General features: G+C 36.4%; 5 protein-coding genes across 5 annotated transcripts; 2 read left to right on the top strand and 3 right to left on the bottom strand.

Annotated features, from left to right (window-relative positions):
* The first annotated feature begins 4751 nt into the window (after positions 1 to 4751).
* Positions 4752 to 10324, top strand: LOC144443096 (putative ammonium transporter 2). The gene is made up of 6 exons (XM_078132470.1): positions 4752 to 5443; positions 6031 to 6102; positions 7001 to 7060; positions 7319 to 7395; positions 7796 to 8008; positions 9555 to 10324. The coding sequence occupies exons 1-6, from the start codon at positions 4752 to 4754 to the stop codon at positions 10322 to 10324; spliced, it is 1884 nt and encodes a 627-aa protein (XP_077988596.1).
* A 3506-nt stretch (positions 10325 to 13830) lies between these two features.
* On the top strand, positions 13831 to 20038 carry LOC144443095 (putative ammonium transporter 2). Its single transcript, XM_078132469.1, has 6 exons — positions 13831 to 14468; positions 15764 to 15835; positions 17732 to 17791; positions 18071 to 18147; positions 18693 to 18905; positions 19269 to 20038. The coding sequence occupies exons 1-6, from the start codon at positions 13831 to 13833 to the stop codon at positions 20036 to 20038; spliced, it is 1830 nt and encodes a 609-aa protein (XP_077988595.1).
* A 2604-nt stretch (positions 20039 to 22642) lies between these two features.
* On the bottom strand, positions 22643 to 26717 carry LOC144443094 (putative ammonium transporter 2). The gene is made up of 6 exons (XM_078132468.1): positions 25987 to 26717; positions 25786 to 25857; positions 25418 to 25477; positions 24775 to 24851; positions 23760 to 23951; positions 22643 to 23262 (listed from the first exon to the last, which is right to left on the bottom strand). The coding sequence occupies exons 1-6, from the start codon at positions 26715 to 26717 to the stop codon at positions 22643 to 22645; spliced, it is 1752 nt and encodes a 583-aa protein (XP_077988594.1).
* Positions 26718 to 28320: 1603 nt separating this feature from the next.
* On the bottom strand, positions 28321 to 34224 carry LOC144443093 (putative ammonium transporter 3). The gene is made up of 6 exons (XM_078132467.1): positions 33407 to 34224; positions 32485 to 32556; positions 30678 to 30737; positions 30053 to 30129; positions 29459 to 29671; positions 28321 to 28979 (listed from the first exon to the last, which is right to left on the bottom strand). Exons 1-6 carry the CDS (start codon positions 34222 to 34224, stop codon positions 28321 to 28323), a joined length of 1899 nt encoding a protein of 632 aa, XP_077988593.1.
* Positions 34225 to 37181: 2957 nt separating this feature from the next.
* LOC144443092 (putative ammonium transporter 3) lies at positions 37182 to 45968 on the bottom strand. Its single transcript, XM_078132465.1, has 6 exons — positions 45277 to 45968; positions 41953 to 42024; positions 40326 to 40385; positions 39765 to 39841; positions 38169 to 38387; positions 37182 to 37657 (listed from the first exon to the last, which is right to left on the bottom strand). Exons 1-6 carry the CDS (start codon positions 45966 to 45968, stop codon positions 37182 to 37184), a joined length of 1596 nt encoding a protein of 531 aa, XP_077988591.1.
* Between the last annotated feature and the right edge of the window lie 9544 nt (positions 45969 to 55512).

Genomic DNA, 55512 nt, shown 5'->3' with positions numbered 1-55512 from the left:
AAATAGGGGCTTCGCTTGGAACAGGTAGAATGGCCAAAAAACAATGCAACTTATGTGAAATTCGGCCATCTTGTCCTGTGTATCTCATATACTTGTCTTTTGGAAGTTTCCTCTTCTTCCTCCGAATTCGCAATCTCGTTGTCTCTCCGTAAGAAGGATCGGCACGTGGTATGCGTGAGAATTCGGCCCAAGTGTAAGAGTCGACTACATTGGATTTACCTTGTTTACGTATATTGTTTCCATGGTTATTACCGCTTCTTGTTGTCGACATTTCTTTAATTGCTGGAAGGGTTGTGTTTTCCCTCTCTGTTAAATACACTGGTCTCACAGACTGGGCCACTGGTTTGGAGACACTTGGCACTTGTTGAAATATCGGTGGTAAAAAGCGAGCTCTTGTATGGAACTTCTTTCGTTCGATTTCGAGTTGGTGTAGTTGAGTTCCACACTGTTTCTCTATCAAAGTCTTTTGTCTGTCTAGATCCTTTTCCAAGTATTCATTTTGCTCTTTGGCTATCCTTTCCGATCTTGTCATGCTCCTTCGGGTTAGGGAAACTTGTACCTTAGACATGCCTCTTTTTGACTGCAATCAAATATAAAGAATTTACTCTGTAGGCGTCATCAAGCAACATGGTGGATATACACTCGTTCCACATAAACATTCTTTTAACAAATTGTGAATAGACTAGATCAAGGAATGTGCGTCTAACCGAAAATTAAACCCACAGGTTCACTTCTTTACGTACCTTACCAACAGTAGATGTCCCAAATTACTCTGTTGTGGTGACCGGTTCCTAATGAACTACCCAACACAAGTCACGAGGTCTGTAGTTCGCTTAACGAGTGTGTCAAAGACTATAGGCCGGGTTTATATTCGAGATAACATTATAAATCTATAATCAAGCCCCCATCCAGTATTTGTACATGGATCAGAGGTTATGTTTATATTAACAGTAGCCGTCACAACCAAACAATTCAGTGACTACAAGTGGTGTACTAAATGAGTTCATACGTGTATGTAGAAGCGTTGTTTTAACCATAGACGTTGGACGGTCTTGTTTTCAGGTGATTTATTCAACAGGTACACCACCGTATGGGTAAACTGAAAACTCGTTCTCCTTGATGTTTTACTTACATGGGTTTTATATTGGAAATCATTAATTATGTAACATCGGTGAGCTTAATTACAAACACAAGGAAATGTATGTATGTATGTATGTATGTATGTATGTATGTATGTATGTATGTATGTATGTATGTATGTATGTATGTATGTATGTATGTATGTGTGTATGTGTGTGTGTGTATGTATGTATGTATGTATGTATGTATGTATGTATGTATGTATGTATGTATGTATGTATGTATGTATGTATGTATGTATGTATATTTACTCAAGAAACAGGCTTGTAGAGACGAAAAACCCGACTGGATTTTCTTCTACCCTCAACATATACTCCGCTCTGCGTGCAGACGTATCTCTCTCTCTCTCTCTCTCTCTCTCTCTCTCTCTCTCTCTCTCTCTCTCTCTCTCTCTCTCTCTCTCTCTCTCTCTCTCTCTCTCTCTCTCTCTCTCTCTCTCTCTCTCACTCTCTCTCTCCTATCTGTTTTAATAAGTTTAACAAGTTTATGCTTTAACACCATTTTTTTAATTACAAATTCGGCCTCATAATCAAATTGAGATAAAAATTATGAAGACGTTGATGCTACAAAATCAAAAGAAATCAATGGTGAAACTAACTTAATCGAAAGAGGAAGCCCCATTGCTCTGAAGAACTAAAATTTGATTTAAAATGAGCTATCGATATGAATGACAACCATTGAATTCAAGGTCAATTTATATATGTATGTATGTATATGTATGTATGTATGTATGTATGTATGTATGTATGTATGTATGTATGTATGTATGTATGTATGTATGTATGTATGTATGTATGTTCATCAAAGCTAAACGCACGTGTGTTGTATAATATTGACGGGCATTTATATAGGAGTCGGGCGGTATGTCTTCTGATTTTCTGGCTGCAATCAATAGTTTATGATACAGATAATATCCCACATTTGTCAGTCACAATTTCATCATAAATGAACCATGACGAAAAAGTTTCGGATATCAAAGCAGGTACTTGACAGCTGTATCGACCACTAGTATTTCTATACAGACATACATCTTGTTGGTTGCTTGGGGATTAAGGCTTTGAATAGTAGCATCAATACCATGTTGCCCCTGCTTGCAATAATAACACATTGGTGATTTAGAATGTGTCGGTCATTAAAAACACCCGATGTATATTGGCTGCCTAAACTGATAAAAGCTGTTTGTTCTCATTAGTCAAGTTACTATTGCGCAACAGGAATTACTTTTTATGAGTTCCCCATGTAATTAGCACCCAGCAAGATATGGCAGTCATACTATTCTCGTCCTGGCTGAGTTCTTATCAACAGTGTACTTGACCGCAATGTTTTGTTTAGTATGCAAGTTTCTATGCTTCTAGGAAACTAAAACATTTTAGTTTGTCCAAAATATGTGTTTGTCCCTGTTAACCAGCACCATTTAGAACTTTGACATTTTAGACACAAGATTTAAGCGTGCACACTTCTTGGAATCTTTGTAATATGTTTTGAGAACATTTTGCGCTCATTTTCTTAATAATTGTTTACAAGAAACAATTTTGTCTGGTCAGACCCTATCATAGTCTATGTCAATCTGATTAAAATCCGATGTGGTGAAAGCGGCTAGATGTCCTTATTTACCTCTATTCATCGTGTTGTGACGTTTGTTTTGTTCGGAGTGATCGCCGCCGCTTTCACCACATCGGATTTTAATCAGATTGAGTCTATGTATACAAACCTGTATTTTATCAGACTGCCTAGGTATTAATTAGATTCACTAGCTAGAGACATCGATGGTCAGATATAAAAACATCACCTGCTGTGATCTAGTTTTATCGTGAGTGCAAGTGTATAATTGAAAATCAAAGATCAGGATGCAGTTTAAAATGACACTGAATATAACGAATAATCACCATTAAAACCCACATGGTGTTGGCACGCAATACAGTGCACACGGGCATAGCTAACACATCTTGTTGTATATCGTTGTGTTTACCAAGTTTATTTACAAATAACTTCCTGTACTACAATAACAAGTTCTTTACACTGACTTAAAATGACTAGCTTACAAACATGAACTTGGTCTATAATAAAGTTACACACTTTTTTTCATGTAGAAAACGCTAGTAAATTTATCTAAAAATTAAATATAAATACCAATTTCCCATCCATATGGCCATTTTAAGGTAGCAAAATTGCAGATAGGACAGACTTTCGTCTAACACAAGGTTAGCCATCTGACATACTCGAATACTGCATTATACGATAATCCACACTCTAGCCAGTTTTATAAACCAAGGATACACGGTATGTAACTTTAACATGGGACCGGTCTTTAATTAATAGTCACCGTTTTTAAGCTTGTCTGTGTGTATTGCCAAAGTTTTACTTTTTACGTACTAAAACATATGTCATCGCAAAATGATCGACCTACTAGTATTTATACAATGAACTGATCAATATTATTTTCTTTATTGACTGGTATTGGATCCAACTACTGTTTGATGAAGTGTACTCTGTTGTTTCTACGATGACCATGAGACTGATCAGGAATTGGCGACCAGCTTGGTAAGAAACTAGTCACTAGATTCAATTCAGTGTTTAAAAAGTACTACCAAGGAGAGTGGAAATTAGTGTCTTTTTAAAATCTCAAATGACGCTTCAAATAGACTACGCCAGGTGTTAAATCGTGTATATAAACTTCATAACGGTAAACTTTAAACATAGACCCTCCACTTTAAACATAGACCCTCCACTTTAAACATAGACCGTCCACTTTAAACATAGACCCTCCACTTTAAACATAGACCCCTGCCCTGGGTGGAGGGTCTATGCTTTAAAGTAGGACACTCGCGATCGAAGACACACTTTTGCCAGTCAGTACAGTCAGTTAAGAGGCAATATATATGAATTGCATCTAGTCTTGTCACTCGAGAACATTGAGTTTTTCCACCCACCCACCCACCCACCGCCACCCACCTACCCACTAAGATCATGCCACTGAGACTAGCTTTCAACAATTCTCGCATCCCAATCAACTGATGAAACGAATTCGAAGCCTTTGTAATAGGCAATATTCATGAGTAATGTGATAATGTCATTACGCAATGCTATGTTATTAACACATACAAGACAGGGTAAACTGAAGCAGAATTTGGTATACCTGGGAAGGTAATGATTATATGATATAATTATCTAGCAAAAAACCTTGATAATTTCAATGAATGCCTCACGTGATCTAAAGGTCCTCTGGGACAGCCTTTGTACCTGTTATCAATAATGGGGCTTTGTCGCTTTTATATATTTATCATATCCCTTCAGTTTGTAAACGCCTTTCTCTTGAAATAATTGTGTAACACAGATCTAATAACGACATATTGATCCAAGTTTGACGGGTTATATACATATATATTATAATATATACTATTATATAACATGTGATAATTAACTGATATCTACTTTAAAAATACTGTTGGGATTTGTCTAATTAATGAGATGTGAAAACAGTTGGAGCGAGACGGAAAGCGAAACAGGTTGTGTTATCCGACTGTTCACATTTGAGCTACGGTTACAGAAGCAAGTACAATGTATTAGACAATCCAGTTTTCTCGACTTGATCACGTCTTCAGGTGTGTAGAATGAATGCTGTTATGTCAAATCTCTCAAATTTTACTGAAGAAGAATTTAATCCAGCGGATTATGGTCATGGCGAACACTTCGTCTGGCGAGATGACGCAACTTGGATTTTAACCTGTGCTTTCATTATTTTCACGATGCAGTCAGGATTTGGACTTCTTGAGTCAGGATCTGTTTCGTCAAAAAATGAAGCCAACATTATGGTTAAAAATGCCATAGATGTCATATTTGGCGGACTGTCGTATTGGGCCTTTGGTTATGGTCTAAGCTTTGGGGTCGATAAATACAGCAATCCTTTCTGTGGTGTTGGTCACTTTTTCCTTGATGCAACGGATAAATACGTCGGGTCGCTATTTTCGAATTACTTTTTCCAAGCTTCCTTTGCTACAACGGCTACAACCATCGTTAGTGGTGCAATGGCTGAACGTACAAAACTCGAAGCCTATATTGTATTTTCATTCCTGAACACTTTTATCTACTGTATTCCTTGTCATTGGATTTGGGGAAAGAATGGATGGCTGAAACAACTGCGCGTTATTGATATCGCAGGAACGGGAGCCGTTCACCTGGTTGGAGGTACGACCGGATTGATTGCCACACTCATGTTGAAACCAAGACATGGACGTTTCGAGAAGGGCAAGAAATTCAGCATGGGAAATCCAACAAACGTTCTCCTTGGCATGTTTATGTTATGGTAAGGACTGCTTACAATAAAACGGCCGATAATATCATGTAGGCAAAATTATGTAATTACGTATTACAGCTTGTTTCATGTGCCATTTTGCTTTATGAATTTATAATTTAAAACAAACCCTCCGACATGCGCTGGCTAAGAACATGATGCTGACACAGTGACGTATTCAAAGTACAACCTAGAAAGATTTAACCCATGCTGCTTTACGAACTTAACATACATATAGCATTACAAAACTCAGACACGTGACTTCCAAGCACATGATGTCGATACACATAATGTATCCAAAGTACAACCTTGAAATATAATGAATTCGATAATTACTCGATAAGTTGGACGAACGTCTATTTTGTACCTCCATCCAATTTCCTATGTATCAAATTTACACATAATAATTATAGTAGTATCCCGTATTATCAAATGCAATCTTACGCAGGCAGGGTCGTTTTTTGAAAAAAAGAAAAAAAGAATTGAGGCCATCATGTTGACGTTCATACATGTATTCCACTATTTATCTATTGCTTTTACGTCTATGTTGAACAAGGACTAAACTAGTCTAAAAGTGATATCCCTTGTCCCAAATTTAGGTGGGGATGGCTTGGCTTTAACTGTGGAAGTTCGTATGGAATCACGGGAAATAAATGGATCTTGGCATCCAGGTAAGTCTGATATTTAACTGTGGAAGTTCGTATGGTATCACGGGAAATAAATGGATTTTGGCATCCAGGTATAAAGTGTAGTATGGGATGGGGGTGGGTGGGTGGGTTGGTGAGTGTGTGTGTGTGTGTGGGGGGGGGGGGGTTTCTTTCCTTCTGTTACATGTATTATTTTATTTCCAGTTTTATCTCGTGTAATGATTAAATGCAGATGACGGACTAAATAGCTAACCCTTTGATAGACAAAATGGGTAACTGTTGTATCTCCTCAATTTAAACATTAAGTTTACATGATGGAAAGAGACAACGTGTATTATGCTAAATATCAACCACCTAGTCCGCCCGCCCGCCCGTGCGTCCGTCAGTCAATCACCCACATAGTCAACCTTACCATCCGCTACGTAGCGGAGAGAAAAAATAAAACCAATTCAACCCCATATCTTGCACTAGATGGTCAACCCACCCACCCAACTAACTAACCAACCAACCAACTAACTAACCAACCAACCAACCAACCAACCAACCAACTATCGCTCTATTCAACAGTCATTCGGTCAGTCAGGCAATCAATCAATCAATCGATCAATCAATCAATCAATCAATTAATTAATACGATTATATCGTCATGTTTCAGAGAAGAATATTTTGCCGCTGCTCTCTCTGATCTGTATGCGTGGATGTTTGTTATTTGTTTTTAACTTCCTTGATCCCGTTTCTCTTAGCAACACGTTAACAGTCAGTCTCAGGCTACAGCTGTCGCATCATCCAGATCTTGTTATGGACTGTGATATACGGTTTCCAGTCGCTAAGCATAGCAATTTCTTTGTTAAGAAACATCATAATAAACTACACATCAAAAAAACTTTGAAAATGTAATACAGAGCCATATACTTATTTTCAGAGCGGCTGTAACCACTATAAACGCAGCTGTTGGAGGTGGAGCGATGGCTATTTTACTAAGGTAAGTGTGATGTCATTGTCTAAAGTTGGTTTTGAAAATACCTCTTCTTCCACTTAGCATTACATTTATTGCCTCAATAGAAACAACTTGAAATACCAAACCTTGCAAATATAGATTCATGTATTTGTCTCAATTCGATTCCACAGACATCCCTTTGTGTGATTTTCATTGTTCGAGATGTTTATGTAATTTTAGACAACGAGACTTCGTTTAGTAACTAACAAGTGACACAAAGTCATACATTTGCTTATTTTTCAGTTACGTGATGAAAAAACGCAAGTTTGACATCGGTTATTTGGTCGATGGCATACTTGGTGCGCTTGTTTCAGTGACAGGTAATTTGTATGAAAACTCATATCTAACAATTACAAGGTGAAAGTCAGACTGGAATCAGTCCCCTGGGGCAATATCTAATAATCATAAATAATCTCCATACATTAAGATAGTATAGTATACTTTTTAGCCGGCACACATATTCGTATTCACCCAAGCTATTTCGGACTATGACCTCGCTGTAACACACATATGGATAAAGACAACATTAAATGTGTTAAATTTTAGAGGACTCATATTAACTTAAGTAGGTATAAGTAAGAGTTGCAAATGTAATCGGTGCTTGATAACTACACCACACATGCACATTCCTATTAATATTTCGATAAAGCAACTTCAAAAACCAGGTTCTTCCCACATTTATTTGAAAAGCAACCATGATTATAATGTCTTCTATCACAGCCATATGTGCATATGCAAGTCTCTGGGCTGGCATGGCTATTGGTGTTATAGGAGCCACTATTTCTTGCCTTGGCTCAGAATTGATGCAGATATTAAAAGTTGATGACCCGGTTGGTGTGGTACCAGTTCATTTTCTGTCAGCTATATGGGGGATGTTGTCCGTTGGATTGTTCATCAAGAAAGATCCTTACGCACAAGCAAGTGATAGAAATGGTAAGTTCCTAAGCCCTTCTTTCTCTCTAGGTCTGTTTCGTTCTCATTCATTCATTCATTCATTCATTCATTCATTCATTCATTCATTCATTCATTCATTCATTCATTCAGTGTGTCTCTGTCTGTCAGTCTGTCTCTGTCTGCCTGCCTGCATGCTTGTCTGTCTGTCTGTCTGTCTGTCTGTCTGTCTGCCAGTCAGTCAGTCAGTCAGTCAGTCAGTCTGTCTGTCTGTCTGTCTGTCTGTCTGTCTGTCTGTCTGTTTGTCTGGCAGTGTGTCTTGAAAGTTATGAAGAAATCAATAACTGAAAAACTTTCAGAAATAATTGACGATACAAAATTAAAAGAAAGTAATGAAGAAATGATGTAACCATTGTCGAATTTCAAAATCAATTTAAATGTGTGAGTATATGTTTCTCTCTCCCTATGTCTCTCTCTGTCTCTGTCTGTCTGTCTGTCTGTCTGTCTGTCTGTCTGTCTGTCTGTCTTCTCTTTCTGCTTTAATAAGTCTAACAAGTTCATGCTTTAACACCAATTTTTTATTACAAATTCGGCCGCATACTCAAATTAAGATAAAAATTATGAAGACATTTTCAAAAATGTTTGACGCTACAAAATTAAAAGAGTCAATGAAGAAACTAACTTAATCAAAAGAGGAAACCCCATTGCTCTGAAGAATTAAATCTGATTTAAATTTGATTTAAAATTGAGCTATCGATATGAACGACAATTCAAACTGAATTTATATGTGGGGTATATTCATCAAAGCTAACGCACGTGTGTTGTATTGACGGGCATTTATATAGGAGTCGGGTGGTATGTCTTCTGATTTTCTGGCTGCAATCAATAGTTTATAATACAGATAATATCCCACATTTGTCAGTCACAATTTTATCATAAATGAACCATGTCTACCTGCTCTATTATACTGTCATCCCAATAAGTTTCTTGCAACAGCAAAATATTTTCCTTTTGGTCTCTACACCATTGACATATTTGCTGTCTCTTCTCTTTGCTCTTAGTCCTCTACAATTAATATATAAGCAGTGTAAATTGTGCATTACATAAGTATTACAGTAAGATCACATATGACTATTTTCCTACTTTGTTCGCTTTTTGTGATGTGTTTTCTTCTTCTTACTCTTATTATTGCTTTGCTGTGATCTCTTGACGATCGAGAGAAAAAGTGAATCTTCCAATTCGGAACCAGAGACGTCTTGCTCCGACAGAACTGATGTAGTCGACATATATGTAGATGTACTGATGTGTTTTCTTTTACTCTCTTTTAACTTGACTACATTTGGCAATTTAGACAGAAGTCGGATGTCAAAGCAGGTACTTGGCAGATGTAACGACATTTCTATACAGACATACTTCTTGTTGGTTGCTTGGTCTTTTAAAGTTTGGCTTTGAATAGTAGCATGTTGCCCCTGCTTGCAATAATAACACATTGGTGATTTAGAATGTGTCGGTCATTAAAAACACCCGATGTATATTGGCTGCCTAAGCTGGTCTCTCTCGTTTTAATATGTATTTCTTTCTTTCCAAGGTTTGTTCTATGGAGGTGGGGCGTACATTCTTGGTATACAGACGTTAGCAGTGGTTTCAATAATTATCTGGACGTCAGTATTATCCATTATTGTATTTGTATTAATAGACTTGACTATAGGGCTACGTTTACCACTTAATGAAGAATTGTTAGGATCGGACATAGTTGAACACGGACTTCATTCAAACATTTCGTACGATAAATCCTCACGCAATGCTAGCAAAGACAGTGATGAGATTCATACACAAAAAAAGAAACCACGAAAGTTCAGATTTGTAAATTTTGTAAAACCGAAGAAAAAGAGACGATCAAAGGAAAGAATGAATGCCAAACATCGTAACGTCTCCCGCATACATGGAAATTCAAGGCGAGTATGTGAATCCCGCACATCTAGTACACCCTTGGAAATAACTGACAACTTTACGAATTCGACAGCAAACGAGATATTTATCAGGGATGATACTGACAGTGATTACCAAGGAGATGCCGTAGCTGCTGTCTCGTTCATGAACCTGAGAAACGGCGGGTTTATAGATGACGACGGGGTTAGGTCTCCAAACACCGGAGTAGCACAGCCACAGAGTTGCTTAGAGAACTGCCCCGATAAGATGAACGATTGCCATGTCAATGCATTAGATAACTGTACATTGGCTATTGGCGAAGTAATGACTAAGCGAGTGTCAATTCCTAAGGAAATATGGGGAGAGAACCACTCAGTGAATATTATCAATTATAAAAAAGATGGGAAAGAAATAACATTGATTGTATAAGTTAGCTAACATGTTGGGTAGACATATGAAGTGAACAAAATTAAAGATAATGCGATAACGTGATATCATACACGTATATTAAGATTTTGATGTTTTCGAGGCTGTATGTAAATTTGTTGATGATAACAATACTCTCTACTACCTTAAATTTATGTTTAATATTCTTTTTTCCCCAAAGTCAAGGTATAGTAACATTATATGCGTAGAGAAGCGTCCCTGTAGTGGACAGTCACATGTCTTAAGATGTTACCCTCGCTATCACGGTGTATCGTTTCGAGTATGCATGGTTCAATTCCTTCGAGACTACTGACCAACCGTTTAGAAAGTGAAAGAGCTTGTCAAAGCGCACATGAACTTAAATTCATATTCATTTCCTATCGAATTAAACATTGATAAGTGTTTCAATGTCATATTACCTCTCAACTAACAGCTTTGGATTTTACAAAAAAAGTCGGATAGTGATTGTTCGTAACCATGGTAATACTGTATGAATTAATTTAAAAGGGAAAGTCATCACACATCACATATAGAAGGAAATACTTGTGTCCTGTCAATACAGTGTTCGAGATAGATATTTCCTCTCGAACAACAGAATGCTTTTTCTCGTATTGAATACATTTGATACTGTTGTTTATATTTGAATGCATCTTTACTGAGACAGAGCCAGAGATAGAGACATTTTTATAATATTATGTATAATATGTCAATCTATGAGTTATCAATATGTCAATGTTGGGAGTAATTATATGACAATCAAATTGTGTGAAAATGTTTCTTTTTGATTTTTGTTTATTTTTCCGTTTTTTAAAGCTAAGGTTCGACATATAGATAACTGTCCGAAATGATTTTATTTGAAAAGGAACTCTTATCTGATGATGATTTGAATATTCAAATTAATCATTGAAAGTAAATATTTATTGTAGGTACTATTTTATCAGCTGTTGTATATATTTACTTTTTTTATGTTATGTTCTCTCATTTTTTCTGGTGGAATAAAATTCAGTTCAATTCAATTCAATCCAATTTGGACTTCAATAATTGCTGAAGTGATATTGAAAATCTGTAAACAAATCATAGAGAGCTTGAACACAAGGTGCAATAATATGGTCTCTCTGTACAATTGGCAAATTGACTTCATTAATTATTAGTGAAAGAATCCTTATTTTCGGTTTTATAAGTTGAGCTATTTTTACTGAGCCCACAAGAATATAACCTATTCGCCATGCTCGAATAAAGTGTCCAATTCAATTTGCTTTTATTTCTTTTTGTGTTTCCGAACGTAAAGTTAATCCATTAAGAAAAGCAATTGCATGCACACAATGAGAACAGCTACAACGATTCTCAGTTTTTATTAAAGAAAGAATATTACACCCGGCATGAGTCAACATACGTACCCAATTTGAAATTACAATTCACACTATCGACATTGGGTTATTACTTAATAGGATAGTATTTTCTTACCAGGACAATTAATCTTATCGGCTTCTTTAATCTATAGGGAAGGTAGAATAAAGAGAGGATAAATGTGCAACCTGTACTCTTTAGAATGAGAAAATCACGTGAGATCACATAAGCCTATATTAGCATTCTTTGTGTGATGACACAATGCAATGGTATTTACTCTAACATTTGAAAAACACCAGGCCACTTTCTTTTGTCTTGATAGAGAGAGAGAGAGAGAGAGAGAGAGAGAGAGAGAGAGAGAGAGAGAGAGAGAGAGAGAGAGAGAGAGAGAGAGAGAGAGAGAGAGAGAGAGAGAGAGAGAGAGAGAGAGAGAGAGAGAGAGAGAGAGAGAGAGACAGACAGACAGACAAACATAGAGAGACAGATAGAGAGACAGAAGCATACAAAGAGACTGAAAGATACAAATGACATTTGTATGTAATAACTTGAGAACAGACATACAAAGGCAAATATCAACCGACATAGAAAATAACAGAGAGAGAACAGACATGTAAAGACAGGAAAAGCAGGGACGGGGAGAAAGGATGTAGTCAAACGTATTTCTCCTCAACTAATTTTATATGCATAATGACGTCACTTTGGTTTTATTCAGTTCGATGTTATTGTAATAACATTTACATTGTTCAGTGCACAGTGTTATTTAATTTGCTATTTTGGTATGGGATGTTTGATTATTTGTTGTCTAGTCAGTGTATTGCCAGTAAAGGTAATCTGGACAGAGAAATGCGATATTATTGTAATAAAAGTGAAAGAAATAGCTCTCACTGTCTCTCAAATATGATTTCAATGTGAATCTCAATGTTTATATACTCACAGATGTACAATTTGAGGAACTATAAATAATACCATATATACAGGACAACGGTTAGTGAATAAGAAATGCTTTTAAAAAAGGACAACCCATTAATAAAAGTTTGTAGTGATGAAATTCATAGTTACTTTTGACAATGCCAAGGTCAAAGGCGGTATTTCGCATGTGATAGAAGAATTCGATCTCACATGCAGTCATTAATTTATGTTGGCTACACTAATCTGTAAAGTTGGCAAGGTAAAACATAATGAGTTACATGTTCAAGGGGTGAATGACATATTTGTATTAGAAAGATAATTTTAAACAAAGTGTAATTCTCAAATCGGTTCAACTTCTGTTGGAGTATGAATCTTGATCAGCGTCAGTTTTAGGCCATATACATGTATTTATGGTATTTACACGTAAAGGTCATGAAAGCAGTAAAATCAGTAGTTTATTATCGTATTCTCATACTGTATATAATACATGTATCATTATGGTTTAGTATTTGTAGTTGTCTTCAGATTACTTTAGTCGTTAGGATGTGTCAATGTAGCTCGTTTCGACATCAGAGAGGCAACAATGAAATGACTTCTGTATGGTGTGCCCTTGTCTGGAATACTGTAGGTTTCCTTTTTAAAACTTGTACTGCCGCCTTGACTTTGACCACACAGATTATACTGTATTGCTAAGCATTTTTACACTTTCCACTTTCTCCTCGTATCCCCCAGTTACAACACAATGAACCAAGTAAAGTGATCGACCTTTGCTTTCCAAATAATGAGCGTTTTTACTACATATGTGACAGTCAGTCATTCGGTCGGACTAAACTGACAGATTGATTTATTATTTAGAAAACATACTTACAAATTTCAAAGAGCCTTAAATTCTGAATCAGTTCGTCATCGAGCGTTGAGAAAAGGACAGGATAGTAATGGCCCCCTGTAAGGTATTTGATTGGTTATCGATGCTAATGAACCTGCAACTACTTAGATTATGTTGATGCAATACTTTTAGTAAGATGTACATAATTTTCTAAATGAGTAATTACGTAAATCACTATGCAAAGTACTTGAGAGTAATGAGAGCGGACCGTATTGAATCGTTGGACTGATTTCATATTTGATCTCCGTTTAGAAAAGCAAATATTTGGCAACTCTACCTTTCTATACCAGATCACATCTTTAAACATACATTGTATACGATGAATGGGTTCATGACAAATCTCTCTAACATTACTGAAGAAGGTACTATGGCTAATGACGATGACGAACACTTCATCTCGAGAGATGATGCGTCTTGGATTTTAACCTGCGCTTTCATTATTTTCTCGATGCAGTCAGGATTTGGACTTCTTGAGTCAGGATCTGTTTCGTCAAAAAATGAAGCCAACATTATGGTTAAAAATGCCATAGATGTCATATTTGGCGGACTGTCGTATTGGGCCTTTGGCTATGGTCTAAGCTTTGGGGTCGATAAATACAGCAACCCTTTCTGTGGTGTTGGTGACTTTTTCGTTGATGCATCCGATAAACACATTGGGTCGCTATTTTCGAATTACTTTTTCCAAGCTTCATTTGCTACAACGGCTACAACCATCGTTAGTGGTGCAATGGCTGAACGTACAAAACTCGAAGCCTATATTGTATTTTCATTCCTGAACACTTTTATCTACTGTATTCCTTGCCATTGGATTTGGGGAAAGAATGGATGGTTAAACCAACTACGTGTTATTGATATCGCAGGATCGGGAGCCGTTCATCTTGTTGGGGGTACAACTGGATTGATTGCCACTTTGATGCTCGGACCCAGATATCGGCGTTTTGAGAAAGATCAAGATTACAGCATGGGAAACCCAACAAACGTTCTCCTTGGCATGTTTATGTTGTGGTAAGGACTTGAATAACACGATTAATGATACCATGTTCGTAAAATTATATAACTACCCATTACAGATTGTCTCATGCTGCTTTACTAATCATATATCATTAAAAAACTCAGACACGTGACTTCCAAGCACATGATGCCGATACACATAATGTATTCAAAGTACAACCTTGAAATATAATGAATTCGATAGTACTCGATAAGTTGGACGAATGTCTATTTTGTACCGCCATCTAATTTCCTATGTATATCAAATTAAATTAGTGACAGGCGTCATTTTTATGTTGTGGTAAGGTCTTGGCAGAAACAATCGATCATTTAATATCGACACTCTGTTTGTAAAATTATCAGAATTCAAATTGCAATTAATGCTGAGTACTTCCGAGAGTCGTGTCCTAGTTCGTCTAATTGCAATTAGTTGATGCACCATCAGTTATGTGATACAAGTGATCTATACAAATGTTGATATTAAAACATGTTACAATTATGACAATTGAGTCGACATGAAGATAATGGATATTATAGTGGGAAATTACAAAAATGAAATCATATGAAGGCAAAATATAGCTAAAATGATGTAAGCTTGCTGTTTCACTCATGTGACATTACGTTTTTGACACAGAGCTAGATATATTCCAACTCTAGACTAACAATGACAGATCTAGACACAATAAATACAGCAGGATCCTTTGCCCAGTTACATTGAACACTGAGAAGCATTGCTATTCTTTCAGTGCAGTAAAAACAGGCTTCTAATGAAAACATTACTCATGGATAAAGACTTGGTGATTTTAATAGCTTCAAGTGTTTATTTTATAACTGCTAATCAACATTTCAACTTGATTACTACACCCACACTGGATGCACCTAAGTAATTGTTTTTTTGCAATTAGAAGTTGTCTGAAGGTGTGTATTAAATGTCATGTCACATGAGTGAACACCAAGCCTCCATCATTTTATCTATAAATGTCAAAAGTGCAGTATGGAAAATCTTTATATGCTTTTATCTGTGATACACATGTAATAAATTTACCGTCTTCCCAATAACGAAGATGATGACGCTATGTACTATCAAAATAGAATTGAATGACCAATATTAATTTGTATCAAATCTTTACAACATGTTGCATGCTAGATTCCAATATTATCAACTGAATATAATTAACGGTGCAAATGAAAGCTTTCAAATAAATTGAAAATATTTTCCCATATTTATTCTCGCATTGTTTTGTTTTTCCTATTACAAAACATATAAATGAACTACATGTACACTAAATGGTGTTGATTTGTTTTCTTAGGTGGGGATGGCTTGGCTTTAACTGTGGAAGTTCGTATGGTATCACGGGAAATAAATGGATTTTGGCATCCAGGTAAGTCTGATATTTAACTGTGGAAGTTCGTATGGTATCACGGGAAATAAATGGATCTTGGCATCCAGGTAAGTTTGATATTTAACTGTGGAAGTTCGTATGGTATCACGGGAAATAAATGGATTTTGGCATCCAGGTAAGTCCGATATTTAACTGTGGAAGTTCGTATGGTATCACTGGAAATAAATGGATTTTGGCACCCAGGCACAAATGTAAGTCCAGAATGTTTGGGGTTTCTTTTCTTTCCTTCTATTAATAGATTAATGTTAAATGACCAAACGAATAACGTACCTCATATTTGACAAAATGGATTGCATACATGTAACCATTACTTTTACTGTAGTGCAAGGAGAGAGAGACCATGCCAGACTGTGTATTCTACAGAAAAATCAGTCAGTTAGTCAGTCACTCAGTCAGTATGTTAGTCAGTCAGTCAATCAATCAATAAGTCAACCAGTCAGTCAACCAGTCAGTCAACCAGCCAACCAGTCAGTCAGTGAGTCAGTCAGCCAACCAGTCAGTCAGTCAGCCAGCCAGCCAGCCAGTAAGTCTGTCAGCCAGCCAGCCAGCCAGCCAGCCAGCCAGCCAGCCAACCCACCCCACCAGCCAGTAATTCAGTCAGCCAGCCAGTCTGCCAACCAATCAACCAACCAACCGACCAGTCAGCCAACCAATCAACCAACCAACCAACCAGCCAGCCACCCAGCCAGTCAGCCAACCAACCCACCCACCAACAAACCAACAAGTCAGTGAGTGAGTGAGTCAGTCAGTCAGTCACCTACCAGTCAGTCAAGCAATCGAGCAACCAAATAACCAACGAACAAATCAATCAACAATAAATCAATAAATCAATCAATCAATCAATCAATCAATCAATCAATCAATCAATCAATCAATCAATCAATCAATCAATCAATCAACCCACCCACCCACCGACCAGCCAGTAATTCAGTCAGCCAGCCAACCAACCAACCAACCAACCAACCAACCAACCAACCAACCAACCAACCAACCAACCAACCAACCAACCAACCAGCCAGTCAGCCAACCCACCCACCAACCAACCAACCAGTCAGTGAGTGAGTGAGTGAGTGAGTGAGTGAGTGAGTCAGTCAGTGAGTGAGTGAGTGAGTGAGTGAGTGAGTGAGTGAGTCAGTCTGTCACCTACCAGTCAGTCAAGCAATCGAGCAACCAAATAACCAACGAACAAATCAATCAACAATCAATCGATCGATCGATCGATCGATCGGTCGGTCGGTCGGTCGGTCGGTCGGTCGGTCAGTCAGTCAGTCAGTCAGTCAGACTGAGTCAGTCAGTCAGTCAGTCAGTCAGTCAGTCAGTCAGTCAGTCAGTCAGTTAGTCAGTCAGTCAGTTAGTCAGTCAGTCAGTCAGTCAGTCAATCAATTGTATTTGATTTAATACTAGTCAACCCGTACTTGTTGTAAATATTCCTCGAGTAAACACCTTTATAGTGATTCAAAGTAATGGTCAACAATTAGTAAGTGGCTTGCTCCTGGGCAAGAATTTTCATGTCAGCAAATGCAAGATATATTCACATGTATGTTTCATATATCATACTTTTAAATGTATGTACTGTTTATGTTGTGAGCTTCCTGTACACTGTATTTGTGTTTATTTGTCAAAAATATTAAATGTTAACGTTGTTATTCTCACTGTACGATGTAAATTGTCGGCAACATTACTTCAATATACCAACAGAAATCACGTCATTGCACAGTAGATTATTATCAATGTATAATTGCGGTCAATGTCAGACATTTACAACTTTTAAAATGGAAATGGAAATACATTGCGGATAAAATATTACATGTAATAGCTTGTAATATTTTTTTTTTTATCATAACCCAGATAAAGATTTTACATACTGTTTTTCAGATCTGCAGTAACCACTATTAATGCATCGGTTGGAGGTGGTTCTATTGCTATCTTACTCAGGTTAGGTTTCTTGCTATACTAAAATAACCCAGCATTATTAGACTTGTAGAAACGAATGCTCAATCCTAAAAGCTGAACACATTGACATCACTTGAGTAGGTAGATTTTACAAGATTGAGATTTCAATTTATTTTGACTATAATTATATAATTGTTTATGGCAATTTCACTGTAAGCTGTCAACCGTATAATCCTGCACATTAAATTACCATTCACTCTTTAATTAGTTACTAGATATATTTATTGAAGTGACGTATAATAAAGCTGTTTGTCCTTTCAGTTATGTGATGAAAAAACGCAAGTTTGATATTGGCTATTTGGTTAATGGTGTGCTTGGTGCGCTCGTTGCCGTCACAGGTACGGTACAGTACAGTATCTATGTTAATGTTTCAATTGTTGTGTGGTTGATAACATATCAAATCCAAATCTTCGATACAATTCATAATATTATTTTTGTCATAAATCTATGCATATTGAAATATTTAGTTTCACATTTTTAAGTCCCACTAATAAATACCATCGACCGTGGATTAAGTCAGCAATCTTGAATGTGACAAGAGTGGCAGCAAACATCAGTTGTCATAAACATTGAGAGTACAGTTTATCACCAGGTAACAAACAAACAAACAAACAAACAAACAAACAAACAAACAAACAAACAAGACATTACCATAACATTAAAATACGCAACTTGCAAAGGACGACACAGATGAAAGTTATGAATTCAAATGATTTCTGGGCGACTGGGGTATTAGTGAATGAACTCAGTGATTCTGCATGCTTTTTCTACATACTGTGTGGAGGAATAACGAGGAAATAACGACCTGAACACTGCGGTGCGCACAGTACAAAATTATGAGAAATATTGTATGACGTCGACTGTTCATATTTTATATTTTCAGCCATATGTGCATTTGCAAGCCCTTGGAGTGGATGGGTTATAGGCGTAATTGGAGCCATTATTTCTTGCCTTGGCACAGAGATGATTGAGACATTAAAAATTGATGACCCGGTCGGTGTGGTTCCTGTTCATTTTATGTCAGCTATATGGGGAATGTTGGCTGTTGGATTATTTATTAAGAGGGATCATCATGGACAATCAAGCGAAATAAATGGTAATTATTTGAGTATAGTTTTGTATTTCTGCCGCTGTCGTTTCTATCTATCTATCTATCTATCTATCTATCTATCTATCTATCTATCTATCTATCTATCTATCTATCTATCTATCTATCTATCTATCTATCTATCTATCTATCTATCTATCTATCTATCTATCTATCTATCTATATGTACTGTGTGCCTGTCTGTCTGTCTGTCTGTCTGTCTGTCTGTCTGGTTGTCCGTCCGTCCATTCATCTGTCCATCCGCCTACCTACCTCTGCATGTACTTGAAGTCATTATAGCAGTTATATATTTTGCGATTTTATAATTACATAAACCATTATGGTTTATCAATATAGTTTCTTCTTTCCAAGGTCTCTTGTATGGTGGTGGTGTCTACATTCTTGGAATACAGACATTAGCTGTGGTAGCAATAATCGCCTGGACGTCAACATCATCCTTCATTGTATTCAAGTTAATTGACTGGACAATAGGACTACGTTTACCACTTACTGACGAATTATTAGGAGCGGATATAGCTGAACACGGGCTTCGTCCTAAGACTTCTGACAAACGCGTTCCATTGGCTGGCTACTCTAGGAATGAAACGAATAAAATGTGTACATCTGTAAGGGCACAGCGAAACTTTTCAAATAGAGTATCTTTCAAATCGAAAAAGAAACGATCATTGCAAACAAGGGGTGATACACCCCAGAGCATCTTTAGCATACATAGAAAAAATAGTAAGATGTACTGTGATGAATGCCGCCAATCAAGCACACTTTCGGAAGTAAGAGATACTACTTGTTCAGCGATTGTGAAGCAGGAAAACGCTGATAGTAATACATATTTCGATACCATAGCTGATACCTCGTTCTTGGACTTGAGCAACGACGGGTTTATAGGTGATGAAGGGGTCAATTTATCATGCGTGGAGAGAACCCTGCCTCACCGCGAGAATTGCCTACAACTGAATAACAAAGATGACTGCTGCGTCGATGGGGTAGATAGATACACATTGCCTGTTAATGAAGTTATCGTTCATCAAGAGACTATTCCCCCAGAAATAATAAAAGACAACTGCTTAGTGAACAAAATTATAAATTATCACAAAGATGGGAATGAAATAACATTGATTATATGAAGGGATTGCAGACAGCTATTATGGGATATATTCTTGGAAGACATACGCCATGACCAAATAATAGACCAAACCTTCTGTCATCTTGTAATGAATAAAACTGTTATATATTCACTGAAATTCAACCTTCTTTCAGCTAAGAATACAAAACATGAATACTACCTGTACCAATAATTTGTTGTTACTTTGTTTTGATATCTAGTGTTTATCCATTTTCCTGACGTCCACGTACATACTTATTAGATAGCATATAGATACGTTTAGACAATGAATAACGACATCGCCTTCCCTAACATGTATCATTGTGTGAATATCGCATATTGACATATTAACCATTATCTTTATCAAACAAACAGTGATCTATAGTACATTGGTGTATTTCAAGTATATTATGTGTATGTGTGTGTGCGTGTGTGTGTGTGTGTGTGTGTGTGTGTGTGTGTGTGTGTGTGTGTGTGTGTGATAGAGGGAGAGAGAGTGAGAGAGAGGGAGGGGAGAGAGAGACAGACAGACAGACATACACATACATACATACATACATACATACATACATACATACATACATACATACATACATACATACATACATACATACATACATACATACATACATACAGAGACAGATAGAGAGACAGAGGCACACAAAGAGACTGGAAGATACAAATGACTTTTGTATGTAATAACTTGAGAACAGACATACAAAGGCAAATATCAACCGACATAGAAAATAACAGAGAGAGAACATCTGGATTATGGAATAACTATGACTTAATCGAACTGAAGACTAATGTTTCTGCTCACAGCTATGAAAGGAAACACAAGTCTGGACTGATGTCATGTGAATGAGAAATACCGAGAGATTATTCACTTCACTATATACATTGGCCCAATAATCTTCACAATAATCTAGCCCTAAAATTAGAATTGTTAATGACCTTTATGATCAGTTTTTATGATCAGTTTTTTCATTTATCAATTATGCAGCTTAGATTATGTCATCACCGATGCTAATTTTCCACTAGTAACTAAAGTTACTATGAGATTAATAAAGCCAAACCACAGTCTGTGAAAAATACATCAGTTAGCAGACTTTTATTCAAATCGCCAAACTTGAACTTTCTCGACAAAGTACGACATTTTATGCATTTTATTCTATTAGACATATGGTTCACTATTAAACAAAGAAACATCGTGAAATATTCAAATTCTGACACACACATTAAATAATGCAAAATTTCTGTCAAGTCAAGATTTTAAAATAACCCAAGCAATGTCAATGGGTTGTCAATGTTTTTATGTAGTGTTGGATACTCAATCATATAACTATGACTACACTCAAGTGTCACTATATATTGTATCGTGTAAACTATGACTTCACCCAAGTGTCACTATATATTGTATTGTTGAATTTGACTACACACGAGTGTTACTATATATATTGTATCATCTAAACTATGACTACACTCAAGTGTCACTCTATATTGTATCATGTAAAGTATGAATACACTCGTGTTACTCTATTGTATCGTGTAACAATGACTACACAAGTGTCACTCCATATTATTGTATCATATAAACTATGACTACACTCAAGTGTCACTCTATATTATATCATGTAACCATGACTACACGCAAGTGTCTCTCCATATTGCATCATGTAAACTATGACTACACTCAAGTGTCACTCTATATTGTATCATGTAACCATGACTACACTCAAGTGTCACTCCATATTGCATCATGTAAACTATGACTACACTCAAGTGTCACTCTATATTGTATCATGTTGACTACACTCAAGTGTCACTCCATATTGTATCGTGAAAACTATGACTACACTCAAGCGTCACTCTATATTGTATCGTGAAAACTATGACTACACTCAAGAGTCACTCCATATTGTATCGTGTAAGCTTTGACTACACTCAAGCGTTACTCTATATTGTATCGTGTAAGCTATGACTACACTCAAGCGTCACTCTATATTGTATCGTGAAAACTATGACTACACTCAAGAGTCACTCCATATTGTATCGTGTAAGCTTTGACTACACTCAAGAGTCAATCCATATTGTATCGTGTAAGCTTTGACTACACTCAAGCGTCACTCTATATTGTATCGTGTTCACTACAATCAAGTGTCACTCCATATTGTATCGTGTAAACTATGACTAACCCAAGTGTCACTCTATATTGTATCATGTAACCATGATTTCACTCAGATGTCACTCCATATTATATCATAGTTCGGAACTTCATAGTACTTGGCTCACTGTCTAAATAAAATCTAAACATTTTTTTCCCATATACAACCGTTCATCATTGCCAAACTGAAAATAGCCGTTGCTGTACATGGGCGATGACGTGTTCAACATTTGTATCCTGTTTACACTTACAATGATGTATGTCGGATATTCGAATATGAATAAAATGTGTGTAGCATTAAAATGAAAGTCATTGTATGATTAAGATAACCTGATAGAGTAGGTAAACCGATATGATTCTAAAAGAAAAGACAATCAGTGTCTTCAATGCATGTACCTTGTAAACATTACAGAATAAAATTCTTTGTTTATTTATCAGATTACTTTAGGTACATCATTAAGGCTACTTTTTATAGTGTGTAGGGACGTTGAAAAGTGTAGATATGTGACCGTCTTCTTCACCTGACAGTTTGTTTCGAGAAAACTGTTCAAATTCAATATTGCCATCGGAAATTCGCTTCACTGTCTCGCCAAGAGAAATAACCGAGGACAAATCATCGATAGGTGAAACTCGCCGTAAGCTGCTAACAGTCATAACACTTAACCTGTGGTTATATTTCCCCAGTGATGTTACAGATTGATGTTCTTGGCAATCGGGTTGAAACGAAGAATGCCCCAAATTAGCAGCACTGTGTAGTATTTCCCTCGGTATTCTCATCGCGACAGCACCGGAGAGTCGACGAAGACCATGGTTATACAAGTCATCCCCATTCTGTTGCACTATTTCGATGATTTCGCCTTCAAGGTTTCTAAGTTCTCCCGATTTCTTATCGTACGTGGCGTTCAGCGCATGCTCGACGATGTCTGAACCTAGCATTTCTTCCTGGATATTAATTCGAAGACCCACTGTGATGTCTAGTAGTTTTAGAATTATAAAGGATGTAACCAATGTCCATAGAATAACGACAACAACGGCCAGGGTTTGTACACCTAACATGTAAAATTCTCCTCCATAGAACACCCCTAGAAATGGAAGAGCATTCTTAAATTATAATATTTTCAACAATATATATATATAGAGTGGGTCTATATATATATATATATATATATATATATATATATATATATATATATATATATATATATATATATATATATATATATATATATATATACTTTAAAAAGCATATTAAGACATGTTTTTGCGTAGATTTGATATTTTGCTTTCAGTGGTAAAACAACCAAATGAAATTCAACCTGAGCAACAGCAGTAGTAAATTAATGTTACCCTTAATACTTCAGGATGTTTTAGAAATAAACGACAGAGCACAGTGCGAAAAATTTTGAGAGCAATTCATATGAAAAGTGTAGATGAAAAGACAACATTTTTCAGTCTTGAGTAAAGGTACGGTCTAACAGTTTCTACTACGTTTGTTTTTATACATATGTGTACATTGTAGTTTGAGACTACAGTCTGAGAAAATAGACAAGTACAATACCTTCATATCTAGCTATTTGACCAAGTTTGTCCTTGCGTACAAACAGGCCGACAGCGATCAGACCCCATATTGCTGCAAAACCATGGACAGGCACAACACCTACCGGGTCATCTATCTTGAGTTTTGTCATCAACTCCGTACCAGTACAAGAGATTAAACCTCCCACTGCACCGATAAGTAAACCTTCCCAGGGGTGAGCCAAAGCGCAAAGAGCTATGGGAAATGAGTAAGAGATTGTCATGAGGTATTCATATACTAGTCTAGTGGTTTTAAGAAACCATGTCGTGAGAAGGTAATGAGTTGTAAGATCTCCTAAACCATTTAAACCAAATATCTGAAAGCTAACTTTACAATTATGTACGTGTAACTTGTTCGTAATGATTTACAATTAGATCTATACATGTGTCCAAGTACACATATAATATATATATATATATATATATATATATATATATATATATATATATATATATATATATATATATATATATATTATATTATATTTATATATATATATATATATATATATATATATATATATATATATATATATATATATATATATATATATAAATATATATATAGTTAGTTATTTATCTTGAGTCAATTTGTCGACTATTTTCCAATGTTATTGTAATTGTACAAGAACACTAGCAGTCGACAATATGTTGAACGGGAGTTCCCTGATGAGGCCTTCATGTCACTTCCCTGGCAACCTGGCCTGCACATCACTTTCCAATCGGTATTTATAAGCGAAAGTTAACGTGGACAACGTACATTATCTCCTTTAAAAACCAGTTGTTATTACATATAGTGAATTCATAAGGTATCCTTTCATTTCAAATTGATGAAACTTAATAGGCATCATTTTTGGCTCGTCCAGTAAAACATACCACACAATATGAACTTTCCCTACTTCCCCCCAACTATTCTAATGCTATCATTTTTATGGATATAAAACAATTTGAAATTTTGTTTCGAAATCCCCAAATATATTTTCTCATGGATGAAAACATTGTCATAAAGTTACACGTACCCGTGCCGGATACGAGGGATCCCAGAATTCCGTTTATCAGATACACAATACTGAACGTCCTTTTCTTAAAAATGTAACTGCAGGAATGAAATTTCATTTGTCATTATCACCTTAAATATGTAATATATTGTAAAGTTTTGACATCTATTTTATAAATTGAGTATGTACATGTATGTAAAACAACGTGGAGCGATTAAAACGTTAAGGTTTATGAGATATGAGATTATATAAGATGTAACATCACGAGATATGTGACGAGATTCGAACGACGTAGTAGGTCTGTCTGTCTGTCTGTCTGTCTGTCTGTCTGTCTGTCTGTCTGTCTGTCGGCCTGTTCGTTCGTCCGTCCGGCAACCTATTATATATAAAATGAGATAGAGATAAAGTAAAATACGATGAGAGAATGTTAGATGCTAGAATGAGTTGTATCAGATTGAATAATACGTACAATTGCAAGAAGAGATGTATGGTATGTCGATGTCTAAGTAATTCAACATAGTATATTGAGATAAAGAATTAAATTTAGAAGATGAGATGATAAAGATCCTATTAGATCCTTTTATGCTAATAAAAGATCAAGACAAAGCAAACTAAAAACAGAGAGTGTCAAAGAAAAGATAAGTACAACAATCACTGTCTTTACCTTAAACCTGTTCCAGCTATACCTCCGCCAACTGAGCATGTAACGGTCGTCACTGCTGATCTGTCGACGAGACCAAGCGATGTGCAATGACGAGTAATCATAACCACAGAGATATTCCTTACTTAGTAGTAGTCAAGCTATGTTACTAAATCTGTGTACTAGCGTTTCGAATAGTATTTAGAGGGAGACCGTGTGTAGTAAACAGATACATGGTGTTCACATTAAAACGCAATATGATGTAGGTATCAAATGCAAAATATGTTTGTATCACAAGCAAATTATTAAAAACATTCAAATATGTACAATTCGACGGTAAAACTAAAGATAATATGTGAATTTACTTTATGAGAGATCAAACAGCACCTTACCTCGCAGCTAACTTCCATTTTGAACCTGTTATACCATACGTACTGCCACAGTTAAAACCAAGCCATCCCCACCTACAAGGGAAAATTTGATTTTATTTATATGCCTTAAACTGTAGCTTCACGCAGTGCTAGAACATTATTTATAAATATAATTATACTCAGTATATTCTCAGCAGTATATGTAGTCGAAACAAAACTTACCAAAGCATGAACATCCCGAAAATGGCGTTCGTTGGTACGCCCATTGCTGTTATCTGGTTCCGTAGAGACGTTTCTCCAAATCGACCAGTCCTAGGCTTGAGCATGACCGTTGCAACTAGACCAGTAACGCCTCCGACCAGATGGACACAGCTAGCCCCAGCTATGTCCACTACTCCAAGATGACGCAACCATCCAGTTGGCGCCCAAACCCATCTTGTAGGGATGGAATACAGGAATGTATTTATGAAAGAGAAAAGTGTGTAGGATTCTAACTTGGTACGTTCTGCCATAGCTCCACTAACTATTGTCGTTGACGTGGTGGCGAAGGATGCATGAAAAAAGAAACTGGAATATACGCTTCCAAAAGTGTCCTCGTCATCATCATGAACGAAGAAATGTCCAACGCCAATGAATGGATTCGAGCCTGTGTCGTCGCCAAAGCTAAGTCCGTAGCCGAACATCCAATACGACAAACCACCAAATATTACATCAACGGCATTTTTAACCATGATGTTAACTTCATTCTTTCTCGATACAGACCCGGATTCAAGAAGCCCAAATCCGGACTGCATTGTAAAAATGATGAAAGCACTCGTCAGGATCCAAGTAGCATCGTCCCAACCTCTTTCAAGAATCTCGCTGCTGTTACTTTCGTTATTGTGAAATGAATTGTTTTCATTGATAGGGACCGTCATGGAGACAGATTCGGTAACGTTGCCAACTTCCACCATATCGATCGTTCTTACAGTGGCAGGCGCATTTGAAAGAAACCAAAGTTCTCAATTCGTCTTAGTAGCTTTCAGTGGCTTTAAATATTCGTACCTTCACAGTTGTTGTCTTTGAGACATGTCTGTCTATATAACACACTACGTAATGATGACGACTTGCCATTATATATACATATGGCTTTCCCCCTAATTGAAATTGTTGCGGTTTATTGGGGTATGTGTCGTTCACTCAGTCATTTCCAGACTTCGCTGTAGGCTTGCCTTTAACAACAGTTTCCTAAAATGTCATTAATTTCAAGAATTGTAAGGCACGGATTCCGAACTTCAAGACCTTATAATGAACCGCATTCGTTGTATTGGTTATTCAAATACATCAGAGGAGATGTAGCGTGACATGACGTTTTCCTCCTCCAGGAAGTATGGTTAACTTATTACAACCCTAGGTTGGTAAAATATGTTAAGGATTCACACAAAACACAAAACAAAGCATGTGACTAACAAGCCTCAGGCTTACCTTTTGTATGTAGCTAGTTCCATTCAATTTTGTACCGTTTTTTCTTCTGCTAGACATTTACAGTAATTAGGCAACTTTGCTGAAAAGACATTTGACACGTTTGTAAGGTTTCCTTTTAAATCATATCAACAATCATTGCAGTTAGGGGTGCGGGGCGGGGGTCGAGGGGTGGGGGTCGTTGTTAGTCTTTTCAGTGTATCTGTTCGTTGCTACTTTTTCCAAATTACCGTCGAAAGCCGTATTTGGATAAACACTGAAGGAAATCTGTCGAATACTGGACAACACAAACTTTTCCATTTGCAAATCATTTAATACTATTTCTTAGTCATTCTGTATTAAAGTACAAAGACTTTATCGAATGGCGTTAATGTTTATGCATTCATACTTCAGGTTTATTTTTAAACAATACACAATATTAATAAAAACCTTCAAACAAGGCTGTTTCTTACTCTGTTTAATTTTTTACACCAAATTGTAGTTAAATGTGGAAATAAAGTTTAGGTCATTACATATCAATGATTAAGAAAAGTAACTGTGAAAATAATCTAAAACATTTTCACTATTAACATTCTTATCTATGTACCGGTTGAAGCTATTCAGAATTGGCGCCGGAAAAGCGGAAATGAAGCTGAAGAATCGTCGGAAATGAAATTTTCTGAAGCTTTCGTATAAGTTAAATAAGTTACAGGGCAAATAACAGTGTTTTCATATGCCAAATAGTACTCGTCTAATATATCACCGAACATTTACCTGATGAATTAGGTGACGAAAGATATACGTGCATGTATACAAGTTGAAAGCTTAAGGTGTAAGACATAAAGATTGTGTGCAAGTGGTTATTTGATATATTTATTGAGCACTGTTCTCTCCAGAGAGACGCATTAATATATAAGCTTATTTTTGTCGTTCAAACACTATTTCAAGCATATATACCACACTAGTTGAAGCAATAGCAACACAGACAGATACAGTCTTTCATGTAAATGAAATTATGGCGTCGTCTATTATGCAACGATTTCATTTTGCAATAATACTAAATATACTCTTGTTTAGCTACCATTGATGAACTCATACTCAATGTAGTCTAATATATCATTTTTCTTTCAAAGTTTTACTGCCATATTCAAACATGGCACCCGGATTTGAGAAAACACTGGAACCTTGAGATGCTGAAGATGATTTATTTCGAGCGTCTGTGGAGTGTTTGGCGATAATATCGGGTTCTCCGCTGTCATTAATTACCTCATCGAGGTTGGTCACCGTGGCGGTGGAACTTCTGTTGTCAACATCTTTTCCGCAGATACTCTTCGTCTTGACGGCCCATTGCGCTGTTCTATTTCGTGCTATATTCTCACTGTCTCCCCCATAGTGTTCAAAATCAGTTTTATTATCAAACTTATCAATAGAGTTAAGCACACGAGATGGCAACCCAAAAACGACTAGGCGAGAGAGTTTGCTCATGCGTGCAATATAATCTTCATCTAATTCATCACCTACGTTACTATTGATAACTTCTATGATTTCTCCATCAATGCCTCGCAGTTCACCTGTGGCTTTGTCATAAGTTCCATTTAGAGAGTGCTCTACAAGGTCAGCGCCTAGAAGTTCTTCTCTCAGGGGCACTCGTAGACCAACCGTCAGGTCTACTGCTTTCAAGCACAATAAACCACTAGTCAGAGTCCATACTATTACTGATACTATCGCCAGAATCTGCACACCCAGCATATACAATCCACCTCCATAAAACAGCCCTGTGGAGGTATAAGCAAATAATTGAATCTGTTGTTACTCATATGTTATTTTGGTCGCCAACGGGACTATAGCTGGATGTCTTTCAAGAATTTTTTTAAATGTAAAATCCGTTGGCACTGTTTTCAGGTTAAAACATCATCGTTTAAATCCGGAATGCCTACTAGGAAAGTAATCAGTATTCAATTTTAATTAGGAAATGCAACGAAGCTACAGTGGAGATTGCATGATTATCTTTTTACAACCAGAAGTTAAGTTCGCGACGGCTGTTTTGTGTCTGTGTGCCCATGCCATTTTGCTCAAACAACACCACCATCATTTGAATGACACCAAGTATTTACTATAGACAGCGTCTCAGGTGTTAGATAGTAAATTGACCGATCTGAAATTACATGTATCTAAGAGGTTATCTTTAATGTGTGTCATATTTTCGAATAATGCCTGCCACATAACAGTTCAACGAGTAATGTTACTAACTCACCATTGTGCTGCGCAATGTTTTCTATTTCGTCAACCCTAGCAAATAATCCTACTGTGAGGAGAGACCATATAGAGGCGAATGCATGGACAGGTACAACTCCAACAGGATCGTCGATGCGCAGTTTTTCCATCAAATTACATCCAAGATTTGCGATTGCACTTCCGATTGCACCGATGATTAAAGATTGCCAAGGGTGTGCCAATGCACAAAATGCTTAAGAAAGAAAGAATATCAAAGAAGATAAAGCAAAAAATCATTATAGATATACGTTGAAGAACACGAACGCGAAGAAAATGTACTTAATAACAAGGTTGTCATACAGCATGCCAAATACTTGCATCTATTAGAACTCGATATAATATTCATCTAAATTAAACACAATGTAGTTCAAAGACGTATTTTGTTTATCTAGATAATTTCTTATCCCTTTTATTTTATTTGATTCTAATTTGTCCAACCCAAGACATTGTCCAGAATCAAAACATCCCAAAGTAATCATATTTATATCTTTCACAATAACGTACATGTAATATATTTTTATTTCAAAACACGAATAATAGTAAAACGAAAAATTACACAACTGATGAAACTCACCTGTAATTGAAACCAGCGAAGCTAACACACCGTTGATCAGATACGCAATGTCGAATGTCTTACGTTTGCAAACGTAACTACGAACAAAAAAACAATACACCATATATATAATAGTCAAGTTTGTCATCAGTGCAAGTGTTAAACGGCAATGGATGGACCATAGCCTATGATAAACAGTGTGTGTATATCATGTACAATATACCATTAAGTATGTTTTCTTCCTGAAATCCAAAGATGAACAGATTTATTGACTTCCAAATCTGCAGTTGTAAATATTGCAATGTTAATTTGCTAAAAATGAGATTGGACTTTTAATACCTGAATACATACAGTATCATAGTATTTTCGATAGGATTTTTATGCTATGGTTATATTTTAATATTTAGCAGCAGATAATCTTATAAAACCATTTGTGGTAAATGCAAGTTAGTATAAAAGCAACATTAGTATGGATACACAGTAAAACAACCAATCAATAGTTTGAACTTGATATGAGTCATCACTCATTACTTAGGAAACACGAGAGACAATAAGGTACAAGAATACTTTCCCTTTTACGCTACCTTTTTATTTACGTATTTGTTTGTCCTTCATTTTAATGTATACACTGATTATCTGAGCTTACCTGAGTGATATACCAACTAAACCACCAGCGATTGATGACGTAATTGTTGAAACTGCTGACCTGTAGTGGAATATTGATATGAATAAGATTCTGTAAAAGTCCCCAACCCGCCTTCAAACTGGTAAGTGACTGTGATGGTACAATCTGGGTACCCGTATTGACGATGACAATATTGTATTGATCCAAATGAAGTCAACAGGATACAAATCAGTCTATTTTAATGTGCGGAGAATTTCACACACACTTTTTTAATAAAGGCTAGTTCAGTAGAGTCTATTTCCTAGCATGCGTTTCTTTGAAATCAATCGCGTTGAAGTACACAATTCTAACCATGAAAATAGAAAAATTAACTAAATATCTTTTAGACTATCAAATCTTTTGACACAACACTTTAGCAGACTGGTAATTTTATTTTTTTTAGATCCAACAAAGATATGTTGTCAAGTTTGATGTTATTTTATGATGTATATTTATTCAAAAAATGATGTTGATGTTCACTGTCACATTGCAATCATTGCAAACGGTATACTGATACTGATCGCTATTCTTATGTCATCAAAATTGTTAATTCTGAATAAATATGTATTATATATATTTTATCCTGTCAGATGCATGATTTATGACATCACTATTATAATATATGGAAATGTCAAAAGTTGGAATATCTGATTTAGTCCTAGAATAACAATACACTGGTCCTGGAAGGAAATTTTCAACAAAAACAGACACGATGAAGAAACGATGACCTTTCCTATTGCAAATATTGAAGAGATTTCGAAAATAGTAGGAATAATCAGTGCATGGACCATGTTGAACCATTTCCATTAAGGACACGTCCTATTCTAAATGTACCCTCAGGTATTGAAACAGCCCAAAGAAGCATGGAGTAAACTAGATTTTTAATCTCCATCAACAAATTCATCAAAAAGGAGTGTCGAGTAGAAAAAAATTTTTGCTCATAATAAACAAACTGTCTGCTTATCAAGTGTCGTGTATATTGATAATAGCATTCCAATTGCCAACGTGGTTCTAGTCATTTAGATTATAGTCAAAACAGTAACCTTGACAATAAAGGAGAGTGCTGATAACACACAATTACAATTATGTTCCTGTATTCGTGACCCTTATTACGATATACTGATTACAGCCATAGGCTACATTGTGAGGTGAAGTTCTGCAATGTTAAACATTGACTGCTACGCAAACTGATGTCCACAACGTATAATATAATAATCAGAGTCTAAGTGAAGCCATATTAAACCTTAGTATATGACATATCAAATTTGTTGGTTTTTTTAACATTGAAATAGTAAGGCTTCTTTCTGAGGAGGAGAAGAAGACGAAGAAGATGAAGAAGACTTCTGTTCTTGCTGTCGAAAACTCACGCCATTTCTAAAACAAGATAATCTAGAGTGATAAACATGATCATTTTTGTCGAAATTGTTCGTGAGTTACTTTAATCTGCTGACTGTGTAATTAAGAAATGTAGCAATGTTTTGAGTCGGCTGAGCATTACGTAAGTGTTCGCACAGTGTGGGGAACGTACCAATACAAACAAACATACACAATAAATTTAACTGGCGAGAAAATTAGCTCATAAAGAAGGTTTATTTCCTAACCGTCAGCTATTCACAAACCTCTTTAGACCATGGTTGTTCTATTTTATCATTACGTTTCAAATCTCTTTCCTCACTTGATTTCTGAAATTAATTTTAAATAGTAACAACAGATTGACTTTTATGTATGAAAGTAACAAGTAACCATTATGGCAACGATGTGATTAGCTTCATTATTGCAGTTTACTCACCTTGCTGCCAGTTTCCACTTTCCACCAGTGATGCCATAGGTACTTCCACAGTTAAATCCAAGCCAACCCCACCTATAAAATGATACTAAACCATTATGGAACTAGATAATTACTCAATTCAATCTCATTCATCAGCCAATACAAGTATATGTTTGGAGTTGTTTCCTTTAATGTATAGTCTTGTATATAAGAACTAAACTATTACGAGTTATGACTTGGTTTTTTAGTCACTCAATGAGTAAATAAAGTTTTAATCATTTCACGTTGTCATTTTCTAAATAACCTAGCAACGTATATGTATATGGATAATATGCTGACCTTCTGTATGTAGCAGATTCAGCGTGTGAAATGATTGTGATATTCTATCTTTACGCATCGTACCATAAAACTAGTCTCCACCGGTTCATGAATAAAGTGCGTATTGCAGAAATAGACGGGACATATATTGAAACAGCAGATGCTATACACCAGCTGCAAGACTTTGTAGCTAGAAAGGCAATTGAACTAACAATATGTAAATATGTGACATGAAAATTGCTAATATCCTTGACCAGGCTATAAACGCGAATAATGTACCCAGACGTAGAGACTGGAGTAAAATAAATTTGGTTCATGTCTGCCAGTAACAGTAACAAGCTTTAAGTATATATTTTCAATAATACATAATACGCGTTTCGTAGCAACGTTTTCAACTTATGTAAGCTTAATGTCAGAAGTCACTTTGGAGATGTAAATGGTGTCTCCTGTTGCTTGACAAGTTAAATAGATATGTGATAACGGGTCTCGTACATGTCATTATAAACTATACGAGAAAAGGTTGTTTTTCAATCGAAGAGATATAAGAAGTGTAGCTTGTTAATATTTGGTATTAATAACTTTTCCTGTCAATACATAATAGGGAGTTTGAAACAGAATAACCTACCATAACACAAACATCCCAAACATAGCATTCGTGGGGGATCCCATGGAATGTCCTTTCTTCCCGTCTTCAAATCTATTTGTCCGAGGCTTTAATATCAAAGTAGCTATCAATCCTGTTACCCCACCAGTTAGATGTACACTCCCTGCTCCAGCTATATCAACCACGCCAAGTTTCTTGAGCCACCCATTCGACGCCCATAACCAATGAGTTGGTATGCTGTATATGAGGGTGTTGAAGAACGAGAACAGTATATAGCTTTCAAGCTTTGTTCTTTCGGCCATTGCACCACTTACTATTGTTGTTGCCGTTGTAGCAAAAGACGTGTGGAAAAAGAAACTGGAGAACAGTAGGCCCATGTTATCATCATTAGCGTGTACGAAAAATCGTCCAACCCCCAGGAAGGGATTGCTGCCATCTGCTTCACCGAAGCTTAAGCCAAAACCAATCGCCCAGTAAGACAAGCCGCCGAAAAGCACATCAACAGCATTCTTTACCATGATGTTGACTTCATTCTTCCGTGTCACTGAGCCTGATTCAAGTAATCCAAACCCAGACTGCATGGTGAAAATAATAAACGCACTGGTGAGAATCCAAGTTGCATCATCCCAATTGGCCTCTGCGTGTTTGATAATTACCTTACTGTAGATTTGTGTTCGGTCACTTAGATTGAATTTAGCCGATACGTTGACCAGGGTTCCGTTGAATAAATCAACCATGTCTGACAACGACTGTGGTGCCATTGGTAATTTGAATTCTAACAGGAGAATATTAGAAACAGTCGTACATGCATATGTTGTAAATAGACATGCATACGTCATAGACGTAAATCTCCTCCTGCCCAGATCTTTGTTCGCATCCTTCCATGATATTCTAAACTTCTCACTGTTGTACGTGTTACGTTTGAAAATCCTTGAGTAAAGAAGGTCGTTCGAAACATCACACTAACAACGATGCCACTACCTTAGAAGCGTGTCTTTCTTGTTCACCATAGGAATATGCATCTCAAAATGAGGTCTGTGCTAATGAGATGCTGCTGAATACTATAGATATTTCTCCTTATAATAGCCGAATGACGACAAACAAGCAAATGTACGTTGCCGAGTTGGTAGACGTTCGACATTATTCATACCGAGAAAATGGGGATCATTGAGAGTAAACTCACTATACACCAGCAGAACACATTTATAACAGAATCAATGCATAACAGAAATATCTACAAGTTTTGTAGATATACATATGTATTTTGTATGATGAGTAAATCTCATTATTAACTCCCACTTGAACCCAAACTTGTACTTATCACTTGCATATGTCAACAAAGTGATGGGTGCATTTGGTATTTTGAAATAGAGAGAAAATATGTCATTTATTCTATATTTTAACGATTACAACTAGTTAAGTGAACTTAGCAATTGTGTATTGCAACTAATATAATAGACTACTAGTTTATCAACTTTCTTAGTTTTTTGGCAAATGACAGTATTTTGAAATTAAATAAAACTTATTCTCGTGTTGGCATTTAGATATCAACTCTGTTCTTTTGTTTAGTGTGGAGATTTTGTCTGCTTTAATAATGGTTAGTTTTTCGGTTAAAAACAAGTTGTATCGTTTTGTTTTATTGGTGTATGCTTGGGCTGTCTTGCTGATGGGCCAGGATACGGAAAAAGGCTCGTTGTTTCTTTTCAGTTTCCAAATGTGTTTTGATAGTTCTGTGCTGTTATAGCATCTATCACCTCAACTAAACCCGTTAACTAACGGAACATCAAAGCCCGACATGTAACAACCCGCCAGCACCTACTTGTCCGCACCCAATACCTCACACAATAACAACCAACACCTTCACACACACAGATACTCACCGAGTTATATATATATATATATATATATATATATATATATATATATCCCTATTTTCGTTCACTAAAAATAGAATGCGTTTTTTCGTATTGATAACTCATGTAGATGTATACTTCTACTATAACCTTTTATATTTGAATACACCTTTACTGAAAGATATAAAGGCAACTATATGGATGGATATGCAATTTAATCGCACCGTTGCATATTTTAAATACAAAGCATGATAGTCAAAAGCTTACATTCTCAGACTGAAGTATATATGTATGTGTTTATTTCCGCTATCTCACCATGACAGCACGAAACTATCAAACAAAATTTCCCTGAATTAATCAGTAGCTCTGGGCCTAAGTATCCATCAATGATATAGATGTTGTCACAAAGCAGCCGTTCGCCAAAGGCAATATTGAAAATAATTCAATCCTTGAATCATATTTTTTCTAGGCGAATGTCTTACTTGCTTACATAACAATGTATATATTATTATGGCGAAGTCCATGTTATGAATACCTTATATGAGATAACATTACACTAAGCGAATCACCTAGAGGCTATATGATATAACATTTCTTCTCTCTTAAAAACGTTCTAGTCGACTAGTAGCCAAACTAAATTTGCAGTAAAGTAATATTAGGTGACGTGGTGAGGTTTCGAGATGTGATGTAATTAAACCTAATACATGTACATGATTATTATAATATAAACTAGTCTGGGCATCATTGGCAAGCGTAAATTCTGACTGGAACAATCTTCTACAAAAATGCTGTAAAACATAATGTTTTTATTCGTGAACTCCCATTGCGAGTATTTTTCAATTTTCCTTTAACGACGTGTTAACTTGTCAGTCCGCTCCAAAAGGTAGAGACAATTTTTGAGCGAGTTAAGGTATACATCACTAGTTTATAAATTATACTGAATTTGCTTTAAAACGCTGTTGAACCACTGTCTATGGTTCAACAAACCGTTAAACGAAACCTAGACAAGTTTTTTGTTGTTGAAACCACTCAGATTACATTTCTGATGTTTTCCAGACACAGAAAAGTTCTTAAATTTCCGATGTGTTTTGTCAAGTGTCAAGCTACACAAGTCACGTAGCAGACTTTTTCTAATAAGTGCGTGCTTTCCTTTTCATTCACCTGTATGGACGAACATACTTCTTTATCACAAACTGTCGAGTGTTACAACTCAAAAGCTGCTAATCTCCGTTTCTGACCGTTTCCCTGAGTTATTGAATATAATTTTGTCACCATTCAAACGCCTCCTAGTTATAATGGTTAATGGTGCAGGGCTACCAGAATTTCTTTTCTTTTCTACCAAGCTTTGGGATATACGTCGTTGAAAAATTACAGTCTGGTTTATCGGCAGATTTCAATGAAGAAACTGCTTTATGACTTCACCATATAAGTGTTGCACTTGGGATGTGGAAGTGTGCGTATGTTTGTGGAATTTGTATGTGTTTTGTCACTGTAAGATTACGCTAATAAAACCCACCAGTAACGAGCTCCATTTCACGAATTTACACTTTATTTGACAATAAATAAATAAAGCATTACTTTACGACTTTGTATATTTCAAAACAAGCAAGCACGTCATTACATTAATTGCTACAAACGTGCTATGCACATGTATTTGAGCGAGGTACATACATATGTATACATGTATGCGTGCCATACATACATACATACATACATACATACATACATACATACATACATACGCGCGCGCACGCACGCGAGTAATATTCTATCTCTTACCACAACTTCAGTCGTTGATAGACTTGTCAAAATAGAATCGTAATAATTGATATTAACGTTTTTGACGAAAATGTACAAACATCTATTTTGTTGTTTAATTGAAAGTTTGTCCTTACAGTATGAACAATTAAGCCTGAACTGATTTGCAAGAAAATAGACGAACATTACTCGTGTGCTTTCCGTAGTCTTTTGTTTACTATTCTTGGCCTGCTTGCAAGGCTAGACTTTTTTCGACTTGCCCTTTGGTTGTTCATCATGTCTCTTCCTCCTTGCATCTCCCCATTATTTATAGGCCGTACATCAAATTTCTGCAGAAGGGCAGCTGGTATACCAAGCGCCACTGCATGTGAAATGCGGTTAATGTTATCTTGATAGACTTGATCACCATTTGATTGTACTATTTGAAGAAGTTTACCATCATATCCAACTAATGCACCAGAAATCTTGTCGTATGATCCATTAAGGGAGTGTTCCACCATATCGGCTCCAAGCAGTTCCTCGTGGAGGGGAACTCTCAGTCCAACAGCAAGGTCAAGTAATTTCAAAATGAGATATGATAGAATCAATGTCCAAACTGTTATGGATACGATTGCTGCGGTCTGGACTCCCAACATATACAATCCACCCCCGTAGAACAAACCTGGAAGTAATTAGATTATGGAGTGAATATGAGCCAAACATTATTTCACTTTATTGGCATCGCTGTGATGTAATGCAATCGTCCGACGAAATTTATAATATAATGAGTGAGTTGATTATGGAAGTCGATGATTAGACATGTCATGTCATGTGATAGGACCAATGTCTTTACTCCAATGCACGCCAAGTTTAATGAATTTCATATCTAAAATGAAGTCCATAACAAATTTGTAATGTTTAATATATATTCATTGACGACAAGACATGCAATAGTTTAACAGTCGAGTGAGAAATTGTAATGATTAATTTCAAAACTTATGGTTTTGATCAACAGATTCTCAAGGTGTGACATAACCTGTGAACTCTCCTCAAATACATTCGCTATATATTGTAAGTAGTATGAGTTACAACTAAGTATGGCAAGACCAATGATGTCTATGACTTAATTCTTCGCCAGAGTCTGACTAGCAACAGTGGAATGGAAGTACCTAAGATCATGGGGATGGACTGACCGTTCCTTGAGTAACGTGTTAAGTTTTCAATGCGGTCCTCTCTAATAAAGAAACCAACTGACAGCAGTCCCCATGCACCTGATAACCCATGGACTGGTACAACTCCCACTGGATCATCTATCTTTAACTTTTCCATGATGATGTTTCCGAGCAGAGCAATCAAAGCTCCCACACCTCCGATGATCAAACCCTGCCATGGATGTGCGAGTGCGCAAAGTGCTGGTGAGAAAAAGTAAATGTGGCAAAATAAGAGAGTCATAGTTCTTACGTGTAAAAAATACATGGAGAGATGAGCTGAATGTTACTACTCTGTAATGGATGTGGTGATGATCCTTAAATACTATTAAACTAAATTTCAGTTGCGCTTTTTTAACAGGACAAAGCCTCTAGATGTATTGACAGCAAAACACTTGGAGAAAATAGTTAAGCCATGACTGTAGAAAGCAATGTGAGAAACACATCAAATCTGAATTAGTTTTATCACAGGCACGGAAAACCTTCACAATGGTTGCAATTTTATCAAATATGAATACGGCATACTCGACCATAGTGTCTATATATTTATTTACAATGTCTGTATTACAATGGAAATCACAAACCCTCAAACAAAATGTCGTCTGGCTCGAGAAAATTCTTAAGTAACACTGCTATCGTGTGCATGTGGCTCATTAAAAATCTTACCAACAGTGCTACCCTTTATCGTCTTGTCCGACAAATATCGTTGTTTGTAAGATGTTTGTTGATCCAGACAATAAAATGAAGCACTATTGGTGATAGTTTTGGTTAACCTAGACAATACAATGTAGCAGCCTTAGTAAGATTTTCGTCAAGCCAGACACCATTTTTGTTTCAGGTCTTAAATTTTAATTGTAGATGAAGATGGCTTAGCTGACTTAGCTATCATCAGTGTCTGAACCGTAATACGTAACCTTGCTAATTTATAGAGTAGCAATTAATTCAGTTGCTATGGTTACTGTTCAGATCTGCAGTTTCTCTTAATTATAATTCCGATTGTATGTGAAACTATAGCTACATTACTTGAAATGTAATTTAAAGGTACTACAGTAAGCTTAACTGTGAGCTATACATTTGGACCAACGAATCAGATGGTCGAACTATAAGCTTATGTTGACCGGTATGAGCATAGCTTAATGAAATAATACATCGGTATATATCCATCTTATATGGCCTAGCTTTGACTTGGTTTTGTCTATTCCTCAAGCAAAACTATGGACACTCAATAGTGATAGAAATGTTAAAATCAGAATCGGTATTTACATGGTGGTATTTTCAAAATCAGAATCGGTATTTACATGGTGGTATTTTCAATATATTGGCACATTGTACACGATTAACAGTTGCTAATCAAAACTATTGTCGCTATTTCGTTATGTTAAACGACATTTACCTTGCTAAACAATAGACAGTGGAGGGGACTGTCTATGTTTAAATGACATTTACCTTACTAACCGACATTTACACACACTCATATAATTGTAATGTTGATAATGAATGGAAATGTTGCATGAATCACGGGCTCTTTTTTACATAAAAGAATTGATAATTAAAGGTTCACGTTGAGTGTCGTCAGCATACCTGTTATTGAAACGAGAGATCCTAGCACTCCATTTATCAAATAATTGACATCAAATTTTCGTCTCCTGGACACATAACTGAAATAGATACGATAACATGCTGGGTAAACCTGATAGTACGAGTACACGAGAGAATTTATTTTGTTAACTCCCAACGTCAACGCACAATACGACACGTAACTACAGTTAGAATTTCTTGTTAAACCTCTTTCATAAACTCAGTTAAATGTATTATATTCAGTTTTAGCAAGACAAAGTTACTTTCGTGGTTTAAATGTAAGTCTTCATGAGTACAAGGCAATGAATACTCATGAGTACAAAATGTTATACACTTGAGTGGAAAACAGCTGTCATGAATATTTAGTACACAACCACTAAATACGTTATTTCTGCAGACTCCCATGATGTAGTAGCCCATAACAAAGATACCCTATCACAAGATCATTTTATGTTTCTCTGAAATCACAAGCAATCATAGGTGATGTAAAATCATGAAATGACTATCCAGAACCATATTTTATTAAAAGGTTTCGATTTCCTAGTAACATTCAATTCATATTACCTTAATAAAATTCCAACTATGCCACCAGCTATTGAGGCTGTTATTGTTGATATTGCTGACCTGGAAAAGAAAAGAAACAGACATTTTGACCAATATAGTCCTCTGAAAATTATGATAATGATATTAAATCTTTTATAAGCAGACATGTCTGCATCAATATTGTTAACTGAATACATACATACATATTAGGTTGGTGTCTGTATTGTAAGACCAAAGCATAGGATGGTGTCTGTATTGTAAGACCAAAGCATAGGATGGTGTCTGTATTGTAAGACCAAAGCATAGGATGGTGTCTGTATTGTAAGACCAAAGCATAGGATGGTGTCTGTATTGTAAGACCAACGCATAGGATGGTGTCTGTATTGTAAGACCAAAGCATAGGATGGTGTCTGTATTGTAAGACCAACGCATAGGATGGTGTCTGTATTGTAAGACCAAAACATATTATGGTGTCTGTATTGTAAGACCAAAGCATAGGATGGTGTCTGTACTGTAAGACCAAACCATAGGATGGTGTCTGTATTGTAAGACAAAGCATCAAATTACAAAGTATATTTCGAATTGTAACAAGAAGGATGGTTAGGACATACCATAATTTTTTTCTAACGGACAATAATTAATATTCTCTTGCTATCATTACATTTAAATTATACGGTTAAAAAAATAACAGTCTTAGATTGTTTAGTCTGTAAACTTAGCTCAGTTGTGATATAAAACGGGCTATTGACAGACAAATGTACACATTTTCCATGGTAGAGTGAAGATGTTTAACAGTTGTTGTAGAATTGATCGTTTTATATTATAATGACCCCATGAGAACGGTTTCCTTACATGTAATTTATGTAAAGTATGACAACCCAACCTTTTGCTAACATGATTGCAAGAAGCCAACGGGAGAATTTGCACATTGGTTGCGCCTAGCCTAGCGCCTATATAGATCAGACACTGCCGACACCCCAGGTCAGTATACAGTTAAGTTAATGTTTTGCTAATATTTGCCTCTAAATATCACTTGGGTGTTCGAGACACACACAAGTCTTGTCATAAATGCTTAGCATTTGAGGGTTTTCTGCAACAAATTGCTCTAAAACAGAACACATCAAACGATCCGTCAGTATGAGGCGACAAAAGTTTTCAGATATCAACTTCTTCAAACCATCCCTCCTTACACAATGTTACAATTTCGTGACATGTTGAGGACCGGTATATAAATGCTAAGCCTTTATGACAAGGAGTGTATATGATTGCTAACTTGTACATATTATTTTCTCTTCGACGTCCAAATGATGTCATATGCTTAATGGAAACACACTGTCTCTCTGGATTAGTCGTGTTTTAGTCTCATCTTTCTAAGACTAAATAGAAATCTTGACAAAACCAAAATATCGCTCAAGAATTCATACACAAGTTACTAGCATTTCTCACATGCGACAAGAAAAGTTAATTTCCGGTTTGCCATCCTGATTGTCACCAAAGCGTAACTATAAACGTTAAGCTTTTGAACGTTGAAAAATCCAGGCTGGGAATATTTGATTAGTTTATATCAAGCACACCCTGTCTCGCCAGAAAATGGAAAACAGATTAAAAGGATGTGTATTTTTCAAAGAGAAACTTTATTTTGTCATACCGAGCTGCGAGTTTCCATTTACCACCCGTTATTCCGTAGGTACTGCCACAGTTAAATCCAAGCCAACCCCACCTATAAATAAAGTATGGGCAAGAACATTCAGTACATCACCAGCTAATCAGTTCAATTTGATCACAGCTTACGGTTAAACGGAGACTTGTATATCCACTAGTCACCAATACAATTGTAGTCACTCCTTAATATTTAGTCGAACTGAATATCTCGTAATCTTGCACAGCTTCCTAGGAAACAAACGAGAACTAATTCTTGGGGAAATATCTCATCCTTCATAGGTAACATTATATACTTAAACGAAAACATTGAAAACGGTGTGCTTTTCATAACTAAATCCCAATAAATAATGGCACACACAAGAGTCGAAATAATATAAGTTGTGAATTATTTGTAGATCGGAGGAATAGCTTGGTAACGAATTTTATCATATCAAACACACACACACACACACACACACACACACACACACACACACACACACATATGTAGTCAATACACAATAGTGTTTCCGACCAAGACGTTTCGCTCAGGCTTTGCTGCGCTGCCTTAGTAGGCCCATCCATCACACTAATTATCGCTTATGTCCAGTCACGTGACTAAAATAGTTAAATCGGAACAGTTGATATTGTTTGTGGTTTATTCTGTTTTGTCCGTATATGTTGGGTTTTTATATCAAGAAGCTTTCGCGAGCTAGTCTGTATGATTTGTTCTTCCATGGCTTTTCAAGTTCTATTATTTTGAAGGCGGCAAGGGAGTGGTTGGTCAAGTCGAAGTGATTTGGTATCAAATCAGTTTTGTTTGTATTCCTTATCAGCGATACGTGGTTCTGCGGGCTGGTGTAGATGGTATCCCCATTTCGCCAAGATATATTTTTGTCCACACTGCTCACAGTGTATGCCATGCAGTTTGTGTCCAAAAATTGTGTATTTTATCACAGACAAGGAATATCTTCCTTGTCTGTGATTTTATGTTGTTTGATCTCTGTCTCTGTCTTCGTTGTTATGTGTTTACAGCTGGATGTCTTTACTTATCTTCTATCTCTTTAGTGTGTTTATTGTTCTGGGTGATTGCCGCCTTCCTACAGCTGACGCTGTCTATTAAATTCACGTTCAAATCTCGCGCTTTTGAGTAGCCAATCAGAGTGGACCTTACGTTACCAACTACGCACACTGACATGCTGAAAGAAGTAAATATGTACCGAGTCCTGATATACTCCATCTGCAAGCAGGACTAAAATTTGAAGAAAAAAACATGCAGACTTTCATCGATGGAACTTTCCTGAAATGAGGTAATCATGAGCAAGTTGAGTTGAACTGCCTAGTTCATTACAACATATTTGGGGCTGTCAAATACAAGTACTGTGCATGTCCCGTAATTAGGTCAAGCCAGGTAATACATTTTGTATATAAACAAAATGTCGTGGTTTCTTGTGCACAGTTTCGTGTATTCCTTTTGTCTGTCAACCCATATAAATCAAAATCGATAAGTAAATTTATAGATTTCCATCAAAATTTTCCCGAATTTCATGTACATTTGTACCTTCGGGTCATACGAACATGCAGTATGTTGTTGTGCTCAGGGAGACACGGTGAATTTCACGAATCACAGGCCCTCATAGCCACCAAACAGAGAGTCATCGGCTGTCTGATGTGATGGAATATAGGCTTCATCGATTGAAAACACTCGACTGCTTTGCCTTAGCTCTAAACCGATGGCACAGATCCGTCTCACAAACTGGTGGTATAAAAAAGTTAAAACGCATGCTCACAGTAAGCCACAGCAGTCTTGAGAAAGAAGCTCGTTGATTGGTTGACCGCTTTTTCAGGATCTGTGCAATCTAATTTCCGGCGTCGATCACTCGGAACAAAACAAAGGACACAAAAGATGGGAATAGAGGTAAATACAGCATCAAACCTCTTCCACCACATCAGATTTTAATCAGATTGGGATCTGTGGTACATCGGGGAGTGTGTTTGTAAATGTTAGGGGTAAACTTACTCTTCTCTGTTGATTTTGTTTAATTAGTTCAGTTGTAATTCTGTCTTTCTATCCCCCATTCCTCACATGATTTCTCTCCCCTGTTGTATATATTCTTCATTGTTTGAACATGTAGTTTTTGCCGTTTTTGCAGCTCCATATGGTATTGACTTTTTGACACTACTGTTATGAACTGAGTGTAGGTATGATTGCCTGTCCGTGGGTTTGCTGTATACGCTGTTGTGAACATTTCCATTTTGTATTGTGGTGTGGACATTGCAGATTTGTTATTCTTGTTGAGTACTGGAGTTCCATTTGTATCTGTGGATGTATTGAGTTGGCTAGTTCTTTGAAATTGTTCAGATCTTGTAATGTGTGTATCCACACGCCCAAGGCACCATCGACGTATCTGTACCAATGTAGTGGTTTTTCTTTGTGGAAACAACATAAAATACACAATTTTCGGATATAGAAACTACAAACGTAGTATATACTGTGAGAAGTGTGAACGAATAATATATGTTGGAGAAGCGGGAGATACCATCTACACCAGCATGCAGAATCACTTATATGCTTGTCGATTTCATAGTAGCACTTGAAAAAATATGGAAGCACAAATCATACAGACTAGCACGCGAAAGGTTCTGGATAAAATTAAAATCAACATATACGGACAAAATGGAATAAACCACAAACAATAGCAACTTTTCCGATTTAATCATTTTGGTCACGTGGCTGGACACAAGCGATAATTAGTATGATGGATAGAGCCTACTGAGGCAGCCCAGGATAGTCTGAGCGAAACGTCTTGGCCAGATACACTTTATTGTTTATTCTATATTTTCAAATGAAACTGCTTAGTGTGTGTATATATGTGTGTGTCTCCCTGTAGAGAACAGTGTTCCATGCATTATTAGTGATGTTAGTTGCAGAGCATTATAGACTATGCACACACCCAGGGGTAACAATCAAATAATATCGCCCACCATGCATTGTATTAATATGTTTTCTTGGGCTGTTATCAATGCGTCTTTACATATCCCATTTAGATTCTGTGTTTACTAGCTTAATAGTAATTTATTTCCGCCAGTTTGAAAACAGTGCATTCTGAAGGAAAAAGACATGATTTAAACCGTACATGCTAATGTATGTTTCTCTTCACTTTAATAAATTAGACTCACTGGGATGCCACTGATTTGTTAGGTACTATCTGTGCTCACAGAAGCCAAGTCTATCGGTAATACCATGCAAGAGATTCGTGTTAGTAAGTAATAATTTATTTATCACAGTAGTTTCATATTCAGTTGAAATATGACATAATATTTAATTTACCATAACATAAACATTCCGAACAAAGCATTGGTAGGTGATCCCATAGGGGGTGTTTCGTTTCCATCCTCAAATCTGCCAGAACGAGGCTTCAATAGAATGGTTGCCACAAGGCCTGTTATTCCGCCAATGAGATGAATTCCCCCAGCTCCTGCGATGTCAATAGTTCCAATTACTTTTAACCAGCCATTGTCCGCCCAAAGCCAGTGTGCAGGAAAGCAATAAATGAAGGTGTTGAGAAGTGAAAATATGATGTAAACCTCTATCTTTGTTCTCTCAGCCATTGCTCCGCTTACAATCGTTGTTGCCGTGGTAGCGAAGGAAGTGTGGAAAATGAAACTCGAATATACTTCTCCCATGTGTTCATCATTCGCATCTACAAAGAAATACCCCACGCCAACGAAAGAATTCGATCCTTTGTCGTTTCCAAAGCTCAGTCCGTATCCTACTGCCCAGTACGATAGCCCACCAAACAACACATCTATGGTGTTTTTAACCATTATGTTGACTTCATTCTTTCTGGAAACCGTGCCCGACTCAAGCAGGCCAAATCCGGACTGCATTGTAAAGATGATGAAAGCACTCGTTAAAATCCACGTAGCATCATCCCAACCAGACGCTATTGTTTTTGTAAGGACAGTCTTGCTGTCACCCACTGTACCATTCATCAATTCCATGTTTGGAAAGTCAGACATTTTCATGACACGAGTTATTGTAGTCGGTGCAATATTTGTCACGTTTAGCGAGTTGTTTGTCTGCTTGTCTCCCATATCAGAATGTTGTTACACTTGATTTAGTTACAGTCTAAGTGATGAAAGACCCACGTCTTTAGCTCGCTTCTCCGTCTATGCGGTAATCACAGCGTTGAGAGTTTACCAAATCCCTAAAGCTGCTGATTAAACAGAGAGACGACATTCAAATATACAAATTAGACATAACTGTCAGTCACTTTTCCAAAAGTGCGTTGACTAGTATAAATACACACTCAAATTTGCCTGTATTAATCATAGACAATGGCGAGAGTCTCTCTCTATTGTCTGTGTATTAACCATGGCATAAAACATACTGTGTACGAATATGCTGGTACATACAAATGGGTTAGTATTTGAGAAATTGAAATAACCTGATATATACTTAATTTTAATTGGAGTCAGTTATTGTGAACTCGCAGAGAAAGTAGGGCGAGCAACAGCGTTGTTAATAACACTATACCATTACTTTGAAATGTCACAGAATGTTGTACTCTTGAGAACAGTTCGATCGTGTTACGCAGAAATAAGGGTGACTCTTAGCGATTACAAATGCATCAATCTATTTATATAATCTCATGATAGAAACTTATTGATGTATGCATAACCACGTATCGTAGATGCTAAAAATTCAATTCATGAAGCCATGCCAGGTATCCTTGCCTTTGGAATTAATGTATGTAACATTTCGATTCGTCAGTGAAGTGAGTGCGTCTATCAAGTTATTAATAACATGTGTAATATTATTGTACACCTATACATGTTTAAATATTTTTTACACAATTCATCGATGCATACATGTATAGTTACTATGTAACGATGATTTATTCTGAAGTTGTAGAAATGTAATAGGTGTACGTTCCTTCCTTATATTTTAACATCGTATGTAAATGTTACACCAGGGGGATCAGTTACGAGGACTGTTGGGCTTAGTAAAGTGCTCAACTGATACGCGTTATATATATATAATACTATGTTATATAACATAGTTTATATATAAACCCAGTATATGTAATATGTTTAAACTGGAGTAAACAGTGCTCAATGTATGTAGAGCGGTATAAATAACTATTATTAACTATTAATAACTAGTTATATATATTTTCGCCAATGCTACATCATGCAATCTCTCTGAAACAGTTTTTTAAAAATTGCCAGGTCTGACGTAGACGAGGCATGTGTTATGCTGGGTCGACATTCTGGGAAACAAAGTTATGAATCTTGCACATCTTTAACTTTCGCCCTAACAATGCTGAGGATATTGTTTCAAGGGGTCTGAAACTCCTCACTTTGATTATTTCCGGAAAAGATGGGAAGAATTGCTTTATTCCACTGTCATCACAATTCCACAATATCAAAATCAAATCAAATTCTTGACCGAATGCTGTCTGTCCCCTGTGGTTTAATGTTGCAAATGTAAACTTTTCTATATGCATATTAAAACGATAGAAAATGTAACATTATTTTCGTGTTATATCTTCATTTCTCTAAAGTATTAAGGCGCAGCAAATTTACAAAATCCCGACGAAATAAATATTTTACGGATTTTTGACAATGTGTTCAAAAATCAAAGAAAACGGCACACATGTTAACTATATTGTCGAAATTCAATCTCTAGTATGTGCTGTCCCCAGGGTGTACGTCAGTGTCCATTAATTTACGGATTTAAGCTGTGACGATTACCTGTATACTTTCAGCTCTGCTTTGAATTTAAACACTTCCGATGAACATGCTGGACAGAGGGATTGAATACATACATGGAATTGTTAGTAGTTGTTTGTTACAACATGCTAGAGTAATGATGAATTATTGAGTAAATAATCCGTTAATTCATAAATCAAAGTAATGAACAAGATGAAGTATAAATAACTTGATTGATAGATAATATTTGCAAGTCAAATTCATATAACTGTTCTGGCGTGACCATTACACGTTTTGAGTGATGGATCGACCACAGAGAACGTTGATAAAAAGTCAGATTTCCTCACATACACTTGACAGCAAAACAATTTATCATATAATCCCATGAACCTTTTGGACAGTTATCAATCAGCTTTTAATCGTTGTGTTGACTGAATATCAACAGTTTTGTTGTCAATGAACGTTCAAATATTTGAAACGTGTAATAGCTTTTGCATTTACTCAGATCACTTCGAATGAGCTGTTGATTGATGCATATGGCACGTGCTGATTCTACCTTAAATTTTCAGTGAACAGTAAGAAACCCGGATGTGCTGTTAACTTCATGTACATTTTCTATATGTCCGCAATACAATGTTCTTATAGATACAAAAAAATCTGTAGCTCCACGTATGGCCTTGATGTGATATAGCTGGATAGGTACACAAATGCACAACACCTCCCATACTTGTAAATACGTGTCCTTCGTATTTTTGATTTTTTATATTCCTGCAAACGCTTAGTATGTTTCTTTTATAAACAGGCCAAGGAAATGTTGTGTCCTGGGGAATTAGTTATTGAAGTTTTACATTTGCAGCAAGGGAAAACATTATCTTTTGTTATACACATTTTCAATATATAAACCATTTTCCTTCAGTACACGCGTGGATAAAAGTGAACCACACTCAGAAGTTGAAGGAGACCATAAACAACACGTAAACCATGAAAGTAAAATCTCGGCTATAACGCAGAAAAGGCTAAATGAAAGGTCTTGAAATAGTTACAGGTCCTGAACCTCGCCTTATTCCTGATAGTATTGATCCATATTGATTATATAACATACTACGCATCAGGTAATGCTGTGATTAGCCATTTCGTCGTATAAATACGATGTCTCTGTCATGAGCAGTCATTCGATGCCCCATACTGTTGATTGATCGAGAGACGAAAATCTTAAGCCATAATGGTGCAATAACTAGCCTAATATGGTTACTCTGACAACATCAACAGAGGAGCTTTATAACTTCCGCCGTTATACGTAGCCATGTGCTGTGTGTTAGGGTCATTCATTAGTATATTTCCCCAATCGTTGTTAGGTAACGTTATATCTCGAACTACAAAGGAAACATCGCGTAAGAAATTAGATTGTATTACGTTAAAGAGTATACTGAAACACCGTGCTTGATTCCTCAAAGATTATTAAGTGACGAAGAAATATAATATTCGTGATTTTTAAAAATCTTTCTGACAAAATCATTTCTGTGTCATTTTTGTGTCCTTTCCATAGTGTAAAAATGTTTGCCAGTAAGTCACTTTGTTTAACCTTGTGGAATTGTTGTGAAACCATTGTAATGAAGTGTGTGTTACTACGCCTGTGTTTGGCCTTTGGGTTTGGTGTTCAGTAACGGTTGTATACAATTGTATTTTTTCTCCTTTGGCCGAGTTTTGAAATTCGTCAGAATCATAAAAGCCATTGAAATTCGTCAGAATCATAAAAGCCATTAGTTGCTCAGATCAGATTTACGTACTCGGAGATGTAATGATTGTAGATTAATTTATGGATAATTATGAAATTTGATGAAAATCATCATTTTTGTAGTGCCTGTCACGATATCTAAAGATTTAAGACATTCGATACAAATACATATAAACAATGAAAGCACACGAATACATCATTCTCACATGGCCAATACAGCTTCTATAGCAGGAGTAGTAACGGTTGATCAAACATCGTTTATTAAATATCGAACTTCTTTGTTATAAAATGTAATGCCACTATGGGTGCCTTTGTCTACAGCGTATATGTCAACGCTGTATTCGGTCTCGTAAATGTCATCTGTATTGTGTTGAATGCAGAAGTTTGCCATTATGTAAAAGAATTTCAATGCATCTATCAATGTGTGCTGCATGGAGCCAGTAATGGAATGACATGTACACATCAGGGAATATGTGATGTGGGGATATTACATAGAAACCCACTTCTAGCATTGGCGGAAGTCATTACACCTATATAAGTCATCGAGTGAGACTGTTTCATCGTCAACTGTTGAAGCAGGGAATCCAAATGCTCAATGCAGATAGCTTTTACTTATCGAATGTCTATCACAACTTTGCAACTCAATCTTTCAATAAACGTGCGAGCTGCCATTTACCATAGTTAAAAAATGTGTTTTGATGTCGAACACAAGGCAACATCTGTGATTGGTTTAATCTTATGAATCAGATATACGACATTATATACGAGGTATAACTCTTACAGCACTGGTTAATGAATAAATAGACTTTCTGTTTTGTGAGCATGATGAAAGATTAGGTCAACTTCCCATCCACATGACAACTTGATACACGTACAATAGGTTGAATGTGGTTCATTGTTGTTGGATTACTCTCAGGCTATTCCAAAATCTGACAAACAGACCAAATGGTTTTGTTACTTCAATACCATTGTTGTGAGATTAAATAAAGTTGAACATAAATTTCGATATTCATTTTAGATGGTCTATTCACAATGAAAACCATTCAATTTGATACTAACCAATAATGACCTTCAAACTTAAACGAAGTCGAATTAAATGAACTTTATACATTAGGGAAATCTCCGAAATTTCAGCATAATCTACTTACAGAATCCTTGGCTTAAAAATTGCAACGATTAGTGAAATGATATTATACTGACAAGCAGTGCCAATCAATTGGGCAGTCATTGCCCCACCATTGCATGTAACTATAGGTGTGGTGTGTACCTACGATGTATAAACAGTGTGTGTGTGACTACTGTAACAGTTTATTATAGGTATCGTTTTTCAAAGACTTAATAAAATACAATCATGGATCATGTTTTGATAGGAATTGAATGATTGATTCTGGGTAATGGGATTTCATGATATGTCCATTTTGTTGCTCCTGTAAGGAGAGGTTATTTTATGTGTTTGTTTGTTTGTTTGTTTGTTTGTTTGTTTGTTTGTCTGCCTGCCTGCCAGTCCGCGCGCGTGTGTGTGTGTGTGTATGTGTCTGTCTGTCTCTGTGGACACAATATATTAAACACTGCAGCATCGATTCTAATGAAATTTGATACATATCTTCCATATGCTAATGACAAAAACTAATTAGCTTCTTTTTAGCTTTGCTGTCCGTTTTATTTTCATCTTTTTCTCCAACATCGAAAGTCAGAATACTTTGATATTTGGTCTTCAAGTGACGGGGGGGGGGGGGGGTTACTCGGATTTGTTTGTGCCAAGTTGATCTGTGCCATTTTCAATTTTTGACGAATCTTTTGTCAAAGATGACATTTTCATCATCTTCTCAAATACTACTTGTCATATTGCTTTAACATTTGCCATGTAGATGCGCACAGCATAGCTTACTTAGATTTGTTAATTTCAAGTCAGCACATGTTCTTTTATATTTCGATGATTTTTTATTGTATTCATTAAATAGGTAAATTAAATTCATGCTTATTTTGACTGACGCCATATTGGAAACAGCCACTTTTCAAAAGACACCCTATTGACGACAGACAACAAGCAATGTAGTTCTATCCATCGTGCGCCCTGAACTACAAGTGACCAGCATAAATCCGAAATCAACACCCCTTCTATGAGACTACCTTCTACAGAATGGTTTATTTCAGAAAACAAGTTGGCGTGTTGTTGTGAGGTCTTGGCGAACGAAGTGTTTTTAGCCTGAAACTATAAAAGAAGACTTGAATGATCATAACGTAGGTCAGGGTTCGTAACATTCTAGTTTATTTACAAATCGACTTTTAATATCGATTAGACCTCTAAATTTGGCCCCGGCAGTCTATAATGTGTCCCAGCCATGCCAGTACATGATAATGATACAACCCTACACTACGTGTGCGTACGGTGGGGTAGTGCAGTGCAGTGCACAAGTTACTTTTAGTTCCATGACATGAACGCCAGTGTTATCTTTCAACTTGACAGAGACCAAATTGTAAAATTTGTTTGATACAAGTGTTATGTCGCTGAAGACACCGAAATAGCCATGTCCTTGAACGATGCCAGTGAACCATAGACACTCGAATCAATTTGTATAATTGAAAAATATGGTAAAGAAAATAAGTCTTATTTTCTAGTCTTATTTTCTTTACAATATTTTTTAATCATACAAATTGATTCGAGTGCCTATGCAGTGAACCATCTCGGGCATACAATGAATGGTAAATTCATGCAAGCACAATCCCTAGAGGGACGTCATGTAATGCGTTCGATCGAGTAATGAAGCTCAAAATGAAAAAAAATTGTTATTGAACATGAAATGGTGACGAGAGGGTGTTAATTTATCTAGGTGAAGTTTTCAGCATAGATTGTCCGCCGATGGGGTGTATTTGATCATCGCCCATGCTAGCAGAGCTCGATTGTCTGGGACAAGTACATTGCCATTCCATGCCCGTGTGGACAAGTAAAATATTTGTGTCAATACAGTAAGATCAACTTGAAAAAAAATCATAATAAATTCTTTTGTCTGATTTGAAAAAGAAAATGGACATGCCATATATTATGACAGAATCCCATGGCCTCGCAATGGACGGTAATTATTTTCACGGGTCAGGTGCAGCCAACGAGTCATTTTTCTGAAATTATTACAGAAAGTTAAAATATTATAGTTTATAAACACTTTTTACATAATTTTACGTTTGATTCAAGATTGGAGGGGGAAGTGAAAGCTGTTCGTATCTGTCCTCCCACTGCGATATTACACAACCTGTCCTCTCACCAGATTTTCCTACCCACTGCCTGCTTCCCGCAATTTTCGCCAAGGTTTCCCCTCTCTCCGCTACCCTCTACCAGAAATAAGGCCTCTGCCGACTATTCGTTGAAGCCCTAATGTTACGGGATGCTATTTGATATACTCACGACAAAACGTTTGTCAATTGACATATTAGATTGTTCTGCAATCAATGCCCTGCTCCGCTAGTTTCGATGACACACGTGGTCAAAAATTAATCATTGCATTACACAATTAATTTACATCTTGTAAATATTGTAAAACAAATAGTAAAATTTGTTCACAAAATTAAACTTCCTGAAAAAATATCGAAAACTGCCCGCTTTGCCCACTGCCTTCCCCTTTTCACATATCTTACAGCTGAAATATATGTTGCCCGCTGAAATACCGGGTCATTTTTACCCTCCCTCTGGACAAGGTTGGAAATTGCCCGCCCACTGAAAAATAGATTAGTGTACGAACAGCTTTTTGCAAGAACAGCTTCGTTGGCTGTACCTGACGAGTGACACGGTTTATTCGCTATATCGCTCGTGAAAATACAGCAGAATAAACCGAATCACGAGTAAAAATAACTGTGTATGCCCCACTGTCCATTGCGAGGCCATAAGGTTATGTTATTATTACCAAAAACGCAATGTCAATGAACTGCAGGTGGGGAAGGGCGAACCCTGGTGCTGAGGAATGTGTTGCACGATCTCCCATCGGCTGCACTTGTTGGGCGTTGTTGATATGGCGTTGTTGATATGTACGACATCGGTGGCCGTAGTCGCTGGCGCGGGGGGGGGGGGGGTGGGCCTCGGGTCAGATTTATTTTGTATACCTGTCAAGATGTCACTCATCTGCCGTTGTTGATCATAATAAAATTCACTCTCAGAATGTTCAAAATAATTCAAATTTAAAAAATCGTTATGTTCAGAATAAAAAATATCTGTGATCTATAGTGTGTGTGTGAGTCATCATATGAAACCACTAAACCACTTTATTACTTTGCTGAAACGTAACTGCATGGTGGAGGAGCTGAATGAAAACGTGCAAAATAGATGTGCAACGGTCAAAATAAATTCAGTGCCGGGCATTAGTCTGTGCACGCGCTGGCAATATCACCGCGCGAGCTGTAGTCTATTTAAAGTAGGTCATGTGATTCGATTCTGACCAATGACAGCTTGTGAAAGAACATCGAGGTGTAATAACAATAGATAGAACCTGGTGACTTCTACATGGTACACAATCCCCTCCAAAAACAGCGGAGCTATTCCAACCGATAGGTCGCTTGTGGTAAACATCCAATGAACATTGATTACTCATTGGATTAATTGATTGATTGTTTTTTGGTAATTAGGTTATATCTTAAGAATGCATACTTCAGATTCAATATAACTTAGTACATACTTTGAACGTAAGAAAGCTCAGACCATATGGCCTATAAAGTTAGGGGATGTAGCTTATAGTTTTAATGAGTAATTTGCAAATTTAATGATTTTCAGTAAATAAGCTATATCTAAAGAATGCACACTTCAAATATGGGTATTGGATTGATTTGTATTTTCTTGTTTATAAAAATCACTGTTTTGACACATATTAGTGGTTAGAGGAATCTGTTGTGGTCGTGAATCTATAACAAACATGATGGCTGTCATAAATAATCCATCACTAAGCATAGCATGATAACATCTCTTCATGTTCGTGCAGACCTTGTAAATTAGATAGACAGAGGAAGGTATACACTCTCGCCTTCAACCAAATATTCAATCAAGATTGTAATTTTATCTATCTCACCGACAGCTTCATCATTATGAATTAAACCCAAGGCAATCTATCCTATATCCTTTCTCAAATTGCTACATAGGGTAGTTCATTACCTGAGGTGTATTAAGAGTATTACTTTGTAAGCATTTATATAAGGAGACGTAGAAGTTATTTTATTCTCCAAACTCAGATGGAAGAATGTCTCTGGTCGACAGCGTATGTACGTTTGACTGTTTAAATAACCCAGTTTATCCAAAGCGCCTGAAAATGTAGTAGAACAGCATATTTAATTGAAGGAAATTTTCAATTGCGAAGTGTTAATTAGTGATCATTAAATGTACTAAGCATGACGACCATCATTACAAGCGATTACTTTTGACAACTTTTGTCAAAAAAGACAGACCGGGGAAGTCAGAGACCGAAATGAAGAGCGATAGATAGAGGCAGATATCCAGAAAGAGGGAGAGGGATACTCGGATACTCTGAGTCTAAGTAGTATACATTGAAGTGTTCAAATATTTGAGACAGTATAACGATTGATTATATTACATCTAGAATGACCTCAGGTGTTTAAACTAGGAAGATTATGTTACAGTTATGAACACCAACGAGTCAAGAATAAGTCGGCGATGTAAAATCCGTTGTTAACATTGTAATGTTTTGTGATGAGATTAACATTGTCATCACTTATGCATATACTTTCATGGTTGCTGTGAGCGTTCTTGTACTAACTGTCCAGCATATATTGTACAGTCATATATATTCATCTGATGTCCAAAACATATTCATGACTGTCTCTCAAGAGATTAGGACATAAACTAAACACTTATAAATTAAAATGCATGTATCTGTATTGAAGAGGTATTGTTAGGTATTATTTTCTAACGTATAAGCGTATGTTTCGAGTGTTTCTTACAATATAAATTGTGGTTTCCTAATTTTGTGCTTAATTTACCCGTTTCGACAATTAATGAGTGTGCTTCTAATGTTTATGTGACTTAGTGACTGAATCTCTACGTAAAGGACCTCAAAAGTAAAATTGTGTATAATTCCAAGATTTCCATCACATAGAACAGGTTGAAAAAACACCTTGTTG

This window comes from Glandiceps talaboti, chromosome 12, assembly GCF_964340395.1.
Source record: "Glandiceps talaboti chromosome 12, keGlaTala1.1, whole genome shotgun sequence".
Taxonomy (NCBI): domain Eukaryota; kingdom Metazoa; phylum Hemichordata; class Enteropneusta; family Spengelidae; genus Glandiceps; species Glandiceps talaboti.
The sequence above is the reverse complement of the archived record's forward strand: the minus strand, read 5'-3'. Positions and strand labels throughout refer to the sequence as shown.

Coding starts and splice junctions, on each gene's coding strand:
- LOC144443093 (XM_078132467.1), bottom strand. CDS start 34,224: ATGACGTATGCATGTCTATTTACAACATATGCATGTACGACTGTTTCT. Junction 30,738..32,484: donor AAGTGGAAACTGGCAGCAAG/GTGAGTAAACTG, acceptor ATTCCACTACAG/GTCAGCAGTTTCAACAATTA. Junction 28,980..29,458: donor AAACATTGCGCAGCACAATG/GTGAGTTAGTAA, acceptor ATACCTCCACAG/GGCTGTTTTATGGAGGTGGA.
- LOC144443092 (XM_078132465.1), bottom strand. CDS start 45,968: ATGTCTGACTTTCCAAACATGGAATTGATGAATGGTACAGTGGGTGAC. Junction 40,386..41,952: donor AAATGGAAACTCGCAGCTCG/GTATGACAAAAT, acceptor TTTCTTTTCCAG/GTCAGCAATATCAACAATAA. Junction 39,842..40,325: donor ATAGTTGGAATTTTATTAAG/GTAATATGAATT, acceptor TATCTATTTCAG/TTATGTGTCCAGGAGACGAA.
- LOC144443096 (XM_078132470.1), top strand. CDS start 4,752: ATGAATGCTGTTATGTCAAATCTCTCAAATTTTACTGAAGAAGAATTT. Junction 6,103..7,000: donor AAATGGATCTTGGCATCCAG/GTAAGTCTGATA, acceptor ACTTATTTTCAG/AGCGGCTGTAACCACTATAA. Junction 7,061..7,318: donor GCGATGGCTATTTTACTAAG/GTAAGTGTGATG, acceptor CTTATTTTTCAG/TTACGTGATGAAAAAACGCA.
- LOC144443095 (XM_078132469.1), top strand. CDS start 13,831: ATGGCTAATGACGATGACGAACACTTCATCTCGAGAGATGATGCGTCT. Junction 15,836..17,731: donor AAATGGATTTTGGCATCCAG/GTAAGTCTGATA, acceptor ACTGTTTTTCAG/ATCTGCAGTAACCACTATTA. Junction 18,906..19,268: donor ACAATCAAGCGAAATAAATG/GTAATTATTTGA, acceptor CTTCTTTCCAAG/GTCTCTTGTATGGTGGTGGT.
- LOC144443094 (XM_078132468.1), bottom strand. CDS start 26,717: ATGGTGGAAGTTGGCAACGTTACCGAATCTGTCTCCATGACGGTCCCT. Junction 23,952..24,774: donor ATCCCTCGTATCCGGCACGG/GTACGTGTAACT, acceptor CATTTCCCATAG/CTCTTTGCGCTTTGGCTCAC. Junction 23,263..23,759: donor TGTACGCAAGGACAAACTTG/GTCAAATAGCTA, acceptor TTCCATTTCTAG/GGGTGTTCTATGGAGGAGAA.